General features: G+C 45.4%; 1 protein-coding gene across 1 annotated transcript; it reads right to left on the reverse strand.

Moving 5' to 3' along the window:
* Positions 1-5,449: 5,449 nt before the first annotated feature.
* Positions 5,450-26,725, reverse strand: MED4 (mediator complex subunit 4). The gene is made up of 7 exons (XM_004472857.4): positions 26,561-26,725; positions 23,106-23,172; positions 14,320-14,490; positions 12,816-12,873; positions 10,861-10,947; positions 10,175-10,306; positions 5,450-7,475 (listed from the first exon to the last, which is right to left on the reverse strand). The coding sequence occupies exons 1-7, from the start codon at positions 26,683-26,685 to the stop codon at positions 7,303-7,305; spliced, it is 813 nt and encodes a 270-aa protein (XP_004472914.1). The 5' UTR covers positions 26,686-26,725; the 3' UTR covers positions 5,450-7,302.
* Positions 26,726-72,089: the final 45,364 nt, after the last annotated feature.

Raw genomic sequence — 72,089 nt, forward strand, 5'->3', positions numbered from 1 at the left:
TGCAAGTCTTGGAATACACTTCATGAGAGACCCATGTGTCTGACTATAAAACTTGTTTGCCATAGATCTTTAAATGCACACTCCTGGGTTTATTTATTTGCTGACTACTCTTCTGGTCCCTGCCACAATCCTTGGGAGGTGATGTTGTTTTTTTCACCTCTGTTGAGAACAAGGGTTTCTCCCCAGGTGTTGAATTTGCAGCTCAGCTCCTTATATTTTATTTCTTTATTATAATTACCACTATTGGATTCGTCTTACTTGTGTGCTTATTATGTGTCTCTCCCCCTCCCTCTCTGCCTCAAATATAAATCCCAGGTGGGCAGGAATGCTACCTTGTCCGTCGCCGTATCAGTACCCAGAGAAGTGTGGCATATAGAAGGGGCTCAGACACCTGCTGAATGAATGAGTGAGTGAATGAATGAATGACGATTATGGGAGGATTAGGCTACAATGGGTATGACAAGTATTCTCTCATGGCTGACCGCAGATTCAGCCTAGAGTGGAGTGCTGGCTGGTGCAGGAGTGTTGGCACATGTGGCAAGCTGGCCTGAGCAGAGAGCTGGCACAGCAAGATGATGCAACAAAAGAGACACAGAGGAGAGACAGATGCAGCGGACCAGGGAGCTGAGGTGGCGCAAGAGATTGAATACCTCTCTTCCACTCCAGAAAGTCCCAGGATCGGTTCCTAATGCCACCTAAAGAGAAGACGAGCAGACACCGAAGAACACACAGCAAATGGACACAGAGTGTAGACAGTGGGGGTGGGGGGGAGGCCAAGAAATAAATAAATCTAAAAATATATAAGAAGTACCTCTTAGTGGCAACAAAACTTTCCTTTAAATAGTCGTGGTGTCCATTGTTTTAAGGAAAATCACTTTCCCATGAAAACCTCAGTGTAATTAGGGAACTATATCATCGACTAAAGACTGGATCTCATAAAAACCACTGAAGAGGGAGCAGCTAGAGCTCAGGGGCTGAGTGCCTGCTTCCCATGCACAAGGTCCTGAGTTCAATTCCCAGTACCTCCTAAAAGGAAAAGAACAAACAAAAAACCACTGATCACAAGCTCCATATACAAAAAAAAAAAAACTTGGCTAATTAAAACACTCATTAACCAAATTTGATAATGGGCTAAGTGTATTGTATATCTTTACTATCCAAGGAACCTCAAAATCCTAATATACATACCTAACTGTACATATGAACCTAAAATTAAAAAGACAACCTCGCAGTAGAATGAACACTCACTGAGCATGTAATCACTAGGGTTTATACAGGCTCTTGGGTGGCCCGTGTCTCACGGCTGTGTTAGCACTGTGATAGGATCAATACGTGTCTGTTACCGTGGTGTCCACACCTTCCCCACCAGCCACCCCCCTGCAGCTGGAGTTTTGGCTGCATCCAAGCCATCTTTTAGAACAGGCTCATCTTTCTAAACAGGGTATGGGGAGAACAAAGGAATTTTTTATGTGGAGCACAATGAGTACCAAGACTTGGCTGCGTTTGCTTCATCTCTTTCCCCCACCCTCCATTTCTTTTGCTTGGCTGTAGTATCTTCTTTTCCTTAGTATTTTATTTCATTGACTGCGTAATAGACCCTATGTAATGACTATAATTTATGTGTACTGACATACGTTAGGGATTGAATCCTGTCCCCAGCAAAAGGCATAGTGAAGACCCAGAGCTGCTGTGGGCATGGATGCATTGTAAGTACGATGATCTTGAAGATGTTACTTCTCGTCAGACGTGGCCTAACTGAATCAGGTTGGGCTTTAATCCAGGTTACTGGAGTCATTTATAAGGAAAATGAAACTTAGACAGAGAGACGCCACAGGGAGCAGCCAGAAGCCGAAGTCTAGGGAACCTGGAAGAGATGGGAGAGACGCTGCCATGTGCATTGCCATGTGATGGAAAAGCCAAGGAGCCCCAAAGCTTGCTGGAGCCAGGAGATCCCAACCGGGAAGAAGGCAGCCTTCCAGCGTCTGAAATCACAAGCCAGGGATTTCCTGCTGTTAAGCCTGTCCTTGTATGGTATTTGTTTTAGCAGCTGAGAAATTAAAACAGGAGATCATTAACTTAGTTCATATTGATTGGTACCAAGGTAAAGAAACTGAACTGTGAGAAAATATGCTCCCAATTAGAAATCCCAAATTAGGATCCTCATTTCCTGTCATATATTATTAGAGTTACCAATCTAAAAACATGATTTAGTTTCTGAAACATTGTATACATTTTAAGACATGTTTTTCTTTCTAAATCGTTTCTCTACATTTACTTGTAATTATCAAATTCATATTACATATTTAAATTGAGATATAATTACACACCATAAAACTCATCCTTGATAGTACAATTTGGTGAGTTTTAGTAGATTTACAAGAGTTGTGCAACCATCACCACTAATCTAATTCCAGAACATTTCCAATACCCCAAAAAGAAAGTCCATCTGTGCCCACTAATGGTTTCTCCAAATTTTTCTCTCCCCTGCCCCACCAGCCCCCTCCCCGCCCCCCCCGCCCCTGGCAACTTACTCATCCTCTTCTATCTCTATTGATTAGCCCCTTCTGGGCATTTCATAGAAATGGAATCGTATATTATACGGCCTTTAGTGTCTGGCTTCTTTCACTCAGCACATTTTTAAGGTGGGTGTCAGTACCTCACTCCTTTTTATGGCTGAATAATATTCCCACATTTTGTTTATTCGGTATCATCATCTAATGGAGTTTTGGGTTGTTTCCACTTTTTGGCTATTGTGAATGTTTCTAAGAATATTCATGCACACGTTTTTGTATAGGCATATATTTTAATTTTTCTTGGGTATATTCTTAGAAGCAGAATTGCTGGGTCATATGGGAACTCTGTATTTAACTTCTTGAAGAACTGCCAAACTTTTCCAATGCAGCTATCCCATTTTACATTCCAATCAGCAACATAAGTGGTTTCCAATTCCTCTATGTCCGTTCCAACACTTACTAATGGTGTCTTTTTTATTGTAACCATCCTAAGTGGGTGTGAAATGGTGTCTCGTTGTGTTTGATTTTCATCTCCCTAATGACTTACGATGTTGAGCATCTTTAGGAGTCCAACTTCATTCTTTTGCATTTGAATATCCAGTTGTACTATCACTTTTTTTATAGGTGGTTCCAGGAATTAAACCCAGGGCCTTGTACATGGGAAGCAGGTCCTCAACCACCTCCCCCCAATGAGAGCTGTTTTTCCTTTATTTTTAGGAGGTACCAGGGATTGAACCTGGGACCTTGTACATAGAAGCAGGTGTTCAACCGCTTGAGCTATATGTGCTCCCCACTAGCACTATTTTTACATTATTATTCTCTCCCCCATTGAGTGAACTTGGCACTGTAGTAAAAAATCAACATGTAGATGAATGGACTATAATTGAGAGTCCAGAAATAAACCCATATGCAATTTTATTCCGTTTGGTATATGTTTATCCTAATGCCAGTACCATATCGCCTTGATTACTGTAGCTCTGTAGTAAGTTTGGAAATCAGGAAGCGTGAGTTCTCCAATTTTGCTTTTCTTTCTTGGGGTTGTTTTGGCTTTTCTACATCCCTTGCATTTCTGTATAAAATAAGCTTCTCAATTTCTGTAAAAATGGCACCTGAGATTTTGATAGGGATTGAATTTATAGATCAATTGTGGGGACTATTGTCATCTTAACCATGTTAAGTCTTAAGTCCATGAACCTAGGATGTCTTTCCCTTTCTTTAGGTCTTTTTTTATTTCCTCCATTGGTATTTTGTAGTTTACAAGTTTTGTACAGCTGTGGTTAAATTTATTCCCAAGTATTTTGTTTTTGTAAGTGCAATTACTTTAATAATTTCCTTTACATGTTATTCATTCTTAGTGTCTAGAAATATAGTTCTAATCGGTTTTTAGTGGATTTTCTTTGGATCCTAAATACAAGATCACATCATCTATGACATGTTGTGTGTGACCCCTGACATGTGTGGCTGGCTTAGTGGTCAGCTAATGGTTGAAGAGATTTCCTTAAATGCTTTGAAACAATAAGTCTGTCAGCCTTTGTTGAGGGGCTCTGAGCATGTAAGGTGTGCTGTTGCCTTCACTACCAACTTGCACAGACCCTCACAGTCTGCCAGTAAGAGGTTAGAGACATCATCGGTATTTTCCTGTGTATGAATGCAGCTATAAGCATGGCTGTGGCCTTGCGGTCTCAGGAATGTGCCAAAGCTTTGCAAAGCGGCCTATGGATATCTTATTTCCCAGCTTTTCCTTTTAGGGTTTTCAGTTTCTTGTTTGCTCCAACTGTTATTACTATTTCAGGCAGCTGTGATATCAATCAATTACAGCTGATTGTTTTCCACAAAGGCCCCAGGGAATAGGTTGTTTACACAGAGCTCACTCTGCAGAAGGCCAAATGAAGACAAGACTTGTGACCAAGGGTTTCCAGGAAACTGTCAGACAGGTCACAAAATAGCCATTATTGGAGAACAGTATTTGGGGAGAGCTTCAACCCATTATGTCCCCTCCCATGATTGTGGGGCTTACTGGTTTTCAGTGCTTCCAGTTGGGAAGAAAAGAATGAGAACAAAAAAAAAAAAAAAGAATGAGAACAGGGCAAGCTGAGATGCCATAAAGCTTGGCATTCTTATAAGAGTTGAGTTCCGTGGCTTGCCTAAGTGCTGAGGCATACACTCCCTAGTTTGGGTTGCCATTTCCACCTCTCCCTATTGTGTAGTATCTAGCCACTTTCACATTTCTGGTTTGAGTTTCTAACCCTTTTATAGAAAAAGCATTTCCAGAAACAGTTATTTTGAAGATACCTACTTGGACATGCACAAAAACTCTAGTATTTTAAAACCAAAAACAAAATTTTAAAAATACAAATTTATAGTTGATTTGGGAGCACTTTATAAACTAAAGTTAAAACAAAAGTCTCTATGTATTGCTGTTGGGAGTTTGAATAACTTTCAGGAGAAAAGTTTGGATTATTTATCTGGAGTGGGCAGAATAACAGCTCCCAAAGATATCCAAGTCCTACTCACCGGACCTGTGACGGTGTTGTTACATGGCAAGGAAGAATTAAAGTTGCAGGTAGAATGAAGGTTACAGATGAGCTGACCTGAAGATAGAGGTCACCCTGAGCTGCCCACTTGGGCCCAGTGTAAACACAAGGGTCGTTTAAACATGGAAGAGGGAAGCGGAAGAGTGTAAGGGCCATGCGGTGTGAGGGACTCAACTGGCCATTTCTGGCTTTGAAGAAGCCAAGGAATGAGGGCAGCCCCTGGAACCTGGGAAAGGTAAGGAAAATTCCCTCTGGGGCCTCCAGGAACAGATGCAACCTTGCTGACTTGAGTTTAGCCCAGTGAGACCCATTTTGGACATGAGATCTCCAGAACTGTAGGATAAATTTGTTTTAAGCCACCACATCAGTGATTATTTGTTATAGCAATAGAAAATAAAGAACTTGAAAAAAAATTTTTTAATCTATCCTGAAGATAGAGATAAATACAAGTTTATATATATACAAAGGTTTCAATAGCCAAACAAGCAAACATCCTTAATGATCAATAATTAAAAAAAACAATTATGGAGCACCCACATAATGGATTAAAATAGCCATGAAGACAAATATTTAAATATCCACATGGAAAAAATAGTGTAATGAACAAAGTAAGGTTTAAAATTAGATACTGTATTATTCGACTCATAAAAATGAGACTACGGGAAATAAGTGGCTTTTACAGATACATCATAATACAGTGTACCGCTGCATTTTAAAAAATAAGAGATGATGTGGGAGAGGGAGGGGGTACATGGGAATCCCTCATACTTTCAATGTACGTTTTCAGTAATATAAAGCCTCTTTAAAAATAAAGTTTTATTATATTAAGAAAAGGGCAGGTAGCATCATTCTTCCAATTTCATTATCCTTTTTCATGATGCTTTTGGCTTTTCAGGGCCCCTTACCCTTCCACATAAATTTGATAACAGACTTTTCCATTTCTGTAAAAACAATGCTGTTGGAATATTTATTGGGATTGTGTTCATCTATAGATAAATTTGGGTAGAATTGGTATCTTTTTTGGCATTCAGTCTTCCTTCTAAGAACAAAGAAAATCCTTCCATTTATATAAGTCTTCTTTGAATTCTTTTAGCAGTATTGTGTAGCTTTTTGTTTCCAAGGTGGATTTTTTAAAATATAAAGAATATACATTAAATAAATGGTATCACTGAGTGAAATGCTAATGATTTTACTTTCTCTTTTATGCTTTACTATTTGTGCTAGGTGTTCCACAATGAATGTTCTATTGCTTTTGCAATCAGAAGAAAAATGTAAAAGATACAATACTGTCTAAAATTGATAAATCAAGAAATAGTGGTATAAGCCTATTATTTAAATATAGAGGTCAGCCAGTAGAAGTTACAAGTAATTCTTTGAGGGGAATTACAAAAAGAAAGGTGAGAGCAAGAGAATTGCTCTCCATTCCAAAACCTTTCATATAATTTGTGTTATTCTTAAAATCACACATCACTGTAGTGAATTTTTTCAATTATTTAAAAACCTCATTTTATATCTTCTAAGAAAATAGAAATCTGGGCCTCTAGAAACCTCCTCTAAGAAACCTATCAGTTGTGATTACTAGTTTAGATGTATCCATCACATCATGTTTATTCTTAGTCTAGAACTCTAGTTAAGTATGTATAAAATACTACTGGAGCTACAGAAATAATTTTCTACTTGCAGTGAAGGTATGTTTAAATTAATTTAAAAAAAAGAGTACAACAAAAATGAATTTATTTACAAAAATTACAGTAATTATAAATAGCATAAATTGAGACAATTTCTCCTGTTCCAGAAACATAAGTTACAGCATTCACTGTGAAATGAAGATTTTTGTTATTCTGAAATATGTCACATATTCAGTGATCCACTGCTTTTATAAAATGCTTTTCTAAATTCCAGGAGGACTATGAGTAATATACATGGGTTATTTCTCTTAAATCTTATTTCCAGAACTATGTACAAGCCCAACAAAACAGGAATAGAACAGGGTTAAGACAGCACTGCAACTGAATAATTTTTCCTTATCCAGTCAATTTTATTACTCCCTACATATGCAGTGGATGAGAACTGGAACCAGACTTAGGGCTTTAAAAAGCAAGCCCCTGTGACTTGTAACTGGTTGCACAGCACTGCTATAGTCAGTATCTACAGCTGGCTGTTCTTACGAGTCTGCAGTTTACAGTTCCCTGCTATTGTTTAAGAAATAACTGTACAATATTCACGTCTGTATGCTTTTTGTCTTCTATGCCTGCTTAGTCAGAGTCACTACTACTGCTTGAGGAGTCCGTTGACATCACCTCTACATCATCTTCATTTTCTTTATTATGCCCAGGAGGTTCCAACAAAAAGTCATTACTGTGATTTGGTGGTAACATATTCATTGACATATCATTTGACTGCCACGGATACTGTGGAGCAAGCACATCTGCAGGAAAGAAGCACATAAAAGAACATTTCTACTTATAATTAATTTTATTTCTTAATTACTCTTTCCTTAAAGCAAAAAAAAAGCCAAGTAACTATATATATATATTTTTAGAAGGCACCAGTGACTGAATATGTGAAACACGTGCTCAACCACTGAGCTACACCTGCTCCACCAAAATAAATATTTTTAAAAGCTAGAAATCAAATCACATTTGGCCAAATGTGAAGATCAAATTCATCAAGGAAAAGCACCTGGGAACCTGTTTTTTAAAGTATCCTACTGAGTAACTATTAAAAAAATTTACAATTTTCTTTTGCCAGACATTCACAATTATCAAATGTTCATGTATTTATGTACATATAAGCACATAATATATGATATACATATATCATAAGACCACATATCTTATTCTGTATATTATAAATAGGTAATAATATACTCCTATTTTAGGTTATTATAATAGATTTGAACAACCCAGAAGATACAGGAACTGCTATTGTAGATGATTCTAATCAAAGAGAAATTGATTGGCAATGTATTTTTTGTAAGAGATATCTTAGAAAAAGTACCCAAGTCACAGTAAGGTTCTATACTTCTATGGGGCAGCTGTAGCTCAATGGTTGAGTGCCTGCTTCACACCTAGGAGGTCCCAGGTTCAATTTCCAGTACCTCATAAAAAAATTTTATGGGAAGCGGACTTGGCCCAGTGGTTAGGGCATCCGTCTACCACATGGGAGGTCCGCGGTTCAAACCCCGGGCCTCCTTGACCCGTGTGGAACTGGCCCATGCGCAGTGCTGATGCACACAAGGAGTGCCCTGCCACACGGGTGTCCCCCGCGTAGGGGAGCCCCACGCGCAAGGAGTGCGCCCCATAAGGAGAGCCACCCAGCGCGAAAGAAAGTGCAGCCTACCCAGGAATGGTGCCGCCCACACGGAGAGCTGATACGTAAGATGACATAACAAAAAGAAACACAGATTCCTGGTGCTGCTGACAACAACAGAAGCGGACAAAGAAGACGCAGCAAATAGACACACAGAACAGACAACCAAGGCAGGGGTGGGGAAGGGGAGAGAAATACATAAATCTTTTTTTAAAAAAATTTTAAAAAGCAAACATTCTACACATCTGAAGACAGGGAACATGGTACATTAAAGGTGTACTAAAAAAAGGTAGAATTCAAAAAGGTCAAAAGAAAGAGACCTGGTATTAACTAGACAATTAACTGATTGGTGTGCCAATTATCAATCTATTGCCTCTCAGTTTCAAATCCATCCTTGGCCCTACTTTGTGATACCAGAGTTCAACCCTGACAATATCACTCTTTTGCCAGGTCGTACAACATTGAGCTTTATCAGTAGAGAAAGGACTGTGAGGAGAAACAGCCTTCTTTTCCTGGTTCCCAAGTATCTTTTCCTTCTGGTTCCTGCAGAGCCTGGATGGTGCACAGAACATCAAGTGGTGCTCACTTCACCCTCCAGCCGCTCCCAGGAAGCTTTACCAGTACTTCCACAGGGTGATTTCCCAACAAGACTCCTGGCACCCTCAAGGGTAATTTCCTGCTCTCCGGCTCTGGCCTGTGGCACCTCATCTAACTTCTCTGCCATCTAGTGAGCCACAGCCAACCTCTTCCAGTGAGGATGAATATCATGGGGTGGTACTCTAGGTTTGCCTCTCCCTTGGATATTCTACTATGGTCCTAGATGGAGTGCCTGCTTCTCATGTCGAGTTTTCCTATATTTTAAAAATAGCTCTTTTACCATTTAGTAGTTAATGCCTTGGAACAAAAACTAATACTTCTATAAATTTCCCTTGTTTAAACCACAATTACAATGAGAAGAATAAGGAGTTATCCAAGAAAACTAACATGTAGTGTACTCAGTGGATTGCCTAGAGTTTGTACTTTATGTAGCTAAAAGAAAGGATGCTAATAAAGTATTTTTAATAGCACAGGGACATCCTTACAATGTAATTTCAAGCAAAAGATGCAATATATACAGCACGTTTTTACAATGTAAGAAATCCAGGAAAAAAAAGATGCTAAAATATTATAAATGACTAACACAGAAAGGATAATGTTTTTTCCTTTTGAATGTTTTTTTCCTACGTTCCAAATGTTCTACCCAATCAAAACAAAATAAGTCCCCTACGAAAGATAAAAGATGGGGAACTTAATAGAAAATAAAAGAATAGCACAGGTCTATATGAAAACCTTTTAAGATTAAAGCTCAGAATGAACTGAGGCTCACAAAAATGCTAATTTACAAAGTTTTTTAAAAGTCTATAAAAGCTATTTTTACTTATTTGGTTTCTTAGGGGTTGTTCAGCAGTGTGCTCACTTTATTGGTATTCTTTAAACTGAACATATGTATTTCTTAGATTCTTCCGTTTATACAACATGTTTCACAATGTTAAGAAAAGCTTTTTGTGGAATAATACTAGTATTAATGATAAAGAGAGGCCCAAAGCCTGAGGAAAATGGCATAAAATTACTAAGAGGGAGAGAGCAGCCTGCTCTAATCTCATTGCATCTAGAAGAATCTTTAAACCAGAAATAAAGAACAGTATAAGTTGGCAGAAACCTATCTATTAAAAGGATTTGGATTTGGACCCTCAAATTTGTTTAATAGCCAGATAGCCCAACAATGTCATGTCTGAAAATCCTTATCTTCGAAAACATGGTTCTAATGACTATTACCTGGCAACCTGCCTGCGGCAAGGGCATCTCCTGGTAAATGACCATTCACACCATTGGTGGAAGGATTGTTCATCTGACCCAATAACCCACTTCTCATCTCTAAGTCAGTTGGGTATGGTCTTCGTGGGTCCCCTAAAAAACAAAGACTGCTCTTAATCCAACCATATACAAAGTAAGCATTCATGACTTCTCCACGGTATCATCTTTAGTTCACTCTGAAAACCTCAAGTTACACCTTCAGTTTGGAATATGAAGGTCACCTTATCAATTAAGAGCCTAACATACTAACTTTAAAAATACATGCATGTTTATTTATTTTCTGAATAGTAATATACTGTTATCTGTAAGAAAAAAGATGTAAAAAAAGCCTATCATATAAGCAGACATGTTGAAAGGCAATTTAATAAAACTACAGTGATTTGATTCTTCCAATTTACTTGCATTCCCTAATTAAAAAGTAATGATATTCTGAGGTATGAGAATAGATTTTGACACAGAAAACCAAGTTTCTAAAACCTATGGCTCATATTATTATTTATAAAAGATTAAAGATATGAAAATACATGGCAGATATTTCTAAGGATAAATATATTCTATATTTAAATCTGTTTTCTTTTTTGTGTGTATAGGCTCCCAAGAGATTCCTAAAGCACATATATCTAGCATAAAAGAGAAGTTATTTTTACCTGGAACCCACGTCAGTGGGGCACACACAGCATTACTTGCACTAATCCTATGTGCATACTTAATTATTTCTTCAGAGGAGATAGCACCTGAGAGTTAAGAGAAAAGTAAAACATTTTAATCCAGTAAACACATTTAAAAGTGCTATCATAGTTATACATCAGATTTAATAATCTCAAAGTAAGATAATCCAAGTCACCTACCTTACCCTCACACCACCTGCATGTATACTGTAAATTAAACTTTATATCTTTCCAAACTAAGGAAAAAGACAAGCATTCAGAAATCAACTGACATAATTAAAGAGCCAATTTGAGGGAAGTGGCTGTGGCTCAAAAATCAGTTGGGCTCCCGTCTACCACATGGGAGGCCCTGGGTTCACGTCCCGGGCCCGCACACCGCAGAGAGCCACCGGCCCACAAGCTCCGTGGAGAGCCAACTCAGCAAGGTGATGCAACAAAAAACGGAGACAAGTAAAAAAAAACACAGAAGAGCACGCAGAGAATGGACACAGAGAACAGACAGCAAGCAAGCCGCAAGGGGGTGGGGGCGGGTAAAAAAAAAAAAAAAAAGAACCAATTTGGGACACTAGCATTATAAAGATCAATAATCTCAATTCACAACTATATTAACTACTATTGCTGTTCTGAAAGTAAGAGTAAGGACAAATTAAAAAGAGGAAATAGAGTGGTTTATCTTCCTATGCTGTTCACTCTATTATGAAAAGCACACAGATCACACAGTACACCAATGAACTGCTTAGCATTGCCCTAAAGCTCGATGTAAAGTCGACTCAGAAAGATGCCTACAAAATAATCAGTAGGTGAAACAAAAAGTTAAGCTGCTAAATAATACATATAGTGTATATATGTCACTGGAGATTTGCTTATCTGTAAATAGCCTATTGCTCCTTTGGAAAAATAAACCAGTAAACAAAACAAACAGAAAGGCAGGCTGCTGAATAATATATATAGTATGACCTGATTTTTGCTTAAACATATATTTACATGTATACGTATTGTTCTTACTCTGTGTTTGTATTTATGTTTATTATGTTTTCACAGACCTAGAAAAAAAATCCGAAAGGATACATAACAAACATCAACAGTAGTGAATTCTGAGAAAACAACTCACTTTATACTTTATACACTTTAGTGTTTCAATATAACAGGTTTGTGGGTGTGTAAAGAGTTTTGAAGACTAAAAATAAAACAGAACCATGGTCTAGATTTCAGATAGCCTGCCTCGGTCACCTCTCCTAGAGATTTGTGTCCAGCCATAGAAGGTAGCCCATCTCTCAAGAGATATTGGCTGTTTTTCATTATTTAACAATCAAAAAGGAGGTTGCCAAAGAAACAAAAAAGGAAGAGAAAAACCAGGCATTAAGTTTGAGATGACTAAATGTAAACCTTTATTTGTGAATCATTAAAAGCAAGTAGCCCAAGTTTTAATTATAATTCTGACTTTTTGCATGCAAACTAAAAGATCAAAAAACAGCCCCCATGGAAGCCTTTGGAGAGGCCCAGCGGGGTATGAAGGCATGCGGGCCTGTCCACACAAACGTGCACACATCCTCAGCCCTCCCAGGCCCACGCTAGGTGCCCAATGGAGGTTTCCTGTCTTATCCTTCAAAACCCAAATCAAATCCCACTTGCATCCAGCCTTTCTCTTTCTCTTCTTCCCAAAATTTTATAAACCACTGCCTTTATTTCATGTACATATCTATAAATTGCCTTCTACTGTGGCTTTTCATAGCCTTAAAAAAGATATAATTTTACTTCCCTAACAATATCTAGCATAATACTAGAACATAAGAAACACTTTTTGTTATATGATATAATGAAAATTTAAAGGAATTTTTTCAATGGCAGCAAATGATTACCAATAATACTCTGTTCAGTTTCTAGAAACCAAAATTTAGACTTTTCAGGTTATCCAGTCTTCCCATGGTACTAACCTTTTCTCGCTTTTTCTATTGATTTGAGTTTTTCTTTTGCTTGGTAAACAGCTGTTGCCTAGTTTAAACAACATTAAAAAAAAAAAAAAGAAATATAGTTTATTTTTAGGTATATTAAGTATAGTTTTTGGCTTAATTCACAAGATCATTTACCTCACAGGAACAATATGCATAATTTGGAAATCCCCACAGTGTACCTGTAATGCTCTGGATATCATTTACATCACAGGTGTATTTAGTGCAAGAAATATTATGTTCATGAATCAGTCTTCCATTCACAAATCAGTATTTGGAAACAGTACAAACTGGTTTGTTTGTTTTTTTTATGTCTTCTATCGTTAGCATGCAGAAGAGATCCAACCAGGCACCACCACAAAAAAGATCCTATTCCTGCATCTAGTTCAAAAGTTTGAGTCAAAGGGTAGGATAAAATACTTAAAAATATTTTTTCCCTGATTTACAAGATATATTCATGGACTGACATTCATTTACACATTACCTGGATTCTTAGTGACTGCTATCATGAAAACAGCCCCCACATCCAGGAACAGGAGGGTAAAAACGCTAATGGAGTTAACACGGCACGCGCACATGCTGGTCTACAAGTAGTGGTCAAGAGTAAGGGGCCACACGGATCTAGCCAATGTGGCAACCGTAAGCGTGGGACAAATTCCACCCTTGCCTCCTGTCTACTCTTCTGTATTTTCTGAACATCACATCTTTTGATAAGCAAATATTACTTTCATAATGAAAATCAGATATTATAAACATATTTTTTAAAAGGCATTTACTTCGGGTTGATTCTTCAGTAGGGTTAACTATGTAAACCACTGAGGCTTCTATTTATTCCCCTTGAAGCCCATTTTGACAGATTTTTGAAAGGGTTTATCGGGGTAAGGATGCCAGCACTGTCTGGTCCATAAGAGACTCAAACTCAGCTGTTTCTGCAATAACACTACATAACAATTCGACTGTATTTAGTGAAACAACTGGGCAAATAGCAAATAAATTGCCTCTTTGAAACAGTAGGCCAAAAACAGCAAAGGAAAAGACAGGGCCCTTGTTGGACACACACCCAAACCTCACCTTGTATAGGACAGAAGGCTAAATAAATGTAAATTTTAATTAATTTATAAAACTGTTACTTATTTTTACTGATTCCAAATATTTAAAAAACTGAAGTAATGATTTAGACTATTAGTAACTGAAAATTATGTCAGAGCAGGATAAAAGTAAAACTCTTCATCTCTAAAATTCAATACTGTGAAATATCTTTCAATTATGAAAATATGGTTCAAAAGTACTTCTTAATTTTAAGATTATCTGAAAACAATAAGTAACAAAGGGAATAGCCTTTTACTTAACTAAGATTGTCGATGGGCTGCCATTTTTAGACTTCCAAAGCTCAAGTTTTCTCCCCTTTCAAAATTCTGATAGGTTTATTGTCAGAAATAGATTAAAAAGTATCTCTTTTCATATTAAAAACTAGCCTCTGTTAACTCACCAGTATTTGTTCTGCTTCCTTTAGTTGTTTCTGTAGTTGCTGAATATCACTATCTCTCTTTTCAACTTCTTTTTCTAAAACTTGCATTTCATGATGGATTTTTCCCTGATTAACAGCCAATTTCATTAGTTCTTGAAATTCCCCATCTCTGTGAATTAACAACTCCAGAATCTGTCAGATAATAGTTGATTAAATTAGACAACAGAATACTGAAAGGCTAATTTTCATGAAACAAACACTCTGAATGTGAAACAGCTAGGCTATAGAAGTTTAACATTTCAAAATATTTTTAATCATTAAGAATAAAAATAGCTTACATACATTATTTTGGAAAACAGATAAATGTCAAAAAGATATTCTACATTTTCTAATCATATGCTTTCTTAAAAAAGAAAACAAACTAGTCTTTCAGAATAAGGATTGGGAAACGGATGTGGCTCAACCGACTGGGCTCCCGTCTACCATATGGGAGGCCCTGAGTGCACGTCCTCGGGCCTCCTTGTGAAGGCAGGCTCGCCCATGCCCGTGGAGAGCTGACGGCCTGTGCCCGCGGAGAGCTGGTGCAGCAAGATGACGCAACAAAGGGAGACAAGCAGACACAGAAGAACACGCAGCGAATTGGATACAGAGAGCAGAGAGCAAGCAAGTGGCAAGGGGGGAAGGGAATAAATAAATAAAATAAAATAAAAATTTTTTTTTTTAAAGAATAAGGATTATGCCAAAATCAGTAGGTTTGTTTACTTCCCAGAGAAGATAAAATAAAAGTTTATCCTTAAAAGTATACTGTGGGGAAGTGGATGTGGCTCAAGCAGTTGGGCGCCCACCTACCACTTGGGAGATCCTGGATTCAGTTCCCAGTGCCTCCTAAAGAGGAGGAGGAAGACAGTGTGCTGACGTGCTGAGCTAAGACAACAGGATGATGATACTAGACAATGCAACCAAGAGACGAGGAAACACAAGGAGAAACACAACATGTGGGAGCAGAGGTGGCTCAAGCCACTGGGTGCCTCTGTCCCACATAGGAGGATGGGTTCAGTTCCTGGTACCTCCAAAAAAAAAAGAGAAGATGAACAGACACAAAGAGCAGACAGCAACTGTAAACAATGGGGTGGGGAAAGGGACAAGAAATAAATAAATAAATCTTTTAAAAAAACAAAACACTGTGATGGAGTTTCCCCCCAAAGTTTGGTGGTTAAGATGATTTTAAAAAATAAGAATGATCTCAAAGACCAGTAAATAAATAAATAGGGGCTATGCAGATATGGCAAAAACCATGAAGATTAAAAAGCACAAAATATAAAGTCTGGGATTCAAATGTCTAGTCTTTCATTTACTAGCAGTATGACACAGAGAAGTTACCTAACCTCTCTGACCTGTTTCTCATTAGGAAAAGGATCAAACTGTAGTGTCACTGCAGTATAAGATTGTAGAGGGTTCATGTGAAGTACACCAGAAAGAACTCAGTATTAAAGCTGGCTGCCACTCCAGCACCTACAATCTGATTTATTGGACTTACCACACTCAGCTAAGATGGAGGTGAAGAAGGACAACCACCACACCATGGAGCCTAGAGTGATTACAACTGAAAATGGGAGGATTGCATCCAGCATCCAGGTGGAATCTGAGCCTCCTCTTGACATAGAGGTGCAATGGACACAACCAATCCAGTGTCCACATAGAAGAGGTGGAATTGGATTGGGAAAAGGGGACATAATGGACAAAGGGTATGGGGAAAGGCAGGAAGAGATGAGAGGTGGAGGCGTCTTCGGGACATGGAGCTGCCCTGGATGGTGCTTCAGAGGTAATCACCGGACATTGTAAATCCTCACAGGGCCTACTTGATGGAATAGAGGAGAGTATGGGCCATGATGTGAACCAATGTATATGAGGTGCAGAGGTGCCCAAAGATGTACTTACCAAATCCAATGGATATGTCATGATGATGGGAACGAGTGTTGTTGGGGGGGGAGAGGGGGGGTGGGGGGGTGGGGTTGAATGGGACCTCACATATATATTTTTAATGTAATATTATTACAAAGTCAATAAAAAATAAAAAAATTAAAAAAAAAAAAAAAAAAATAAAGCTGGCTGCCACCGCCACCACCATTCTCAGAATTAAGAAGCAAGTCTAGTCTGAATACCTTTATATTATGTAGTGAATAATACTGCAGAAAGGAAATAGCTATAAAAACCCAGAATTATTTTAAAAACTATTTTTCAAAGTTTGTTAAGGATGAAAAAATAGACACAGGCCTTGTCAGTCAAGTTCCTTTACCTCCAATTTTTATAGGACCTATCCTGATACAACACACAAAAGACTGAACTGTGGGGAGTGGATGTGGCTCAAGCAGTTGAGCTCCTGCCTCCCACATGGGAGTCTCAGGTCCCAGGTTTGGTTCCCAGTGCCTCTTGAAGAAACAAACAACAAGTAAAACAAATGAAAAAACCAACTCAGGGAAGCTGATGTGGCTCAGTGGTTGAGTGCTGGCTTCCCACATACAAGGTCCCAGGTAAATTCCCATCCTGGAACCTTAAAAAAAGAAAAAGACTGAGCAGCAACCACTGTCCATGTACTGAGAATATTTGTTTTAAATAACAATAGAGGGTAGTGGTTGAGCACCTGCTTCCCATGTACTGCATGAAGCTCTAGGTTCAATCTCTGATACATTCTAAAAAACACAAACAAAAAACAAAACCATACATACAAAGAAACAGAAATCTTCTTTAAAAAATATATTCTGTTTTTTAATAGACCTATACTCCCAATTATTCCCAAGTCTCAGGAGAAAGCTAGATTTCCATTTCTATAAAAACTATATAGAAGAGCTAATAGCCAAAGAAAACAGTGCCATGAAAAATTCCCAGTTTACACAATTTGACCTCATTTGTACACTACCAGAAATTAAGATTCTCTTTAAATTTTACTGTTCAGTGGAGGAAAAAAACTTACTCAACTGCAGTCAGAAGACACAGGTTCTAGTTCCAGCTCCACCATTAACCTCTAACTCATTTATAACTCAAACTTTTGGGAGGTTAAACTAAAGATCATTAAGATCCTTTCTAACTCTAAACTTCTAAATGAAAGTATGAATACTCAAATAAAATAGTGGCTAGAAAGTTTTCTAATGGGTGCATCTCTCTCTAATATTTAACAGTTTCAATGAAAAACACAAGAATCCACACGTATTAAGTACAAAGTACAATTCAGAGAATTGTGGGTTCTTTTTTTTTTTAAGAGTTTATTTTTATTTATTTATTCCCCACACCCCCACCTCATTGTTTACGCTCACTGTCTGCTCTTAAGGAGGCATCCCAAACTGGACCTGAGACCTCCCATGTGGGAGAGAGTGCTCAATTGCTTCAGCTCCATCAGCTCCCTGGTTGGTTGTGTCTCTCAGTGTCTTTCCTCTTTGTGTCTCTTTGTTCTGTCATTTTGTTGTGCCAGCTTGCCTTCTCCAGGAGGCCCCAGGAACCGAACTGGAGACCTCCTTGTGGTAGGCAGGAGCTCAATCACTTGAGCCACACCTGCTTCCCTGCTGGTTCTTAAAACGTGTAAGTAGCTTAGGGACATCATAGTTACCACCTTCTGAATAATCTTCCTTGTGTGATTTAATAAATGCCTGGAAAGTAAGTCAAGCTTTGCACATTTTGCACAAATTCCTACCTAATCCCACAGGTAGGAAAACTTTATTATGAGGATCTGAGACTATAATTTTTCTACTAACGTAACACATTTATCTCTAGGCACTTTCTTGCCATAATCTATTCATCTCCACTTTTAAAAAGAGGAAATGAGGGAAGGAGATGTGGTTCAAGCAACTGGGCTCCCATCTACCATATAGTAATTCCAGGATTCGAAACCCAGGGCCTCCTGGTGGGAAGGCAAGCTAGCCCGTGTGGTGAGCTGGCCCATGCAGGGTGCTGGCCCACGTGGAGTGCTGCCCTGTGCACGCGGAGAGCTGACACAGCAAGATGATGCAACAAAGAGACAGAGGAGAGAAAATAAGTGACACATCAAACCAAGGAGCTGGGGTGGCACAAGAGAATGATCGCCTCTCTCCCACTCCAGAAGGTCCCAGGATCAGTTCCTAGAGACACCTAATGAGAATACAAGCAGACACAGAAGAACACAGAGTGAATGGACACAGAGAGCAGACAATGGAGGGAGGGGGGACAAATGAATAAATAAATCTTTAAAATAAAAAAAAGGGAAATGACTGCCCCCCCCATATATATAAGAACATATAAGTGCAAATTACAGAGAAGGAAGAGTATTCATTCAATTTGTCTCTTCTCCACCAGCTGCAAAGCATCTCTAAACTAGGTCCTCCAGACAGAACACTGACTTTCACTGATAGGATAACTTTTGGTCTTTTTTCTTAAGAACAAAATGCAAGTCAATTTAGTTCAGTGAAAACATACTAAGCATCTAAAATGGGCTAAGCAAACTGCTGAGATCTAATGAGAAGACTTACAAAGAACTTCCAAAACAATCATACAACACAAGGTAGAATGTGCCCTAAGAATTATAAACATAAATATTATATTACATCACATCATATTATATTAAAGGGAAAAAAGCACCTTCAGTTTAAATGGAGAGGCAAGGGTTGAGATCAAGAAAGGAGGCAGGGAAGCGGTTGTGGCTCAACTGATAGAGCGTCCACCTACCATATGGAGGGCCCAGGGTTCAAACCCCAGGCCTCCTTGACCCGTGTGGAGCTGGCCCATGTGCAGTGCTGCTGCACGCAAGGAGTGCCCTGCCATGCAGAAATGTCCCCCACATGATGCCCCATGCGTAAGGAGTGCACCCGCAAGGAGAGCAACCCCATGCAAAAAAAGTGCAGCCCCGCCCAGGAGTGGTACTGCACACATAGAGAGCTGACGCAGCTAGATGACACAACAACAAAAAAGTTTCCCGGTGCCACATGACAAGAATGCAAATGGACACAGAAGAACACATGTGAATGGACACAGAGAGCAGACAATAGGGGGAAAGGGGAGAGAAATAAAAGAAAAAGAAAAGAAAGGAGGTAGAATTTCTTTAAGCCTTCAACAACCAGTGAGACTTAGACTCAGTGAGGGGGGCAATGGCATACCAGGTATGATGGTTTTAGGGTCATGTGCCAACTGGGCTACGTTATGGTGTCCCACGGTTTGGTCAAGCAAGCACTGGCCTGATTACTACTGTAAGGGTACATTATGGGTTTAAATCACCACTCAGTTTATTGCATTTCTGATTGATTACATCTACAATCAACAAAGGAGACTGACCACTACGGTAATGAGAGAAATCTCACGCAATCAACTGAAGGCCTTAAAGAAAGAAGTGATGACTTCAGTAGCCAGAGGGAGAATTTCCATCTCCACTTCAGCCAGCCAGCTTCCTCTGCAGAGTTCACTGAAATCTTCCTTGAAATTTCTTGCAACCTGTCCTAGAGAATTCAGACTTGCCAATCCCCATGGTCATGTGAACCAAATTCTGTAATAAATCTCAAAATATTTACACATACATATCCTGTCCATTCTGTTTCTCTTGAGAACCTAGACTAATACTAGACAAAAGGAAAAGCAAAAGACTAGGAGAGTTTAAGAAAAGGTAAGTTTCACTACTTGGTTGGTGTGGAGCAGCACTATCCCACAGAACTTCTGTCATGATGGAAGTGTTCTGTTGAACATGGCAGCCACTAGCCACATACGGCTCCTGGACATTTGAATATGGCTGCTGTCACTGAGCAAGTGAATTCTTAATTTTATTTCATTAAAGTGATACAGTCACATGTGCCTAGTGGCTACCACATTGGATAGTGCAAATATAGAGTACATAAAGTATACAGTGGATTCATAGGTAAAGATGGGAAACGTAGGTTGAAGCCACCCAGTGGTGGCCCTTGAACACCAACCAGAACATAATTCACGGGCAACGGGGAGTCACAGATTTCTGAGCTCTTATGAAATGTAATCAGCACTGCTTTTCTCGAAGAATATTAATGAGCTGTGGTATAGGGTTCTGGAGCTGGTAGTCCATTCATTCGACTTGTGTTTTCTGAGCACCTATTCTGTGCTAGAACCTATGGTGCTAGAAAGAGGCATGTGATAAATATTGTAAAGGTGGGCTCTACAGGCCTTCCGAATTGACTAGGTGTGAGATAAAGGAAAACAATGAGTTAACGAGACTCCATGTGGTAGAGTAGAAGTTCATGGAAGATGGGCGTGTTCTCAACAGAAATAGAAAAGAATAAATGACAATTTCCACCACTTTTTGTAACTTACTTATAAAACTTTTAAAATTAGCAAAAGATTTTAAAGACCATCAATCAGAATTTATATCTCCAATTTCATGCTCTTACCTTTCCATTTCAACATATTTTAGACTGAAATTACCCTTACACTTTATTTTGAAAGACATTTAAAGAAAATAAATGTGAATTAATTTTCATAAATTTTATTTTGATGCATGCTTGCTTTGTTATGTCTGGTCATATTACATCCTAAAACTTGAAAGACAGTAGTTTAGTTCTGTTACTAACTAGTTCCTTAGGCACATTAGAACAATTAAGAAATATGCACAAAAGTGCTCTGGGTTCCTAAAGGAGGTGTAGGGGCAAAATATTACTCTGACATTGTTCCTTTCAAGTTCTTGGTTGGTGGGTTCAGAGGGAGATAGGGAGGGAGGGAGGAAGAGAGGGAGACCAACCACTAGATCCTCAAGCAGGGGAACTTTAGCCAATAAACATTATCAGCTCGGTTTAATTTTATATTCCATACTATTAAAAAACAAGTTAAGCATTTTTTTAAAAAGTTAAATGCTGGGAAGTGGATGTGGCTCAGGCAATTGGTGCCCGACTACCTGGATCCCAGGTTCAGTTCCCAGTGCCTCCTAAAGAAGATGAGCAAGACAGCAAGCTGATGTGACGGGCTGGGTCAGGGAACTGATGCAACAAGAAGACACAATGAGGGATACGGACTTTGGCCCAGTGGTTAGGGCGTCCGTCTACCACATGGGAGGTCCGCGGTTCAAACCCCGGGCCTCCTTGACCCGTGTGGAGCTGGCCATGCGCAGTGCTGATGCGCACAAGGAATGCCGTGCCACGCAAGGGTGTCCCCCGCGTGAGAGCCCCATGCGCAAGGAGTGCGCCCGTGAGGAAAAGCCGCCCAGCGTGAAAAGAAAGTGCAGCCTGCCCAGGAATGGCGCCGCCCACACTTCCCGTGCCACTGACGACAACAGAAGCGGACAAAGAAACAAGACGCAGCAAATAGACACCAAGAACAGACAACCAGGGGAGGAGGGGAAATTAAATAAATAAATAAATCTTTAAAAAAAAAAAAAAAGAGTGTATAAATTAAAAAAAAAAAAAAAAGAAGACACAATGAGAGCACAACAAGCAGGGAACAGGGATGGCTGAAGAGACTGGGCGCCTCTCTCCCACATGGGAGGTCCCAGGTTTGGTTCCCAGTGCCTCCCAAAGAGAAGACGAGCACACAGCAAACAAACACAGAGAGCAGACTGTGAGCACAAACAACAATGGGATGGGGGAAGAGAAATAAATTAATTAAAATAAATTTTAAAAAAAGTTAGGGGAACCAATGTGACTCAGGGGTTAAGCATACAGCTTCCCACATCGAGGTACTTAAAAAAAAAAAGGCCCCAGTACTTAAAAAAAAAAGTTCAATGCTTATCCACCACCCTGTCATTAAAGTCACAATTATCCATCTACCTGAAAGTGTTACCAAGAGGAAAAAGATCCGAACACCCCACTTAATTTTCATTAGTGTCTTATCAGGAGAGCTAGGCTGGCAGATGTCGCTCTTTCTTCCTCAATCTCTGGGCCCCTCTGCCTCTACTTCCTTCATTCAGTCTTTCCACCTTGACTGGCCTTATATACAATCACACCAAGGCACATTAGAATTTACTGAGTTTAAAAACTACTAAGTTCCCATTTTTTGTTTTAAGAGCCAGCTGTCTATTTTATATTGTCCCTTTTCTGAAAACAAAACAAAACAAAAAAACCCTAAAAGTTAGCAGCTTTTGCCAACCTGAGGCCTTGTCTGATCTTCACCCTCCACTTGCTTTAAGGAAATTAATCATTGAAGAAAACAGGTTTCCTAACGCTTCCCTACTGGGAGTCCATCAGATTTCTATGACCGCATACCAGGTCATAAGATGAAACTAGATAGAGAAGGGGCAGAGGATGTGGAGAAGAAGTTTATTAGCGACTGTCTCCCATCTTTTATCTTCTTTTAAAAGATTCTTTCTAATCATTTTCTCCTGAAAATTTCTGAACAGAAAAAAAAAATTGTTCACTTAAGGAAATGAAAAGCACAGGAAAGTGTAAAGAAAATAAAAACTACCTGTAAACTCAACACCTGTGACATAATCTCTATTAATAATTGTGTTTTCTTTTTCTTTTTATTTCCATTCATTTTTCAAATTACATTAGGTGAATCAGCCAGATACAAAGGACTAAAGTTTAAGAGAGCATTAACTTTTTTGGTTGTAAATGTTATAATCTCCATTTAACAAACCTGTTTTGGTTAATTCCAAAGACAAAAATCAATAAATGTGTAACATTAACCACAACTGTAAAAGAAAATGATAAAATATTGCTTAACCTTCAGATAACTATTTTCCTCTTAAACACATTATCTTAAGTAAATGAGGCAAAGAAAATATCAATTTATCCATGACTTAAAGTTTCCAATCTTCCTGTTCTCACACAAAGTAAATATAAATAGGAAGCTTGCAGATATTATGCATTTAAAAAATTTTTTAAAGAAACTACTACCTGGTTTTCCTCTCCAGGTTGCAGCATCTTTTGGTTTCTTGAAATTGCCAACATTTCTATAAGTTCCCTGAAAGAAAAAAAAAGAACTTTGCAAAATAAATACCAAAGAGGCTTCCTTCAGTGATTTCCACCTAGCTGACTAGCTGGATTCCCCAAAGCCCTTCAACCTCTGTGAAATGGCAGGGCCCCCACAGCGTGGCCCTCACAGCCACGGCCCAATGGCTGCTCTGACTGTAGACTTCAGCCCAACCATTTTGCGGCACTTTCACCAAGACACAGGTGTTTGTCCCCAAATCTGTTTATACACGTTTTACTTATTACTATAATTATACAAATTAATATCCACCCTACACAGCTGTCAATGAAATATCAACCAGGAGGAAAGTAAAAAAAATTAGAGTCTAAATATGATCGACAAGCATTTAAAAGTTCTTGTTTCCGTTTAAAGAATCAAACTAGATGCTGTAAAAAGTGCATTATGGGGAAGCAGATGTTATCTACCAGATGGGAAGACCCGGGTTTGATCCCTGGGGCCTCCTGGTAAAAGCATGCCTGAGCAGCAAGCCAGTGCCCACGTGGTGAGCCACACAGCAAGACGATGATGCAAGAAAATAGAGATGAAGAGGAGAGTCAAGGTGAGATGCAACAGAAACCAGGAACTGAGGTGGCACAAATGACAGGGAACCTCTCTCCACAGTGGAGGTCCCAGGATTGAATCCTGATGAATTCCAGAGCAGAAAATGAGAAGACAAAAAGAGACAAAGATACAGAAGATCATACAGCTAATGGACACAGACAGCAAAAACAACAGGGCGGGGGGGAGGGAGAGAAAAAAAATGTACATTATGTGTATGGTTTATTCAAGAAAGACTCAAAGGAAATGCCTTTGTCTTACATCAGATCAGGGGTCTCTGAGCAAAGATAAAATACTGACTAATAATAGGTCAAGTATATTTCAAAATACAATAGGCAAGATTTATTCTAAAGCTATCAAGAAATGCTGGCTACAGAAAAGGTAGCATGAAGAGTGAAAGATTCACCAAGTTGGAGGTAGAGGGGCAATGGCACTGATAATGAGTAAGTATGGCTGGTTTTGAGGATGGGGAGCACTCATGCTGGAGTGAAAGGTATGCTAGGGCAGAGCATGTGGCAACACATGAGAAGAGAGTGAATTGAGAGGATGGGGAATGGACTCATATAGTGAATTAAAGTAAAACAGGGGAAGCAGACATGGCTCAAGCAATTGAGCACCTCTTTCCCACATGGGAGGTCCCAGGTTCAGTTCCCAGTGTCTCCTAGAGAAGGTGAGCAAGACAGCAAGTTGGCGCGATGGCCTGGTGTGGCACACTGACACAACAAGGAGATACAAAATTGAAACACAATGAGACAAAACAAAGCAGGGAGTGGAGCTGGTTTAAGCAACTGAGTGCCTCTCTCCACATGGGAGGTCCCAGTTCAGTTCCCGGTACCTCCTAAAGAGAAGACAAGCAGACACAGAGAGCACACAATGAATGGACTCAGAGATCTGACAGCTAGTACAAACAACAAGGGGAGGGGGGACAAACAAAAATAAAATCGTAAAAAAAAAAAAGTAAAACAGGGAAGCAGATGTAGCTCAGCCAGTTGGGTGTTCGCCTACCACACAGGAGGTCCTGGTGCTTCCCAAAAGAAGATGAGAAGATGCTGCTCCCAGCGCAATGAGCTAGATGCCGCCCCTGCCACAATGAAGCAGATGCCACAAACCAGCAGACACCAAAGCCTGCGGGGAACGGACGTGCCTCAGGCCACTGGGCACTCGCCTCTCATGTGGGGGGGAGGGGTGCACCAGGTTCAGTTCCCAGTGCCTCCTGAAGAAGACAAGTAAACAATGAGCAGACAAAAAAATTAAAAAAAAAAAAAAAACGAGCAGACAGACAAGAAAACCATCTGGAGGGGACTAAATAAAGAAAAAATAAGTAAATCAAAAAATCTTAAAAAAAAAAAAAAGTTAAACAGAGGTTTTCACACTGTCATGATGCCTCAGCATCACCAGGGCCATTAGTAACACACGGGGCTTTGCGTCGTCATGATGTCTCCGCATCTTGGTCAGGTTCCTCAATGACCATCACTGACACCTACTTACACAAAATAAACAGCTACTCCCTTTCCTCTCTGCCTCCTACCTGGTTCACACCCCCACAAAAATCAAATACAAACTTGCCAATCACCACCCTTGACTGACTAACCGCTACGGCTCCACACCTTTACCGCCACAAAGGCACAGTCCCCAGGCCCACTTTAATCTTTGGCTGCCCACCTGCTTGGTTGAGCCTGTACCTCTGCTGTGTTCCCCCAAGTGAGCCTAGTGCTCCTTTCTGTTCTAGGACCTGCAAGCACTAATACACTTTATCTTTCCACCATCTCTGGTGTCACCATTCTTGCCTTAACAATACACCTAGTTGTATACTAAACTAGGGCATTTGGACTTTATCTCATCCGACAGTGGGAACCTACCAAATATTTTAAAGCAAAGAAGAATATGAGATGCTTGTTTTAGAAACATAACTCTACTCTTGGGCAATATAGAAGAATAAAGTACAGAAGCATGAAGACAAGTAAAGTTGTGAAGTGGCTTCTTTAAGAAATCCTAGTGACAGCGCGCATGGCAATGAGGACAGACCTGAGCAACATTTTAAGAAACACAACAAACACAATCCAACGCCCAAGTTAACGTGAGGCAGTGAAGGAAGGCTCCACCTTGGCAGTACCATTAAGGACGACAGAATACGGAGAATGACAACCAATCTCCTACCTCTAGCCCACAGGATACGCTACATCCATCCCAAACAACTTGCAATTCCACCACCAAGGACGCATGTTCATGTTCCCGGGCCTTTGCATTTGCTCTTCCATCTTCTTGCCGCCTAGCGAGCCTGGTGAACTCATTTTTCCTAGCAGCCCTTTCTCCGGGAAGCCTTCCCTTACTATACATGCAGTCCGTAGAGGCCCCAGGTCCTCACAAGAGCCAGCAGCACACGCCTCTGACATAAACAAGCTCCGTACCACAGTCGCTGTTTACACGTCGGCCTCTCCCCCGACACTGGGTGCCTCCAAGTCGGCAGCCAGGTTCCGGGTCACTACTACAGTCTTCCTAGAGCCTGGCACCCAGGGGTCGTCCCATAAATCCTTGCTGAGTGTCGGCGGACCGAGGAGCTCGGACCGGGTGGTGTCTAAGGCCCGCTACGGCTCCGGGAGTCTGGAGGCTCCCGACTCACCATGATGACTAACATGCCCTCTGATGGGAAACAGCGCGGCCGCGGAGTGCTGGAGGGTGGCAAATGCCACCTTCCTGACACTCGTGCGCTGTCTACTGGAGTACGCGCCGGCGTTTCCCGAACGCGGCCCTCTGCAGCCAACGGCAGGAAGCGGCGCCAGGGCGGGCTCGCTCAGCCCCGGGCCCCCGCCCGGCGGCTCACCTCGACAGGACCTCCAGGTCGTCCAGCGCCGACAGCAGCCGCTCTCGCGTGCTGTTACCCCCGGCCGCTCCGCCGCCGCCTCCGGGCCGCTCCCTCTCCTTCTCTGAACCCGAGGAGGCCGCCATACCGCCCTTCGGCCAGCCATCGGCGCCTGGAGACGCCGGAAGTGACGCGCTCGGGAGGTGGAAGGAAGAGTCACCCGGACGAGGCGGCGGAGTGCGGGCCAGAGCGCCCCCTGCGGGCCGGGAGGTGCCCTGCGGGCCTTGGCGCCATCTGCTGGACCAGCGAGGGCTCCTTAGGCCAAACGCTGGGACGAGAGCACAGAGCACTGACGAGCCTTTGTTTTCCCATCCCAAGCGGGAGGCTCGGACTGACCCAGAATGAAATAATTGCCCACCTCCTGTGTCAGTTTCCTCTTCTAACCCTCCCGTCCTGCCTTTCCGGGGAGGCTGTGGTTTACGTGGAGGGTGGGCTCGTTTAACCTCTGCACAACCATCAGTCTTCTGAATTGTGAAATTGGAAGGATAAATGATTTTACTAACCATCTTGATTTGCTTGAGCTTCCTTTTTATCCAGGGGATTGCAAAGAAGAAACAGAGGCTGAATGAACTTGGCTGACATACCAGTGATCCTTTGCGGTGCTGATAAAACCCCTGCCCCTGCCTGGAAAGAGGGACCGTAACAGAGAAATCAGGCTGACACCCGCAAAGTCCACTGATCTTCACCAGACAGCCACAATCTGACACCAATATCTTGGCTGCTAATTAACGAACTGGGCCTCAAGGACACCCGGCCAGGACAGTCCACATTCCACCCTCAGTCACGTAGTTCACATCACCCTCCACCCTCGTAGCTTATGCAGCTTACCACCCAGGCCTCCCTCACCCCTCCCCACTCCCCACACCTTCCCTTTGCCTCAATCAACCGTGTAAGCTGTTCCCCCAGCTCACCCTTTAAGCAGAAGCCTCTTTTGATGCTGCTCCCACATTAATACAACTTTAGCTCAATAAACTTTCTCCACCCCCTCCTCCTTTGTTTAAGATTTATATTATTTATTCCCCCTCTCATTATTTGCACTTGCTGTCTGCTCTCTCTGTGTGCTTGTCTTCTCTTTATGAAGCACTGGGAACCAAACCTGGGACCTCCCATGTGGGAGAGAGGCACTCAGTGGCTTAAGCCACCTCCACTCCCTTCTTTATTGATCTCTCATTGTATTTCCTCTTTGTGTCTCCTCGTTGCATTATTTTGTTGCATCAGCTTGCCATGCCAGCCCATCATGCCAGATTGCTATCTTGCTCATTTTCTCCAGGCGGCACTGGAACCAAACCCAGGACCTCCCGTGTGGTAGGCAGGAGCTCAATTGCTTGAGACAGATCCGCTTCCCTACACCCCCTTTTTAAGTCTGTTTATTTTCAGCACAACAGAATCAATATAGTATGTAAGTGGTAGTTAATGAAAACTGTTCAAATGAAGAATGGTGTAGCAGCACATCCAACAAGCTCCTTCAGAACTCAGTGCCATAGCTGAACACATTTGCCCCCTAGGGTCTCGAGGAGCTCACCACTCCTGGGAGAGAACCATGGAGAAGGGGGTTTTCTCTACCAAGAAACCTTAAAACTGCAACAGTTTAGGGATGGGGTCTCTGTGCCAGGTTCCTGACAGAGAGATGTTACCTCTGGACACCAGCCAGGCCTGAGCAGGAGGCCCTGTGGGCCGAGGGCCTGTCTTTTGGGAGGGGCTGGACCTGACTCCTCGCAGGCACCGCGTTGATGATTCCCTCGGGGATTCGTTAAATAAATTCTCTCACCAGCAATTCTGCGTAATCCAGATTGCCATTCATTTACTTACTAGGGAAAACTAAGAGTGCTAGGCACATTCTCCCCTTGGTCAAACCTACCTGGGAAAAACAAATTATCTCCCTAGAATGTTGCTTGGTGAACCTGGATGGTAACAAATGAAGATGGATCTTAGCAAATGCATTCATCAGGCTTTGGGTCTCCACGGTGTAAGGGTATTGTGCTTAAAAGGGTAATATTTGTGTTCGCAGATCACGATGAACGCCTTTGCCCCTAGATAGCTCGGGAGAAGGACCCCACCCTTTGTGTTCTGACTACCCCTCACTTCTCCTGACCAACCCCTTCTGTTAATGCAGATTCTCAGGCAAGAGAATAAATTAGATGTAAGCTTTCTTAATTACAACTGCATTCTAAGCACACCTCCCAGAGGGCCCGTCAGCCAAACTCTTGCAGTATGTGTGGTTTTGTTTCCTTAACTCTCACAGGGTAGTTTTGATCTATGACTCTGGCAGGGGGAGGGGAACTATCTTGTTAATGTAAGCTTCCACCTGAAAATTCTGAGAGAATTCCAACTCGTTAAAAATGACCAATTACAGGGAGTGGATGTGGCTCAAGCAATTGAGTGCCCACTTCCCACATGGGAGGTCCCAGGGTTGGTTCTCAGTGCCTCCTAAAGAAGAGAAACAAACAAGCAGACATCGAGCAAAAACAACAAGCAATGGAAAAAACAACCGAGCAAAGAGTAGATGTGGCTCAAGCCGTTGAGCACCTGCCTCACACACGGGAGGTCCCAAGTTTGGTTCCTGGTGTCTCCTAAAGAAAACCAATGAGCAGACAATGAACAAAAAACAACAAACAGACAATGAGCGCAAACAAAGAGCAAACAGACAAGGGAGCCATCTTGGGAATGGGGGAAGAATGCTTTAAAAAAATGGCCAATTACTACACATTGAGGGTCAGCATATGGAGATTACATGTGTATTGTGAACTCTGGAGCACCTCAGATTTATTGAAAATTCATATGCACACAGAGCATTGTCTGTTTTCTGAATTAAAGCATCTACAGACGTACTCTTTTGCAAAATATGCAGCCCCGGGTATGATAAACAAAACACAAATTATTTCATAAAACATTACTGAATTCATGGTAACTTTGGATGTTAAGCATTTTCTTAATCTATTAAGATTCATTTTTCTGAATCTCTAGATGCTTGTGAAGTTTTATTTAATGTGCCAGACATTGTTCTAAGCCCTCTGAAACTATTAACTCACTTAATCTTCATACAACTCCTATGAAGTAAATACTGTTACCATACCTATGTTATAGATAACGAAACTGAGGGGCAGAGAGGGCGAGTGACGCCTGAGGTCGTAAGGCTGGTAAGTGCCAAAGTGGGGACCTGAACCCAGAGTCTGACTCCAGAGTCTATGTTCTTAATCACTGGTGACGTGCCCTGTCTTTTAAAAGAAAGAGGTGTCTTCATGTACTGAAAAAAGACTGGGAACCTCTGGTCTAAAATGCAAGCACTGGGAAGCGGACTTGGCCCAGTGCTTAGGGCATTCGCCTACCACACAGGAGGTCTGCGGTTCAAACCCCGGGCCTCCTTGACCCGTGTGGAGCTGGCCCATGCGTAGCGCTGATGCGCGCAAGGAGTGCCCTGCCACGCAGGGGTGCCCCCCGCATAGGGGGGCCCCACGCGCAAGGAGTGCGCCCTGTAAGGAGAGCCGCCCAGCGCAAAAGAAAGTGCAGCCTGCCCAGGAATGGCACCACACACAAGGAGAGCTGACACAACAAGATGACACAACAAAGAGAAACAGATTCCCGTGCCTCTGACAACAACAGAAGCGGACAAAGAAGACGATGCAGCAAACAGACACAGAGAACAGACGACCGGGATTGGGGCGGGGGGAGGGAAAGGAAGAGAAATAAATAAATAAATCTTAAAAAATAAAATAAAATAAAATAAAATAAAATACAATGCAAGCACTGTTTGGGAGTGGATATAGCTCAGTGGTTGAGCACCCGCTTCCCATGTACAAGGTCCTGGGTTCAATCCCCAGTACTTCCTAAAAAACAACCCATGAACACTCTGAAATGCACAGCTTGGAATTTTGAGTAAAAAGCAGCTAATAACCTTTGTTGTGGAGGTTTGGGAGTGCAGCAAGGAACTCAACCAGGCCAAGAGTCCGCAGAAAAGGAAGTTACATCCATCTCTCTCTCTCTTATTTTCATCAAACAATACTTGTGGCCCATGACATTAGCCCATTAGGGAGGGAGGGCCGGAAATTGAGTTCAGTCAGGTGGACCTTGACCCAATCAGTTGTGCTATGTAATGAAACCACATAAAAACTCTGGACACGGGAAGCTCTGGGAGCTTCCACCACCCATAACATACTTCGACATGCCTGGAGGGCGACGTGTTCTGACCTCACTCTCTGCCTCTTATTTTGCCTCCTTCTTCATATCCCTTCTGTTACAATTACAACTGTAAGTGAGAATATAGGACTTTCCTGAGTTTTATCGAATCTGAGGGACAGTAGGAACCCCTGAAGTTGGTCAGAAGTGTGGGTGGCTGGGAAGCCCTGAGCTGGAGGCTGGTGTCTGCAGGGAGGGCAGGCTTGTGGAGACCACGTCCTCCACCTGGGAAGCTGCACTCACTCTGAACCAGTACTGATTTCAGGGGGTGTCAGGAGTCACTGCAGGGGGGCATCCGGAGATTTCTAATCACTGCCTGGTATAGACCACCACTTTCCTGCCCCGTCTCGATTTGTCATACACTCTTGGCAAGACCACAAACCAGTCTAAACTCAGCTCTGCCTACTGCATGGCTGGACCAACACAACTCAACACGGCGGGGTTAATAACCACGCAAGCCCGTGGACTGGTCCTACTGGAGATTCATGACCCCAACCCTCAAGGGAGCCTGAGCAATCGTCTTGTACATCTCTGATGCATTCCTTCTGTAGGAGTTTGGTATTGTTTATGAATTCCAAAAATAGATACCGGATTGTGTTTGTAAACCGGTATGCTCCTCTGGCATATTAGATTGTATTAGATTCATAGGTTTCACTTTTACTTTATTTAATCAAGATTAGGGCTTTTATTTGATCCTGCCATTAGGGCGACTCGGTGTGAGCCCACACAACAACACTCTCCTTTTGTGGGCTACATAAATGATTGCGCAGTCAAAGACAAGCAAGTAAATACACAGAGAAGAAGAACACAGAGAGTTTAGTTTCGGATGCTGGAGTCCCAAGAAGAAAGCTGAGCCATTCACCCAATGGTTTGCAGGGGAAGAGACCAGAGCCCTGAGCAGCTGAGAAACCCTGGAAAGAAACAAGCCCCGGGAAGACAGACGAGCCTTACGCTGACCTACAGCTGAGATTGGAAGAAGCTGGGACCATGGAGCCTTAGAAGGAAGAGGAGGCTGAGCCACACAGAGATGGCCGCCATCTTGCTCCAACACGTGGCAACAGACTTTGGTGAGGGAAGTAACTTATGCTTTATGGCCTGGTATCTGTAAGCTCCTGCCCCAAATAAATGCCCTTTACAAAAACCAACCAGTTTCTGGTATTTTGCGTCAGCACCCCCTTGGCTGATGAATATACCCTCCCACTATCCTAGACAGTTTCATACCTTTTCCCTTTCTTCAAACCAACAAGTTCATCCTCCTTCTTTCTCTCAACCTAGGACCTCGCTTTCTACTGCACGGAGAAAAAAGAAGAAATCAGAAGAGAGGACGTCCACTGACTGCCGCCACAATAGTCACCTGCCCACGGGTTCTGCTAGCCGCTGCAGGAATGACCTTCCCCTGCTCCTGGCCAGGATAAGTTCTTTCACTAGGTCCATTCCCTTCACCTCCTCGAAGGGACTTGAACCAGCAGTCCAGCGGCTGTCTTCCTACCTTGTCAATTTCCCTTTCTCCACTCTTCATTCTCCCCATATGTGCTGCTCTTCTTGCCCTTTTAAAAACCTTCTCTGGGGGAGTGGATGCAGCTCAGTGGTTGAGCACCTGCTGCCCATGAACGAGGTCCTGGGTTCGATCCCTGGTGCCCCCTTCAAAACAAACAAACAAAAACCTTCTCTGGATTCCACTCTCCTCACCAGTCTCCGCCCCATGTTTTTGCTCCCTGATGCAACAAAACACCTCCAAAGAGTGATTTTTATTGTTTCCAGTTCTTTTCCTCTCATTCTTCCCCAAACCCACCTCAAGAGTTATTCACCCCCCACCCAAAACTAAACTTGTAAAGCACACGGAAGATATCCATGCTGCTAAATCTCACAATCAGTTCTAATGGTATTTGATCTCCCAGCAGCATTGCACACAACTGATCACTCCCTCCTCCTTGATAATGATCTCTTCACTTAGTTTCTTTTTTAAAAACATTATTTCCCCCCATCCCTGTTGTTTGCACTGGCGGTCTGCTCTCTGTGTCTGTTCCTTGTATGCTTGCCTTCTTTTTAGAAGGCACTGGGAACCGAACCTGGGACCTCCCATGTGAGAGGGAGGCACCCAGTGGCTTCAGCCACCTCTGCTCTCGCTTGTTTTGTCTTTCATTGTTTCCTCATTGTGTATCTTTGTTGTGTCATCTCCTTGTGTCATCTTGTTGCGTCAGCTCGTCACGCCTGTTGAATCAGCTGGCTGTCTTGCTTGTCTTCTGCAGGAGGCACTGAGGACTGAACCCAGCACTTCCCATGTGTTAGGCAGATGCCCAACCGCTTGCCATATATCCACTTCCCATCTTCACTTAGTTTCTAAGATGCCATCTCTTCGTTTTTCTCTCTCCTTACTTGTCTCTCTTCCCAGTCCAGTCTCTTCCGTGGACCTCAATACTTATCCCTGACTTCTAAATATAAGAGTGCTTTAGGGCCACTCCACCGTCCTCGCCTGTAGCTACACTCACTCTCTCTGGATGATCTCATCCGGTCTGGTTGCTTAAAAACTGATGCACATGCTGCCTCTGGAACTTTCAGGCCCAGGTTTGGCCTGTGAATTCATATTTGCACATCCGACTGCCCGCTGGATGCCTCCACTTGGTGTCGAGAAGACAGAAGCAGAACACAAGTCCTCATTTACACCCCCACACCGCACCCCCCCCCCCCATGGCCACTTCCTCCGGGCTGTCCTCGACTCCTCCTCTTTTAAAAACCACCCCCCACCGCTTCCCTCGGGAGTTAAGGTGTCCAGAGGCGGCCCGCACCGGGGGCTCCCGGAAGGAGGGTCACCGGGCGTCGCGCGGAGCGAGGGCGGGCGCGGGGCGGTCCGCACGCGGACGAGGGCGCCGCCTCCGAAAGCGGCAGCCAGCGCCCACCTCCTGTCCGGCCAGGGGCGCAGGAGACTCCAGAGATCCGCCTCCCCGGCCCGGACGGGGAAGCTCCCCGGGGCCAGCCAGGACCAAGAGGAGCAAGCCCCCGGGGCCGCAGGCGGGGTCCCTGAGGACGAGGGCGCACCCTCCCGCCGGCCCCGCGGAGCCGGGCGGCTCCAGGCCACTGGGCAGCCCTGCCCTGCCCAGGCTCCCCACCGCGCTCCCGGCCCGGTGGCCGCCCTGGAGGGCTGGGTGGGCAGGCAGAGGGGCGTGGGTGCCGCCGCACTCCGCGCCGTGGAACGCGGGCCTTTAGCTCTGACTTGAAAGGGGCCCAGGTGTCGCCAGTGCCCGGCCTTCCCCACCGGGGTCCCCGGCTCCCTGGCTCCCTCTGCCTCTTGGCTGCAGCCAGCTCCTAGTCTCAGCAGCGCCGTCACAGTGGTCCTCCGAAAACTCGAGCTCGGCGCAAGCCCTGACGCCGCTCGGGACCTGAGCCTGGAAAGGGGAACGTGCGGCGTGAGCTTTAGGCCCACGTCGGGTTTCGCGACTGACTCCCGCACGCCAGGCGACCACAGACGTGCGTTTCCTTTTTCCTAAGCGGTGCGCATCGAGTACCGCGCCTAAGGAGTTTGGGCCTGCAACTGCCCTCAAAGGCCCAGAAAACAAGAGAGGGGACAGGCTGATGGATGATGGAGTGAGGTGACGTCGGAGGCAAAAGGTTAAACGGGCGGAGCTGGGTGTCGGGCGGGGAATGCTGGTGCTCTCGCGTGATGTTGGCATTATTTTTCTAACTGCCCCGTAAGTTTCACGTTATTTCAACATAAAAGGTAATTAAAAAAAACAAAACAAAACTCAAGATAACCCTCTGCTCAAAGTTCTGCACCGGCTCCCCCTGCCGCTCCGAGTAAAAGCCAAAACCAGCGAGCTGTGAGGCCCGCGTCTCGGCGCGCTCTGCCCCCGCCAGCCCGCGCCCGCGCCCCGCGGCCTCCTGCCCCGCGCCCCGCGGCCTCCTGCCCCGCGGCCTCCTGCCCCGCGGCCTCCTGCCCCGCGCACCGCGGCCTCCTGCCCCGCGCGCCGCGGCCTCCTGCCCCGCGGCCTCCTGCCCCGCGCCCCGCGGCCTCCTGCCCCGCGGCCTCCTGCCCCGCGCGCCGCGCCCCAGGGCGCCCTTCCCCAGGAGGCCGCCCTTCCCCAGGCCCCAGCGCCCAGGCCGGGCCAGCCGCGCTGCCCACGAGGCAGGGGGTGGAGGGAGAGCGCGCCCAGGCCGTGCGCCCCGCCCAGGAGCCCGAGGGGGAGCGGCCGCTGGAGGAGGGCGCGAGACCTCCCGGGAGCCGTGCGGGCCCCCGGGACCTCCTTCCGCGGCCACGGGGAAGCCCCGCAGGCCTTACCCCCGCCCTCCCTCCCTAGATAGGGAACCCGCAGGCGGACCTGGAGCCGGACTCAAAGACGGCCCCCGCAGCCGGAGCCTTCACGCCGGGGGCGGCTGGAGGGCCCTCCCAGGGAGTCCCCCCGGGGAGGAGAGCTCCTCCAGAAGCCGGGAGAAGCCCCGGGTCTTCTCCAGGGGCCTGACCATTGGGCCCTCCTGGGGGCTGCTGGGGGGAAGCCGATCAAACGGCCTGAGCCCTTAGCAGCGGGCGGAATAATTATGGTTTGAAAGGCGGGTGCAAAGGCCCCCTTCCCGCTCCCCTTGGCCGCGTCCCGGCGCTGGTCCGTGCGCCTCCTCCTGCCCTCTGCACCCTGCTGTCGCCGTGTTTCCCCTGCCACGATCCCACGCGAGGGATACCTGGGCGTTTATAACCTAGGCTGGAAAATCGTGTTCTATACATCAGTCCTCTTGGTCGGTTTTCAGCCCTTTCCTTTCTGCCGCGGACCCATGATCTGGTATTTTCTCCCATTTCTCTTCCCTCCCTCCCTGAATAAATGACTGGCCTAACTAACCTGGAGTGCTCTCGAAATTCTTTTCTAGTAGGTTAGCCAAGAGCCTAGACAAAATCCGGTTACACTTGCCATTTCTTTTCTTGTTTCTTAATAAGCTCTTGACTCCCTTGCTTACTCTGTGGCATGTCCTTAAATTATTTTATGCGACATAAACCAAGAATTTAGAAGCCCAGAACCCAGAGAGTTCTGTACCACCAAGAACCACCATATGGTTTCTGAAATGGTAAAGTACTTCTGGAAATGCTACCAGGGAGTGGGTTTGCAGCAAACTGCTAGCTTTTAGGGAAGGAAACCAACTTGTAAATCAATCACAAAACCTCCAAAAGTGCCATTTTAACTGCACGTAATAAGCCAAGTGATCTCAGTTAAATCCAATTAGAGCCGCCTTATGTCAACAGAAGTTTCACATTCTGAGTAAGTCTCCTAACGTCCTTCACCCTCCCATCCTTCTAACACTGTGAAGCCTTCCTCAGAATAATCCTGTCTTCCTCATTCCAAAGCCACAACACAAGGAAACCTCCCGTTGTCCAAAATCACTCACTGTTATTAAAGTCATTAGGCTCGCTGGCTTAGGGTGGCCTTGGACTTTAACTCCCTACATTCTTGTGCCTTGAGAGTAAAAACAGTTTAGGTTAAACCTCTCATTCCCTAGAAATATTTGTGGAGTTGTTTCTGTGAAAAAGGCCACCTAGAATTAATCAGACCTTCTAAAAGCGAAGTCTTGTCCCTTCCGTGAAATCCTCCAGGCACGATGGAAAATTTACCACTCTCAGTAACTCAAAGGAAAGGTGGGTATCGCCAAGGGCCTCCTTTGATAGATTCATTTATTTTATTTTCAAGATTTATTTATTTCTACTCCCACCCCTCATAGCGTGCACTCACTGCCTGCTCTCTGTGTCTGTACATTGTGTGCTCGTCTTCTTTTTTCAGAAGGCACCAGGAACCAAACCCGGGACCTCCCATGTGAGAGGGAGGCACCCAAATGCATGAGCCACCTCCACTCCCTGCTTGTGTGTCTCTCATTGTGTCTCGTTGTTGCATCAGCTCGCAGTGCCAGCCTGTCACGTCAGCCCGTCATGTCAGCTCAGTGTCTTGCTCGTCTACTTTAGGAGGCACTGGGAACTGAACCCAGGACCCCCCTTGTGGTAGGTGGGCACCCAACTGCTTGAGTCACATCCACTTCCCCATTTAGTCCTTCAGCAGTGTTTATTGTTCTATTTCTATGCCAGGGACCACACTGGATGGGGGGCTATAAAGGTGAACAAGACAACAGTAGATGGGAAGCTTCCTGGAGGAGGCAGAAGCAGAAACTCCACCATTGGGAAAGTATTGCTAGTGGGGCGAGAAGATTGGCTAGAGGACGGAGGAGCTGGGGTAAGGAATCAATATTAGAAGGGAACAGTTAAAATGTCTTATCGACTTCCGAATTCAGATGGAGAGTCTAGAATGAGTCAGTAAAAATTCTGAATTAGATTAATCTAGGAAAATACAGGTTAATTTCTCCTAAGTACATAAAATAAATTGCTGTTTCTTGGGTGCCTGCATAAATTAATACACTCATTTATGCTAGCAGCATCAATTTGTACATCATGAGCTAAAAAAAAAAAAACATTTTGTGTTCATAAGAAGCCCAGGTTATGGAATCAGCGTTGAAAGAGATTTTCTGGTCTAGCCTGACCTTAGCACAGCATTCAGTCCTTCCTGGTGAAAGAGGACCGGCCACCCCACCTGTCAGCCAGTTCCACTTTTTGAGCCCAAATATGCCTCAAGATATTTTCACACATTGGTCCTAAGTTCTGTTTTGTGAGATCATAAACAAAATGTTTAACCTGTCTTTAATGAAATAGACTATCAAGTTTCTTTTCAGCTATGATTCATTAAGATCATTTTTCCCATTATAAAAGTAATATATGTTCATCACAGGAAACTTAGAACAATACAAAGAAAATAAAAGTTACCCTTATATTACCATTAAAAGACAAACACTGTTAACGTTTCAGTCTATTTTCCTTCCCATCATTTTTTCTTTTTAAAAAATACTAACAATCTCTAGTTCCTTCAGCAGCACCTCATTTGAAGGCATTTCCAGAACTTTCATCATCCTGATCATCACTTTCACACACACTACTTTGTTCTTCCGAATATGTGGTAAATCAAAGTGAGGATGATAAATAACTTTTACGTAATCTAAAACTTCTTTAAAAATAAAGGAGGGGAACGGATGTGGCTCAAGCAGTTGAGCTCCTGCTTCCCACAGGGGAGGTCTTGAGTTTGTTCCCCAGTGCCTCCTAAAAACAAACAAACAACAAATTAAAAAACCAACTCAGTAGTTGAGCACCAGTTTCCCACATACGAGGTCCCAGCTTCAATCCCCAGGCCTGGTACCTCAAAATAAATAAATAAATAAATTTTTAAAAATGAAGAAAGAAAGTGAAGATGATGTTCTCGGTATAGTTCGTCTAGGGCTGAATGAAAGAGGACTTTTCTTAGGCTCTGGGGAGTCACTATAGTAAAATTCAAAGATCAGAGCCTTTGCAATATAACAGACCTTGGTTCAAATCCTGGTTCCACTCATTTATGGTCTTTGAGCTGCGGGATCTCCAACTATAAAGCAGGCATAATCATCCTCCTTTGACAATTTGTTGGAAAGCATAAAGGAATGTATGAAATGTGCTTGCTATAAGATACGTGCAAATCAACAAGTATATGACTATGTAATGTCTATTAAGCCAGCTGCTGTTTGCTTCTCTATAGTTCTAAGTACTCTTCCTTTTTACAACCAAAGGACACTAAGGCAGAGAAATACTAGGTAATCTATCTGAGCACATACATCTGGGAGGTGGTGTTGCCCAGTTAGCCTAAATTCAGAGACTGTTCTTTACCATCAAACTATATTGTCCAACAAGTAACATTATAACTATTTGTAGCAGTTTAATATAGTTACAACTTTCAAAAATAGATATTGGATTATATTTGTAATCTGGTCTGTACCTGGGCATGACTGAGTTTTGATTGGGGCTTTGATTGGGTCACGTCATTAGGGTGATAAACGGCATGGTGAAGGACAGAGTTAAGGGTTTTTGTTGTTCAAATTTTGATATTGGAGTATGATACTGAAGACTTAAGCTGGAGCCCGAGCCCTGGGAAGTAAACTCACTTACTTTCTTCCTGGGGAGAAAGGAACCTTGAACCCAGAGAGAAGCAAAACCCTGGAAGGGAGGAACCCAGGAAGCCTGAACCCTCGCAGACGTCAGCAGCCATCTTGCTCCAAATAGACTTTGGTGAGGGAAGTAACTTATGCTTTATGGCCTGGTATCTGTAAGCTCCTACCCCAAATAAATGTGCTTTATAATAACCAACCAATTTCTGGAATTTGGCATTGGCACCCCTTTGGCTGACTAATACACTGCCCTATATCTTTCAGTGCATCTTAGTATTCCAGTAACTTTTTTTAGAAGTTCTGTAATTTTGTAATATGATTCATTTTAAGTTTTTAATTTATTAAAAATTCTTGACGGGATGCAGTGAAGATGTCCTGCAACAGGTGAATGGATAAACAAACAATAGTAGATCCATACAATGGGACACAATTTAACAATAAAAAAGAATGAACTATGAAGCCACCCAAAATACGGATGAATCTTCAATGCATATTGGAAGTTAACGCATTCAGTCTGAAATGCTATATACTGTATGATTCCATTTATATGATTTTCTGGAAAAGGCAAAAACAATAGAGACTGTAAACAGACGGCTGCCAGAGGACTGGGGAAAGGGAGGACTGAATAGGTGAAGCGCAGGGGATCTTGGGGGGTGGTCACGGTGTATCCGTGACACTACCCACTTGTCAAAACCCGTGGAATTTTAATGCACAAGGAGTGAGCTCCACTGTATGCAAATGAAAACAACCATTTAGGAGGTTGAGGGATCCCAGGATGAAACGTAGTACATGACAAAAGAATCTGTATTACAGACGCATGAAACAACCTCTCCTAAGGGGGTGAGGGGGAAGGTGTGGCCCTGGGTAACTCGTCCGAAAGCCGAGAGGAACTGCAGAAGCACCGCACGCTGGCGGATAACGGTGGTTCTCAAGGGGACAGGAGTCACAGGTCTCAAGTCCTCACGCGTGTACACTGGAATTGAACACTCGGGAACGTGGCGCCGGAGCCAGACGCTGGGAAAGCCACGGGCAAGCCTGAGCGCCGGCCCGCAGCCCCTCCCAGCCCCTCCTCCTCTGGGGGAGCAGGTGTTTCAGTCCTTCCATTGCACAGCTGGGGGAGCTGCCTGAGCGCACCTGCCAGCGGTTCCAGCTGCTCATCAGGGCGGGGACTCAGCGGCAGGGCCCCCGCCGCGTCATAAACTCCCCAGCTTCAGGCAGCAGGCGTCTGCACCTGTCTTCTCCGACGACGTGCGCAGCCGGCACCCACCGCCCGGCCCCCGCGTGGACTCTCCTCTCCCGCCGTTGGCCCTGTGTGCTGTGTGGCTAACAAGGCAGTCGTTGCTGACAGCCTGCCGGCCTGAGCCTGACCCTGTTCCCAGGACGCACCTCCCTTGCCCCACTTCTCCCTGCTGGAGGAGCAGGTTATACACAAGCAACCGGAGAAAGGCTAGAGGGATCCACGTGGCACTGGATTCTAGAGTTGGAGACAGCAGTAGGAACTCTATTTGGCTTAAAATAGAGATACATGGTTACATTTGGAAATATTTACAGATCTGCATATATGCACCAATTAGGATGCACACGTACGTTTTTCGCTCCGCCGGCTGAGAGGGCCTAAAAGCAACGACCTCTCCAATGGAGTCGTCCTACTAACTGCTTGTCGCTAGGCCGGGCTCACAGGCTAAGAGCACCAGCCCTCACAAAACCACCCTCACTTCAGATGCGCAGAGGCAGGTTCAGGGGTTCCCGGGACCCCCTCCCGTCTGATAAACTGGCCCAAAATCAAGAGGTCCCACTGCCTCCTCAAGTTTGGTGATCTGCTAGAACAACTCATGGGGCTAATGAAAGTGCCATACTTACAGTCACAGTTTTATTATGGCAAAAGGGTCTATAAAAGAAGGGTCCAAAACAAGACATGCATAGAGCCCAGGGACTGCCTTGGGGAAGCTCCCAGCACCCTTTCCCCGTGGACCTGGGGAGCGCCCCCACGTCGGGTCCAGAGCTTTCATTCAGTTTCCATTAGGCAGGTGTGATTGCCTGGATCAGTGCCCACCTGGCTGAACTCAGCCTCCCCCGCCACAGGTCAAAGCCTCAACCCTCGAGTCACACAGTGGGTCTTTCTGGCACCCCAGCCCTCACCTAAGACCATAGGCGTGGCACCCCAGCTGAGCCTTCTCAGTATAAACTATCACAGAGTCAGGAACTGACTGGGGGCAAAGGCGACTTTAAGCCAGGTCAGATTCCTTGCTAGCACCTCCTCACAAGCACACCTCCTGTTCAGATCTTGGCTTCTAATTCTTCATTTAAAGGAACCAGAGGGAGGCAGATGCGGCTCAGGCGATTGGGCTCCCGCCTACCATAAGGGAGATTCCCTGGCTTTGGTATCCAGGGCCTCCTGGTGAAGGCGAGCTGGCCCGCAGAGCGAGCTGCCCTGCACGGTGAGCTGATGCAAGGTGACACAACAACAACAAGACACAGAGGAAAAGACAGTGAGAGACACAACAAACCAGGGAGCTGAGGTGGCTTAAGCCATTGAGTGCCTCTCTCCCACGTTAGAAGTTCCCAGGATCCATTCCAGTGCTAAAAAGAAGACGAGAAGGAAAGACAAGCAGACACAGAAGAACGCCCAGCGAATGGACACTGAGAGCAGACAGTGAGTGCATGCGCCAAGGAGGGGGAGAATAAATAAATAAAATAAGTCTTTAAAAATCAAAAAGGAAAAAGGAACCAGAGCTACTTAAAGAAATGGTTAATTCTAACACCAGGACAGAAAATATACAACAAAATGAGCCTGGAGCATCTCACAGTGCCATAAAGTAAGGAAGTGGTCAAGGCAAGGACATGCAACCCCCCACAGTGATGGGGATACGTCAAAAAGACACAAGAGCCAGCTGAAAGAGCTCCCAATGGCCAAAGCTGAAACCATCTGAGCAAGGAAATGAATGGCCTAGTATCGGATTATACCTCAAACTGTAAAATAAATATCCATGTGTCCATAATGATATAAATAAATGACTGAACAATAAATCAGTACATAATTGGGGCCAGTGGACATATCTCCCATGCAGAATTCTAAATAACTTATGCAGATTCTCCTCCAGGAGATGGCACATAACTCCGTACTCCTTAAAAGTGCACTGCTTGCTGGCAGAGAACGGAAAAGGGGAGGAAGGAGCAATCTACAATGAGGAAACCTGATAAGCATGAGGCCAGCCAGGTGACTGAGGGCAGAAGTAAGTCACCTTGACAGGAAGCATCCTTGATAAGATGTGATGAGAAAGGGCTTGACTTCAGTGTCCCCCCCAAACCCACAGCCCCAGTCCAGCCATGAGGAAAACGTCGGTCAAATCCCCATCCCGAAGGCCTGACCAGTCCTCCTTCCAACTGTCAAGGAAAGGCTGAGAAACCGTCACAGCCAAGACGACAAAATGGAGTGTGTTGTCCTGGAGGGGGTCCTGGAACAGAACAAGGACACTAGTAAACCAAGGAAATCTGAATGAATTACGGACTTAATAAAAATGCATCGGTGACGGACTTGGTCCAGTGGATAGGGCGTCCGCCTACCACATGGGAGGTCCGCAGTTCAAACCCCGGGCCTCCTTGGCCCGTGTAGAGCTGGCCCATGTGCAGTGCTGATGCGCGCAAGGAGTGCCCTGCCACGCAGGGGTGTCCCCCGCGTAGGGGAGTCCCACACACAAGGAGTGCGCCCATAAGGAGAGCTGCCCAGCGCGAAAGAAAGTGCAGCCTGCCCAGGAATGGTGCCACCCACACGGAGAGCTGACACAGCAAGATGATGCAACAGAAAGAAATACAGATTCCCTTGCCGCGGACAACAACAGAAGCGGACAAAGGGAGATGCAGCAAACAGACACAGAGAACAGACAACTGGGGTGGGGGGAGAGGGGAGAGAAATAAATAAATAAATCTTTTTTTTTTTTTTAAAGCATCAATATTGGTTCATTAACTATCACAAACGTGCCATACTACCTGTTGGGGCCTGAATCATGTTCAAGTACCAACTACCAGTTCTGTGGATGTGAACACATTGTAAACAGAATCTTCAAAGATCCTACAAAGATCCCACTGAATCAGAGTCCATCTTATTTCGATATAAATGCAGTCCTTACAAGTGGAGGAAATTTTGACACGGTCATAAGCGTGAGAAGAGGGCAGGGGGATCCTGGCCGCCATGTGACGGAGGCAGAAACTGAGTTCTGAATTGCAGGCAAGCCACCTCTAAAAGCCACAAACATCAGAGAAAGCATAGCCGGCCATACCATGATTTTGGACTTTTAGCCTCCAAAACTGTGAGATAATAAATTCCTGTTGTTCAAGTCAATCAGTCTATGATATCTGTTACAGCAGCCCTGGCAAACTAAGATACCAGTATAAAATATTAAAAAGAGAGAAATCTGGGTATATGGGAAATCTCTGTATTACACTATTTTTCCATAAGTCTAGGGCTATTTTAAAATTAAAAGTTTGTTTTTAAAAATTCTTGATTTTTTTAGATTAACTGTTGTTAAACCTCAGTTAGATGTTCAACAGTGCTTACAATATTATAAAATATTCTAATTGTTGCTTAGGGCAGAGCCAAGTAGGGTATTATAATTCTCTTCTTATATAATTTTTGATCTTTCTATTAGTTTCTATTTCTTTTCCTTCTTGAATTGCTTATAATAATGCTCCATTATATACATATTTTCAAAATCTCCATTATATCAGGCAGTTTATTGATCTTCCTTTTTTCCCCAAAAGCCCTTTCTTCTAGAGTTCCGTGGGACCAGAGAAGGCCGTTTCCTGAGCAAGCAATTTAACATGCTCCAGGCATATAATCTTCTGGTGGTCTAACCTGATTTAAGGATAGAAGTTAGGATAGCTGGTTGAGTGACTAGATCACATACAATTTAAATGTCCTTTCCTACTTCTCTTGGCTCACGTTTGTGGGTGATGTTGATATAATTCCAATCAAAAGCAAAGATATGTGATAGCTCCATTACCCCTACAGCCTTGATGCTTTTGAGAACGCACCAGGAGGCTCTCGGGAGCCATCAATCAACAAATCAGTGCTGCTTGGACGTGGTCATTCAACCAGGTACAAACCCATTTAAGTGTGTGTGTGTGTGTATATATATATACTTAAAGATTTATAACTTAAAGATTTATTTTTTTTTTTTTATCACCCCTGCATAGTGATTTTATTTTATTTATACCCCTGCAAGGCTCCTCCATTTATCTGGTTGTTTGCATTCACTGTCTGCTCACTGTGTCTGCTTATCTTCTTTAGGAGGCACTGAGAACCAAACCCAGGACCTCCCACGTGGGAGGCAGTCACCCAACTGCTTGAGCCACATCCACTCCCCCATCCAATTAATTGCATTACCCAAGCCACATTTCTTCCTTTGATGCACAATGAATCCATGCCAGATTTTGCCAACTTCATGGATCCCAGATGTAGTAATTTTTATTCTTCTCCTTCTAACATTTGAGCATGAAGGAAAAATGTTTTATACAGAATAATGTATGTTTTGCCCAGAACAATGCAACTCTTTACAGAATAATATGTTTAAATTTGTCCTTATGAAAGTCAGCGTGACTTTTTCATCTTGTAGATATTAAGTGCTCGGCATTTTTACTGAAGTTGTTTGAATTGCCTAGCATCTTAAATTGAAGGTCAGTTTTACATGCACTTGGACTTTTGTTTTCTCCCAGATCAAAATATTTGTTTTGGCTATGTTTAGGGAGATTTCCCAGAAAACATTTCCTTTTTAGCTGACAGTAAGTGAGTTTGCTTCCTGTCTCCAATGCTGGGTAGACAATTTAGAAAAGATTGCCTAGAATCCCCATCCTGACAATTTCAAACCCTGTTGTTTTTTTTTGTGGTAGCACACAAAAAACTAACATGATGGGAAGTTCTCTCTCTCCTATCCCTGCACATGACAGGAAGACACTTGATAAATGTTCACTTATTTGACTCAATGTAGAAAAATACCTTATGAGCTGAGCAATGTCCTTCAACTGATAAAAGTTGCTTCAGGTTGCCTTAACCTCGTCTTTGGTTGTTTATCACAGTCCAGAAAGTACTAGATGACCTGTGTGAAAATGAGTCACGTATCCCCTGCCTCCCCTACCCCAAGGCACAGAGATAAACACAAGTGCTGAGAAAGGAAGAGCTGAACCCACTTCAGAACCACCAGATTCTTAACCACTTAGCCTTTTCGATAACTGCGGTATCATTATTTTCCATTTACTTTCGAATACTCCCAAATGCACGTTGTCTGAGTTCAACTCAGGCCAGATTCTTACCAAAAAAAGACTAAAGGATGACTTTATTTCTAAATGTCTGAGTGCTAGCCAGCGGGGTTAAAGGCGGTTTCTTGGCCGCCTCAGGGCCGAACAGAGGCTTCTCTGTCTTGTCAGACTCTCTAGGGGCTGGCCCTCGCCCCTTCTTGGAGCGTGCGCCTCTTTAGCATGCTGGGTGTCAGCCAGGCCTCGTCCGCAAAGCGCCCCAGAAGTTGTCCCCACCAGGCAGCCCCACCCGGCTGTGAACACAGTGACTCCCTGTCCTCAGCATTCTGGCTTCTGAAAAGTTGCCAGACGGTTCTGTGGATTTAAAACGTGATATAAAATAACCCTCCCCCCTCCCCCCTCCCCCCCTTTTAGGAGGTACCGGGGATTGAACTTGGGACCTTGTACATGCGAAGCAGCCTCTCAACCACTGAGCTACACCTGCCCCGCATGATGTAAAATTTCTAATTGCAAATGCCAAGTTCCCTCCTTGGAGATCTGAAAGTGCACACACAGCAATTGGTTAAGAACTTTTTTTCAGAACACCCTTGCCAAACACTGGCTACCTCTCACTCTCTGATCCACACTTTTAATCTCTTCTCAATCAGACACGTGCATAATGCTTCATTTGCTAGTTGACCACGTGGTCCATTTCCAAGATGTGATGGTCCATGTCGCTCCTGCCCACACGGCCAAAGTGTCTGCAGAGAAGCCCAAAGGCTTTAAATTCTCAGGCCTGGGGAAACACATCCACGGTGATGGTTTTTAAAGGGAGTACCAGGGATTGAGTCCTCATACGTGGGAAGCAGGCGCTCAGTTCCTGAGCTACACTTGTCCCCAACAATGTTCCTCAACAAAGGCCTAAGATTTCCAAGAGAGTTTAGATCATTTTGCTTTGTTAAGTGTCAACCGTTCTTCGCTGAATCTTTAGACACCAAGCCCACAGTGAGTGTAGCGCCTCATTTAGGTGTAAAGAGGTGGATGGACATACAGAACACAAGCATCACTTGGCAAGGGAGCGTTCTGACTGGCTCATATTTGAATCTCTTTGAAAAATTATGCCTTTTGGGCTTGTCTGCATTCTGGGTGTGGGCCAGTAAACTGAATCCTGTGCAGGTGAGGAGACTGAGCCGTGTCTAAGCACCAAGGACACAAATGTGGGGGAAACCCAGGGTTTACAAAACTCTAACGACCCCCTTTCTTATTCCTAATAATACGAGGTAGAGGTGCAGTTTGTGTTTGCAGGCACAGAGATCCGGGTTAGCTTGGGGGGACCCAGGCAACAGAGAGCAACACAGGCAGCTGAGCACTACATCTGCGCTGGCCGGGTGGTGGGTGGGAGAGGGCTTCTAGAGGAGTCTGCCGGGAACAGCTCCTCTCCCCGAGTGGAAGGGCAGTTAGCACGGACGCCTCCCTCGGGTGGCTGCACTGCCCCCGTTAACATTTCTCTTAGTGGAATGAGAATAATGGTAGAAAACTGAAGTGGGTTCAGATGGAAAACAATGCCTCGTGCCCCGCGCCGCGCAGCGCCCTCGTGTTCACCCGCCCGCGCCTTCCCTCATTCAGGGTGTTAACTGAGCGTCTACGAGCCTCGGGGCTACTGCCCTGTGGGGCGCGCAGAGGACGCGCCTGCGCAGCGCCGCCCCCGAGCGTCTGCCCTCTGCTGGGGACGGAACGTTGGCGACGGAACGTTGGCGACGGAACGTTAGCGACAGGTTAGCGAGCGCAGGAGCAGGCGCTCCGTGAGAGCCGGGAGCGCGAGGGCCGCGGGCGGCCGTGGGCGCGGGTCCCGCTGAGAGCCAGGCGGAGGGAAGCTCGGCCCGGGCGGCGTCGGGGCGGGGGCTCCAGAGGGAGCAGCCGGGGCGGAGGCCTGAGGCGGGAGCGGTGGGGGCGGGAAGGCGGGAGCGGTGGGGGCGGGGGAGGCGGGAACGGTGGGAACGGTGGGGGCCTGAGGCGGGAACGGTGGGGGCGGGGTAGTCGGGGGAACGGTGGGGGCGGGGAGGGCGGGGGGCCGGGCGCGGGGGGCCGTCATTTCATACCAATGAAAATGTACGAGATCTGAGGAAGAAGAAAGATCCTCAGAGTACAGAGAAAGAAAAAGGGTAGTGGGAAGACCATGTAGCCCAGGAGAGTGTGAGAGGCTCGAGGGGCGGTCCCGAGCTGGCCCAGTTACCATTAGATTCACCTTTGTGTCCTATTCATGAATTCTCTTGAACCCTGGCTCCTTTATCGCTCCACATAAGGGAGCCTCAACCCTTCCACACACAAGCTACCCTGATTGAACTTTGTTCCTTGCAACACAAAGAATCCAAATAAAACAGGAAAGTAATTATGTATAGAAACCAAATCTTCAAGGAGCTAATAATCAGCCACTATGAAAATTCATGTAGTTATATTGAGAAATACAACCTCTGAGGGGTCATAAAATTTCGTGGCCGTGGGCCAACTCTTTTTCATTACAGTAAGTCCAACTAACATCAAATGATGGCTTGAAGAACATAGATTCAGAACAAAAAGTAGTAAATGGCCACCATGTCTGGGGGACCCATCTCTCTCCCATTCCTTCTCTCGAGGTGAAGCTGAGTCAGGAAGAAGCCACTCCTGAGACAAGAGAGCTCAAACTGGAACGTGTGCCTGCCCACAGAACCCTGAGGCAAAAGAACCAGAGGGAGAAGCTGGCTCTTGGTTAAGAAGGACTCAGGGGAAGCGGACTTTGGCCCAGTGGTTAGGGCGTCCATCTACCACATGGGAGGTCCCCGGTTCAAACCCCGGGCCTCCTTGACCCGTGTGGAGCTGGCCCATGCGCAGTGCTGATGCGCGCAAGGAGTGCCCTGCCACGCAGGGGTGTCCCCCGCGTAGGGGAGCCCCACACACAAGAAGTGTGCCCCATAAGGAGAGCTGCCCAGTGTGAAAGAAAGTGCAGTCTGCCCAGGAATGACCCCACACACACGGAGAGCTGACACAACAAGATGACTCAACAAAAAGAGACACAGATTCCCGTGCTGCTGACAACAACAGAAGCAGACAAAGAAGATGCAGCAAATAGACACAGAGAACAGACAACCAGGGCAGGGAGGTGGGGAAGGGGAGAGAAATAAATAAATAAATAAATCTTTTTTAAAAAAAGGACTCAGGTCTACTCTGGAGAAGACAGGTCATACAGCAGGGGGCAGGTGAAGGGTTGATGGAAACCCAAGATGGTCAACAATGCTGGGCATCAGGATGGGATAGAATGGTGTTGCTGGTGGGAAGTTTGGCTCAGCTGGGTACAGTACAAGGGAATCAGGCAACCTACCAGGTCTAAGGCCTTTTGCTAGGTGTGAGGGTCAGGTCCATTTTCTCAAGGACTTACAGTCTAGTGAGAAATACAAATACAAACACAGATAATATTATAATGTTGTTAGGTGAGAAGACAGGTAAGCACAGGTGCTGTGGGCTTACAAGAGCATTTAGAACATCTGGGATTTCGAGAGACACCACTTGAGCTGAGATATAAAGGGTGCAAAGAATTTCAGAGGGAGCTGCTTTTTAGGTGTGTTTGGATGGAGTCAGAGTGGCCAAAGTTTGGATTATTAGAATTTAAAATGAGAGGCAAAGAATAGCAGAGGGAAAGCCTGGAGAGACGAAGAGAAGTCTTATCAAATAAAACATTTTTAATAAGACATAGATAACTGGAGGAATATGTAGGGAGATAACAAGGACTTGCTGACCGACTGGATTTGGGAGCGAGTGCCCCTGCTCGAGTCGGGTTGAATGACTGGACTAGGCAACTGGGTGAAGGGACAGCCAGGGATTAAAAGAGGAGTATAGAAGGAACAGATCTTTGGACATGTTGGTTGTGAGGAACGTAATCTGGAGTCTGGTTTATGGAGAGAGAGGAAATGGGGTAAGTACGCATTAGCACCAAAACTCTCCCCTTTTTTTTTGGTAGAAGAAATTCAGAACTAAGGCCACGAAGTGCTAGTGTCAGGGTGCCTCTTACGGGGTGCCTGGTAGGGAACAGGGGAGATTTAGCTGAAGTTCTCAGTAGACCTGCTGTCGTGTGCCCAGGTTCGCCTGGGGAATGGGTAGGACGTGTTTGGAGTGTGTGTCAGCTGAGGGCAGTGGGTGTCCAGTTCAGCCGGGGAACAGGACTGAGGACGGAGCCATCGACCCCATGGTCATGTCTGCAGGTGCACTAATCAGTCAGGGAGGAGGCGCCGCCGTGGCTGAAGCAAGTCTGGACGGTCAGCATCGAGGAGGGCAGCCTGGAGGTGCGTATGTGGGGCGGGCAGCAGCTTTCAGCGTGCTGGACCAGCTCGCCAACAACGGCCCACAGGCTGGAGTAAGCTCCATGTACGGTGTGGGAGGATCAGGACCGGGAGCGAGCGGGGAGGAAGAGTGGAGCTGGCTGCAGAGCGGGACCTGCAGCCTAGAAAGGAGTTTGAGCCCAGCGAGGTGACGCCAAGTCTTAGGGGGATGTGGCCAAGACTGCATTAGGAAGATGGTTCGGCATGGGCTCTTACCTCAGTTACATTCATTAAAATTAATTCTGGGAGCAGATGTGGCTCAAACAGTTGCGTGCCCACCGCCCACATGGGATGTCCTGGGTTCCCGGTACTTCCTAAAGAAGACAAACAACGACCAGACGACAATGAGCAAAAACAAACGAGCAGGGAGTGGATGTGGCTCGAGCAGTTGAGCACCTGCCTCCCACATAGGAGGTCCCCAGGTTCAGTTTGCAGTGCCCCCTAAAGAAAAAAAAAACAAAAAACAACAGAAAATGAGCAGACAACAAGCAAAAACAATGAGCAAACAGATGAGGAAGCCATCTTGGGGGGGACGGGATTAAATTTGGAGAAGCAGATGTGGCTCAAGTCGTTGAGTGCCTGCTTCCCACATGGGAGGTCCTGGGTTCAGTTCCCAGTACCTCCTAAAAACCAAAGCAAGCAACAAGCAAAACAAATGAAAAAACCAACTCAGGAAAGCTGATGTGGCTCAGTGGTTGAGTGCCAGCTTCCCACCTATGAGGTCCCAGGTTCCATATCCAGGCCCCGGTACCTCAAAAAAAAATTTTTTTTTAATTCTGGAATTTCTTTACACTTCTTTGGGTAATTACCCCCCAAGACTGAGAAGTTGTGTTTTTTTTGGTTTTGATTTTGTTTTAACACTGATCATATGCTTTTATTTAGTGTGAAATCACAACTTTAACAAAATCGAAAGCAAATGCATTTTTAATTAGTTATGCTGTATTTTCAGTACCAACTCATAAAATGTGTATTGGCAAGCATGTCATCAAAGATTTTTCAGATTGTCCATGCAAAAGTCAATTTATGTCTATCCTTGTGCCAGCACCACGTTATTTTGACCACTGTAGCTTTGCAATAAATTTTCAAGTTGGGCAGTGTGAGTCCTGCAACTTCATTCTTTTTCAGAATTGTTTGGCTATTGAGGGACCCCCATCCTCCAAATCAATTTGCTGATTGGCTTTTCCATTTCTGCCAGGAAGGCAGAAGAGACTCTTCTCCAAACATAGACCCAAAACTAGAACCTTGCTTTTTGCTTTCACATTTGAGGAAGTCTTTGGGGAATCAAGTGATGATGCGGTGTAAGCATTCTTGAGACTGTCGGTGACAACCACTGCTGCGGAGGCAGGTGGCCCTGAGGGTACGAACAGCACAGAGGCCGGCCCGCCTCTTTCATCTACAGTTTCTAGTCTGCAAAATGGGGACTACGGTTTCTGCATTTATCAACAAATGTTTTATGAGCATATACTCTGTGCTCGGTATTGTTCTACCCAGCTTATAGAGTAGTTTTGAGAATTAGGTGAATTAACATAAACGAAAGTGCTCCGCATCGCGTCTAAGTATATACCAGGTGTGGATGTTACGAGTGTTCCTCTCCAAGATGGTCTTTCTGCTGGAATAAAATGGAATAACTAATGGCACTTGAGCCATTAGTAACTCAGTCCAACAGTGGAGCAAGATGCTCTGAGGGAAGCGGACTTGGCCCAGTGGTTAGGGCGTCCGTCTACCACATGGGAGGTCCGCGGTTCAAACCCCGGGCCTCCTTGACCCGTGTGGAGCTGGCCCATGCGCAGTGCTGATGCGCGCAAGGAGTGCCCTGCCACACAGGGGTGCCCCCCGCGTAGGGGAACCCACGTGCAAGGAGTACGCCCCGTAGGGAGAGCTGCCCAGCGCAAAAGAAAGTGCAGCCTGCCCAGGAATGACACTGCACACACGGAGAGCTGACACAAGATGACGCAACAAAAGGAAACAGATTCCCATGCTGCTGATAGGAATAGAAGCAGTCACAGAAGAACACACAGCGATTAACACAGAGAGCAGACAACTGGGGTGGGGAGGAGGGGAGAGAAATAAATAAAAAATAAATCTTAAAAAAAAAGATGCTCTGATTTGCTACACTAATGAAAGAAGTTGTTGATGTGGGAAAAGTGGGGAGTGGGGTATATGGGAACCTCTTATATTTTTTAATGTAACATTGTGTGTGATCTCTGTATCTTTAGAAAAAAAAAGATTAAAAAATAAAAACTTTAAAATAGATGCTCTGAGTGTTTGTTATAAATATTAAGACGTCTTGCAAAGGGATGAAAACTGGCTGATTCGAGGATCCGAGAAGGAAAAGACCTTTAATTTAATAACACAGTTTTGAAGCAATAGGATGAAGGGCAAAATGTGGCCCTGCAGAAAGGAAAGCAGGTGTAATAAAGGGGAGCCGCGGAGGGTGCACCGACGCGGCAGGGGTGTTCCGAGACCCCTGGGAAGAGGAGCGTCCTCCTGGGTCTAGAACACGGAGAAAGAGCTACAGGGTAGTTCGCTTCATCAGCATGTTCAGAGGCAAGGGGCACAGCCAAACAATCGTTCTTCAGGGCATCGTAAACTGTAAGCGCGGCAGCGCAGCCGCTGGTGCGTAGAAAGTGAATTTGTAATTCAGAAGAAATATTTTGAATTGACTGTGCTCCAATTTCAGAGTAACATTTTACGGTGCTCCAAGGAGTTCATCTTCCTGAATCCAGGTTTTAAAGGAAAGGAAGAAAAATTGCCTCGTGGGAAAACTACATGTTTTCTCCCAATATCGCTGCTCTTTCACTGTTGCTTCTGCAGTGACTCGGTTCATTGGCAAAGGGCGCCCAGTGTTTTCCACGCTGCTTTCCAAATTGAACTTCAGCCCAGAGACCGCAGGGCCTCATGCGGGCGGCCGGGTGGCCGGGAGTTAGGATGGGGAGGGACACGCTTGATCCCCAAGGAGGGAAGTAAGATAGAGCAGTGGCATGGCCCTCGGAGCTTGGAAAGGCCATACCACCCCTCGCCACTACCTCGTGCGATGGGGGCAACTGCTTATTTCTTTTGCAGTCTTGCTCAATAGACTTTAAGACTCTAAGCTTCTCAAGGATGAGGACTTGTCATTGTCACCCATCTGTTGAAAAGCCCCTGCCGGAGTGGCTCAGTAAATGATTCTTAGCATTTCCTTGGGTTGTTTGAATTATTAGTAGGTGGATCAACAAAGTGGATCAGCGACCCGGGGATAGATGGATGGATGGATGGACGAGTGCATGAATGCGTGCTTGCTGGGGGCCTGGCCACAGAGGAAAACCACCGTGCCGCCGCAGGGAGGGTGCTCAGGTGGAGGGAGAGTAGAATGGACTGAGTGACTGGAGCCCAAAAAGGCCCCGAGGAGGGATTAGTGCTAGACTCTGGGAAGAAGAAACCGTGATCAGTACTTAACCGCAGTTCCTCTAGCCCATTCTCCCAGGAGTTTGGTCTGTATCTCCAGGACAAGATGGCGCTATTCGAGGATGAAGAGTACCCCTGGGGCCCAAGAGCAAGCAAGCGCTCCAAGACCTTCGAGGAGCATAGAAGGCCCGTCTACCCCATTCCTGCCCATGGAGCAGCAGCTCTGAGAGGCACGGGTTACAGTTCTCCTGGGCAGCTGAACAGTGATCATGGTGGGCGGACCCTGGGAGAGAAGGGCGGGGAAGCTTGGAGAGTGCCGTCAGGGTGAGCCTGTTTGCAGCCTTGGGAGTGGCAGCAGTGAGTTCGAGTCCACTAGCACTGCTTGGTAGTGAGAGATTTGGCTGGGTTGGCCAAATAGGGCACCAGAGGCATAAACTCTCAACCCCCAGGGGATCTCGGCCTTGGGGTTGACCAGATGGAAGAGAGGAGCACTCCAACAGCCCTTCTGAGAACTGACTTCCTAAGGAAAGTCTCTGCAGGTTGTGGGCAGGCGGTGAGGGTAGCCACTAGACCACCTGCTGGTGTGTGGAGTGGCCAGGGGTGCTGGGCCAGCCAGACTCCACTCAGAACTGAAGGAGCTGGGTGCTTGGGGACACTCTGCTTCCACTCCCTGAGTGACACTTACCCAAGGGCCTTTGAAGGGAGACTATGTCACAAGAGTAGTCTGGGGAGAGTGTAGCCTTCACCATCCTCCTGGGCAGAAGACCTTGAGAACATCACCTCTCCACCAACTGCCTGGAAAGCAGTGCCGGGATTCACCTGGGCAAAGCGCACCCCTGGCTCATCATGAGCACGGAAACCTGAAAAGCCAAGCTCCTCATTCATACGTGTGCCAAGGCGGGGTACGCTGGAGGAGAGAGGCCAAACTTACTGCACAAAAAGAAAGCTGGGTTTTGTAGAGGACTCTTTGCCCACAGCTGCCTTCTTAAGGAGGCCTCAAGTATGGTTTTAAGAGTGGGGACCGGGAAGCAGACTTGGCCCAGTGGTTAGGGCGTCCGTCTACCACATGGGAGGTCCGCGGTTCAAACCCCGGGCCTCCTTGACCCATGTGCAGCTGGCCCATGCGCAGTGCTGATGCACGAAAGGAGTGCCCTGCCACGCAGGGGTGTCCCCGCGTAGGGGAGCCCCACGCACAAGGAGTGCACCCAGTAAGGAGAGCCGCCCAGCGCGAAAGAAAGTGCAGCCTGCCCAGGAGTGGTGCCGCACACACAGAGAGCTGACACAGCAAGATGACGCATCAAAAAGAAACACAGATTCCCGTGCCGCTGACAACAACAGAAGTGGACAAAGAAGATGCAGCAAATAGACACAGAGAACAGACAACTGGGGTGGGGAGGTGGGGGAGAGAGAAATAAATAAAGTAAAAAAAAAAAAAATTAAAGTCCCTTTTAAAAAAAAAAAGAGTGGGGACCTGGGAAACAGGGCCAGGGTTGCCATCCTGGCTCAGTTCCCTGCTGCTCTGAGACCTTGACCAAGCTCTTTGCCTCCCTAAGGCTCTGTTTCCTCGTCTTTTGAAGAGGATAAGAGCACCTACCACCTGGAGTTGTTAAAAGGATTCATTTACATAATCCAACTAAATGCTGGCACATAATTAGTAAATATGAGCATACATTAAACTATGAATTGAATTATAAAATCTGAATCATATCAAATTTGGCCGAGGAGACCCAAGTTTCCTACTTAATTGCCAGCAGAGTAGCAGTTTGCCAGGGCTGGTGATTGGAGAAGAACCAGGACACAAACACATCCTGCAGAGACTTCTGACACTGCCCACTTGGAGCTGGGCCAAACGCCACAGGGTTAGGGCCCAGCCCACCAGCCGGCGCTCACCTCCTGCACCAGCTGCAAGGTCAGGGAGTCCAGGGCCACCCTCACTTCCCGCCATGTAGCGACCCATCTGGGGTTCCCACATTCCCTGCGGATCTGTTGATTCGCCGGAACAACTCAGGAAAACGGCGTACTTATGATTACAGTTTTATTATGGCAAAGAAGAGCTATAAATGAGAACCACCAAAGGGGCAGAGACGTGCAGGGCGAGGTCTGGGCGGGCCTCGAGGGCTCCCGTGCCCCTTCCGTGGAGTCGGGAGGCATCTCCTACCAGCCGGGTCTTCCCAGCCAGGGACGCCCCGATGAGCTCCCAGCTCTGGGGGCACCGAGTCGTGGGTCTCGTTTCCTACACAAGGTTGATGGAATCACTGCTCCGGGGGGTTGAACTCAGACTCCAGGGCCCTCCCCTCCTTGCAGGTCAGCTGACAAAGTGTGACTCAAAGCCTCACCCTCTAATAACCTCATTAGCATAAACTAACAGGTGCGGTTGGGAATCCACCTGAATAGCAAAGACACTGCTATCACCGTAAATCCCCAAGGGTCAGAGGTTATCCCCAGGAGCTGGGACAAAGTCTGAGCTCTCTTTGCGGGAAGTTAATTTTTTACTGCAGGGAGGCGGATGTGGCACAAGCAATTGGGCTCCCGTCTACCTTATGGGAGGCCCCCGTTGGATCGCTGGGGCCTCCTGGTGAAGGCGAGCTGGCCTGCGCCACAACACCTGGGGTAGCAAGATGACGCAACAAAGGGAAACTCAGAGGAGAAACAGTGAGAGACACAGCAGACCAGGGGGATGAGGTAGCTCAAGCAATTGAGTGTTTCCCATACTGGAGGTCCTGGGATGGGTTCCTGGTGCCTCCTAAAGAGAGAGAGAGGGAAGACGAGACAGGCAGACATGGAAATAACACACAGCGAATGGACACAGACGGCAGGCAGTGAGCGCAAACAACAATGGGCGGGGGGGGGGGCATAAAAAAGTTTTTTTCACCGCAAACATGTCACTATGATTGACTCTTCTAATAAAAAATAAAATTTTTACTTAGGGGCCTGTCAACTTCATGTAAAAGTATTTAAAAAAGGGAATTGTATCAAAAGGCATAAAAAGATAAAGCAGCTCGCCGGCTGGAAACAAAGGAGTAAGAGATTAACCGCACCTCAACATTTCCCAGAGCTGTAAGAGAAACTGGCCACTCAGCTGGTGAGCCAAGTTGTTTGTGGTGTTTAAAACTGTGACAGGAGCCATAATCTCTGTTTCCGTCAAAAAAAAAATTTTTTTTAAGCTTCTGAAACATAGGTGGTCATTCAAGATTGATTAGAGCTTAAATCTGGAATCACTGTCTTGTAAGCCCGTGGTTTTAACATTTTACCTCTGGACAGCAAACTTTAGGGAAAGGCCCTTTGGAAATCGCAGGTCTTTGGGAATTCTTTGTATCTTGTTGGCCTTTCTGTCGGGTCCTTTCTCCTCTCCATTCCTTTTCCTTTGTCTGCCCTCTGTAGCAAAGGGACGGGTAGCTGAGGTTCATGGATTTAATTAACACACCTGGTAGCAGGACACACGATGGCCAAGGCTATGATCAAATGATAGTGCTAAATTCATCAATTCAGACATTAGAATACAGGTTACCAGGGTCCAGGGTTGGGTAGGGAAGGGGGAGTCAAGGCTTAACTTGTACAGAATTTCTATTTGGGTTGATGAAAAAGTGTTGGTAATGGATGGTGGTGATGGTAACACAAGATTGTGAATGTTATTTATACTGCACTGAATATATATCTGAATGTGGCTAAAAGGGGAAATTTTGGCTGTCTATATGTTACTAGAATAAAAATTAAAACACACGCATGCAAAACCACAGGGCCTACTCTCTGGGAGAAAATCTTCAAACACCACATATCCTACAATGGATTGATTTCCATGGTATATAAAGAGATCACAAAACTCAGTGACAAAAAGACAAGCAACCCAATTTAAAAATGGGCAAAAGACTTGAATAGACGTGTTTCCAAAGAAGAAATAGCAAATTGCCAAAAAGCACATGAAAAAATGTTCAGCATCACTAGCTATTAGGGAAATTCAGATCAAAACTACAATGAATAACCATTTTGTGCCTTACAAAATGGCCATTGTTTAAAAAATAAACAGAAAACTCCAAGTGTTGGAGGGACGTGGAGAAACAGGAACACTCCTTCACTGTTGGTGGGAGTGTAAGATGGTGCAGCCTCTGTGGAAGATGATTTGCAGTTACTCCAGAACTAATTATAGACCTGCCATATGATCCAGCAATCCCACTCCTAGGAATATATTCAAAAGAACTGAAAGCAAGGATGCGAACAGACGTTTGCACACCGATGTTTATACCGGCGTTATTCACAGTTGCTAAAAGATGGAAACAACCTAAGTGCCCCTCAACTGATGAATGGATAAACAAGATGTCGTGTGTATACATCCGATGGGATACTATTCAGCTGTAAGAAGAAATAAACTGGGGAAACACAAGACAACGTGGATGAAACTTAAGTGTTGGAAACTGAGGCACAGTGGCCTCACAAGGGGAGACGTGCTGTCTCCATGCTAGTGCTGTCTCCATGGCTACGCTTGCACCCTAAGGAATGCGATAATTAAGAGCTCCCGGCAAATGGGATGAAGCTCTTAAAGGCTGAAAGAAAAGATGAGCTCATACCTTTTGTAGTGAATAGAACACTCAGACTTTGTACCTTGAGATAAGATTTTTTTAAATTCCTTAGACTCTGGGTAATGCTGCTTGATGTCAGGTAGGCTACGTGTTCCTGCTTATTGTCACATAAGCTACGTGTTCCTGCTTGTTGTCACGTACACTGGGGTATATAGAGAGCCCCTTGTAAACAATAAAGTTGTCTGAGGAGTTATTACTCACAGACCCCCTGATCCCAGCTCTCTCGTTCGTTCCTTCCCCCTTTTCTCTTTCTTTCATTCCCGATACCCTTCAGGTCCAAATCTCCAACACTTAAGGATACTATGTTGCATGAAATAAGCCAGACACAAAAGGACAAATACTGCGTGGTCTCACACTGTTATGCACTAAACACAAAGCGTAATCTTATGGAGATGAACTATAGAGTATAGGTTAGTAGGAGGCAGATTGTGGATTGAGAAGGGGCACCTGACACTGAATGTATGCAGAATGTTTAATAAGGTCGATTGTAAATATGTGGTAATGGATAGAGTTGATGGTAGCACATTATTCTGAGTATAACTAACACTGCTGATTTATAAATGTGATTGTGGCTGAAAGGGATAGTCTAGGGAGGTTAATGTTACTTGAAAGATGGCTAGACAATATACAAGGGCTGTACAACATAGTGCTTTTGGTGGTAGATGAGGATTATGGTTAAATATAATTACAAGAATGTTCTACTACAAGGTGTTAAGAATGTGGTGAGAAGCAGCTGTGGCTCAATTGATTGGGCTCCCGTCTACCATATGGGAGGCCCTGGGTTCACCTCCCAGGGCCTCCTTGTGAAGGTGAGCTGGCCCACAGCCCACGGAGAGTTGACGGCCCACACCCACAGAAAGCTGGCACAGCAAGATGACGCAACAGAGGGAGACAAGCAGACACAGAAGAATGCACAGTGAATGGACACAGAGAGCAGACAGTAAGCAAGCGGTAAGGGGGGGGCAGGATAAATAAATAAATCTTTAAAAAAAAAAGAATGTGGTGAGGGAAGCAGATGTGGCTCAAGCGATTGTGCTCCCATCTACCATATGGGAGGGTCAGGTATCAATTCCCAAGGCCTCCTGGTGATGGTAAGCTGGCCCACACGGCAAGCTGGCTCGAGTGGAGAGCCGGCCCACACGGAGCCAGAAAGAGACACAGAGGAGAGAGAAGAAACAAAGCAGACCAGGGAGCTGAGGTGGTGCAAGAGATCGAAAGCCTCTCTCCCACTCCACAAGGTCCCAGGATTGGTTCCTGGTGCCACCTAAAGAGAAGACAAGCAGACACGGAAGAATGCACAATGAATGGACACAGAGAGCAAAAATGGGGGGGAGGGGCGCAGGGAAATCTTAAAAAAAAAATAAAGAATGCAATGATAGGGAAGCATGTGGAAATGACTTAGCTGCTGCTCACCACATGGGAGGTCCCAGGTCTAGTTGCCAGTGCCTCCCAAAGGAGATGAGCAAGGTAGCAAGCCGGCGTGATGTGCTGGCTCAGTGAGCTGATGCAACAAGATGATACAACAAAAGACACAAGGAGGAAAACATAATGAAGGATACAGCAAGGCAGGGAGCAGAAGTGGCTCAAGTGATTATGTGCCTCCCTCCCACATGGGAGGTTCTGGGTTCAGTTCCTGATGCCTTCTAAAAAAGAAGGCAAGCACAAAACAAACACACAACAAACAGACACAGTGAGTGAAAACAACGGGGAGGGGAGAAATAAATAAATATAATAAACCTAAAAAAAAAAATGTGGTGATACAAGGGACAAATACAAATAATGTAACTAATTGACTATAATAACAACAATATTGTAATACTTCGTAGCAAAGATATATTAATGCTAATGGTAAAAAAAAGAATATGAGATTTAGTTGTATGAGATATGAATATGATTAATCATTTTTTCCCTTCATTTTCTTCATTAACAAGGAGACCTTGGTCATGTCATGAAAGCAATCTGTGCTCATTTATTTATCTTTCTGAGCACTGAAGAAACAACTGAGTTTGTTTTAGGATTAAGTAAGATAAACGTGCCTGGACAGAAAACAAAACATAGTGAACGAGAGCAATTTGAACCCAGCCCTATCCTGGTTTCTGCAAACACCAGGATCTTAATTGAGTCAGGCCTGTCCTTCAAAACCTAACCTTAAAATAGCTTTAATCCCTTAGTTGATGAACAAACTGCCCAGCTTGTTTTGAAGTGAAAATGAAGCCTGAAACTGTGACCGAGGGTTAAGAATTAACAAAGTATTATGATTATTGGATCACTACATAGATGATTTTTTCTCCTTATTTTTCCAGTACATCGTAGAAGAGCTAATACCTGGAATTACTGAAACTAGCTAGACTGAACTTACCTTTGTTTATAGTTATTTCAGAACTAGGCTTACCTGTGTATGCCTCCTACTGTGATGGTTATTCTAGACTAAACTTACTTTTGTTTATGGTTATTTCAAAACTAGGCTCACTTGTGTATACTTACCATTTTGGGGGTAACCACATCACCCTCCCTTGTTCAAATCCTTAAAAAACTACTGTCCCCGGGAAGCAGCCGTGGCTCCATCAGTTGGTCTACCATGTGGGATCGCCACCCGGGGCCTCCTTGTGAAGGCAGGCTCGCCCGCAGGCTGCGGAGAACTGCCTAGCCTGCAGACGCCACAGAAAGCCGACTCAGCAAGGTGACGCAACAACAACAACAACAACCACAACAAAAGGTAGACAAGCAAAAACGCAGAAGAGTGTGCAGCAAATGAGCACAGAGAGCAGACAGCAAGCAAAAAGCCACAAGGGGGAGGATAAAAAACAACTACTGCCCCCCCTTGTTCCGGGAAGGCAGATTTGAGACACGCCCATCTCTTGTCCTTCCAGCATTAATAAACCTGCTTTCTCTCAGGACCAGCGAGATGTGGACTCCAATTCATGCTCCAGGCAAGAACCTGGAGGGACCTTGTGGGGTTTCCTTCAACTGCCCATACCACACAAACAGGGAACCCTAGTGTTACATGGACTGTGGTTAATGGACCCGTTAAAATTAATTGTGACAAATATACACACGAATGCAGGTGTTAATAATAGGGACGTATATGGGAACTCTATTTTCACCCCGATTTTTCTATAAACCTACAACTTCTCTAATAAATTTAAAAAAAAAGATAATGCAACAAGAGCAACTAATGAAGGAGGCCAAGCCTATGTGAACAGTTTTATTATCTCCAAATAAAGACTAATGACATTTATGTTTTATGTATTTAATAAATAAATGTATTTAATAACATAGCCTCTACATTATTATACTAATAGGTAATTAGGCATAAATGGTAAACAGTCACGTATCTAACTAGTGTTACTTTCGTAAGTGCATACAAGTTGCACTTTTACAGATCAAACCTTTTCACTCTTGGTCCACCCTACAAGGCAGGATTGGGGTGAGCAGAACCTTAGGGAGAGCAGAGGACATATGGGAATAGGCTCTGCAGTCCCAGCATTTGGAGATCTTGGTTTGGAGAGAAAGGAAAAAAGACAAAGCACTGGGGAGCGGATGTGGCTCAAACAGTTGGGCACCTGCCTCCCACACAGGGTCCTGGGTTTGGTTCCCAGTGCCTCCTAAAGAATACGAGTAGACGCTGCAACAGGCGGATGCCAGTAGGGAACAGCAGTGACTCGAGCAGTTGTGCATTCGCCTCCCACATGGGAGGTCCCAGGTTGGGCTCCCAGTGTCTCCTAAAGAAGAAGGGCAGACAATGAGCAGAGACCCGAGGGAGCCATCTCGATGGGGGGTGGGGGGAATAAAAAAAAAAAGGACAAAGCGTTAAGGGTGAGTCCAAGTACAGCTATCTGTCTAGAGGCACAGAGATGGAGAAGTGGTGAAAATGGGTGCGGTCAAGCCGGTGGGCCTGTGTCAAAGCGGAACTCTGGAAACACTGAAGCAAGTTTCCTTCAGATGTGGGTGCGGCTAGAAGGACAGCAAACTTTCAAGGTAACTGGAATTTTTCCAGTTCTAATCTCCCACCTTCCCCACTTCCTCAAAACATTTACGGTTCCTGAAATTCCTTTAGCTGTGAGTCAAGTTTTTTATTCCACAATTAGAGACAAAGCTTGACAAGCACCTGAGCGAGTTAAGGTAAAAAAGAAGCTCTTTCTCCTTAAAATGCTAATGGCTGTTACTGGAGATGCTGCTACTATGTGAGGAAGAGGAAGTACGCAAATAGGAAGGCCCTAGCTGGAGAAAACTTTCCCAAGAAGGAGAGGAAGCACATTAAATGGTAACAACACGAGAAACAAGCATTTATGGAGAACTGAGGGCAGGCTCTGTTCTGAGAGCTCTGAATGGTTTAGCTCATTCAATCCCCACAGAACCCATTTCACAGGGGACGCTGAGTTGCAGAGAGGGCAGGTGACTTGCCCAAGGGAGGGCCAAGGTGTTTTGTTGTTGTTTTTTTAATAGCTGATAGATTGTGATTTATTTTTCCTACTACATAACAACTTTCCTTTCCAAAAAGATTAATGGCAAAATTTACATCACAATAACAGCAACAAAACTAGTACATTTAAAATATATTATTTATCAACATTTTACAGAAAAATTAACACTTCAGTGCAGTAAAGTTCTACATATTCAGTGATTAAGCATTCAACTTTTATTCATTGATCTATGGAATATTATTTAGATAAACTGTTTACTGATAAAACTTTGAAGGAGGTTTTAATTGCTCATACCTTCATTACTGTAATGCCACAATTATATATTTTCCATATCTATTAGTCATTACTCATATAATTATTATAAGCATACACCTTAATAAACTTCAGTTTGTTCTGCTTTGTCACAAAGTATAATGCTCCTACCTATTTTGAATATAGTGCTTATACTGACTAATTTGAGCAATGCCTAGGTGATCATGTTGACATGTCATGATTTCTTTTTTAATTTTTAAAATTTATTTATTTCTTAATTAAAGTTAATAGAACACAAGAAATGTTACATTAAAAAACATAAAAGGGAAGTGGACTTGGCCCAATGGATAGGGCTTCCGCCTACCACATGGGATGTCCGCGGTTCAAACCCAGGACCTCCTGACCCGTGTGGAGCTGGCCATGCGCAGTGCTGATGTGCGCAAGGAGTGCCCTGCCACGCAGGGGTGTCCCCGTGTAGGGGAGCCCCACGTGCAAGGAGTGCGCCCCATAAGGAGAGCCGCCCAGCACGAAAGAAAGTGCAGCCTGTCCAGGAATGGCGCCACACATACGGAGAGCTGACACAGCAAGATGACACAACAAAAAGAGACACAGATTCCCAGTGCCACTGATAAGGATGGAAGTGGTCACAGAAGAACACACAGCGAATGGACAGAGAGCAGACAACTGGGGGCGGGGGGGAGGGGGAGAGAAATTTTTAAAAATTATTAAAACAAAAAACATAAACAAAAAACATAAGAGGTTCCCATATAACCCCTCCCCAACCCCACCCCATCACTTTTGTAAATTGTATTTCTTGAAGATATATACATCACAAAAAAAAAGTTATTTAAAAATATGAGGTTCCTGTATACCCCCCACCACAAGGTTTGAATTCTGGCATTTCTGACTCTACAGTCCACATTCTTAAACAAAGACTGAAAAACCTCGACTCAGAGATAAGATGGTCCAAGAGACGAACTTTCTTCCACGAACAGCAGTGCTGTCTAAAGCTAGCCTGCTTCCTGTCGAGGCTTGGGCTAAGGAGGAGGTGTTTTAGGTTGTGCAGCGTTGTGTCACTGCTGCTCACAGAACCCCGGTTGTGGGGAGGTTACAACTTCCAGGCCCCCAAAGCCTTTCGAGACTGCCTGGTCTCAGGGTGCCCTGCCTGGCTGCCTGAACGAGCCAGCCCAGCACAGCTACTTAAGCTCCCTGTGCCTCAGAGCCCACGTCTGGAAATGGGGTTCTTCCAAGGGTCAGCACCCTGGCTCAGAGGAATGCAGGGAAGGCTAATGGGCTGAGCCGGGCAAAACACTCTGAGCCACGAACCAGGACTACCGGAACTTTGAGAGAACAGTATGACTTGGCAGTGGTATTTAAATAGACCGAGGTGTAGGATCTTCTTTTTTTTTAAAGATTTAATTACTTACCCTGCCCCCCCCCCCCATTGTTTTCTGCCCACTGTCTTTTCTCTGTCCATTCTTCTGTGTCTGCTTGTATTCTCATTAGGCAGCTCCGGGAACCGATCCTAGACCTTCCGGGGTGGGAAAGAGGTGCTCAATCTCTTGCGCCACCTCGGCTCCCTGGTCTGCTGCATCTCTTATATTCTCTCCTCTGTGTCTCTTCGTTGCGTCATCTGGCTCTGCCAGGACTCGGCTCCTGCCAGCTCGCTGCATGGGCCAGCTCTCCTTTACTGGGAGGCCCTCGGAATCGAACCCCGGACCTCCCATATGGTAGATACGAGCCCAATCGCTTGAGCCACATCTGTTTCCCAGAATATTCTAGTAGTTTCCTTAGATGTTCTTGGTCCCGTTCACCTCTTCATATAAAAGTAGTTGGTCAACTACAGCTGCTTGAATTCTTTTCTAGCCTTAAACCGCACAGTTCCGACTGAGGACAAATGTCTGGGAGAAGCCCAGACTGTCTGAGATGGTTCAGATTATCCGGAGATAAGGATTCCTAATTCCCAATAAGAATCAACAAACCAGGGCTTTGAAAACAGCTGCTTATCAAAAAAATAAAAAGAACCAGACCCACTCCAAGGAGCTTTTAACTCCACAGCCAAGGCCACGCCTTAGCTTTCAATTCAAGTGACGTTGATCTAATTGATACTACAAGGGCAGAAGCAACTGTGATGCTTTTTTTGTGTGTTTTTAAAAATTTATACAGCAATGTGATAAAAAGGAGGCTTGAGGCAAAGGGAATGGGAGGGGGAGCCTCAGCTGTAGCTATGGTGAAGGACTTGCTGTCACGAAAGGAGACAGAGCCACGGTTTTCTTTTCCAAAAGAAGGACATGTCTCATTCATTGACATTGTCTAATGAAATTTCCTCCCTTGAAAAAAACAAAACAAAACATTTTTTGTGTGTGGTAACAATAGGTAACATAAAGTTGGCCATTGTAACCATTTTTAAATGCTCAATACTGTAGCAATAATGACATTTACAAAGTACCAAAACTTTTCCATCCACACCCAAACAGAAACTCTGTACCCATTAAGCAAGAACTCCCCATTCCACCACCCAGCCTGTGGTAACTTCTGACCTACTTTCTTTTTTTTTTTTTAATGTTATAGTAAAAAAAAAAATATGAGGTCCCCATATACCCCCACCCCCCTCACCCAACTCCTAACATATCAACATCCTCTTTCATCATCATGGGACATTCATTGCATTTGGCGAATACATGTTGGAGCACTGCTGCACCGCATGGATAATAGTTTACATTGTAGTTTACACTCTCCCCCAGGCCACCCAGTGGGCCATGGCAGGACACACAATGTCCAGCATCTGTCCCTGCAGCACCACCCAGGACAACCAAGTCCTGAAAATGTCCCCACATCATATCTCTTCTTCCTCTCCCTACCCTCAGCAGCTACCATGGCCACTTTCTCCACATCAACACTACAGTTTCTTCCATTACTAATCACAATAGTTCCCCAGCAGAACACCAGTAAGTCCACTCTAATCCACACTCTATTCCGCCATCCTGTGGAACTTGGGATGGTGATGTCCACTCCACCTCTATATTGAGAGGGGGCTTAGATTCCACGTGGATGATGGATGCAATTCTCCTACTTGCAGTTGTAGGCACTCTTGGCTCCCTGGTGTGGTGGTTGACCTTCTTCACCTCCCTGTTAGCTGGCCAAGGTAAGTCCAATAAACCAGAAGGTAGAAGTTGCAAGTCTGCTGAGACTCAGGGCCTGGCAGGCACATGGACAGTCCAGAGATTCAGGTCTCCTGAGTATACAACAACCCCAGCGCCAACCACAGGTCCAGTAAAAGTAACAGAAGAGGCATGTGTAGAAAGGTCGTATCTGAGTCCAACTCCATCCCACTCAGGAACACAAACTCCAAAGTAAGGCCAACTGACGTGACCCTGAACTCCAGAGCCATTTGCCTTGACCATAGAACCTGTGGATCTCTGTAGCCCTCAGGAGCACCAGTACCTGGGATTGTATCTACTTTGGCTATCTCTGGGACCCTGCTGAGGTGTGCACGTATACAGGGTACATAAAAATGTTTGAATATTTTCATAGTAGTTTCAGTTAAAACGACAACTGAGGGAGTGCTGAGTTCCTAGTCAGGGGCGCTCTATCACATTCCCCAATGGAACAGCAACAGTCCCCCTAGTGCAAGGGCAAAGACCAATAAAGAAGGATGGTCCAACAATGAGCCCTTAATCTGCTCTCTTTTGAAGGAAAACCCGGCAGGTTCTGTTGGGTTCTTGCCCTGAGCAGATGAATTGGAGTCTGCACTGAGAGAAGCAAGTTTATTAACACTGGAAAGACAGGAGACGGGTGTCTCAAACCTGCCTTTCCAGAACAAGTGGCAGAGTTGGTTTTTTCAAATGGATGGGGTGGTTACCTTCAAAATGGGAAGTTTATAAGGGAGAGCCTAGTTTTGAAATAGCCATAAACAAAGGTAAGCTCAGTTTAGAATAGCTGTCACAAAAGTAGGCATACAGGGGGTGAGCCTAGTTTTGAAATAGCCATCAACAAAGGTAAGGTCAGCCTAGGGGAGTTTCAGTAATTTCAGATATTAACTTTTGGCCATTTTCAATATACTGGACAAGTAAGAAAAATGTTTATACAGTGCGTTTCAATAATCACCATAATTTGTTAATTCTTAACTCTTGGTTACAGTTTCAGGTTTCATTCTCACTTCTAAGCAAGCTGGGCACTTTTGTTGATCAACTAAGCAACTAAAACTCTTTTAATGTTAGGTTGTAGAGGACAGGCCTGTCCCAATCAAGAAACCAAGGTGGGGCTGGATTTGCATGGCTGTGGCTCACTTTCTATGGATATGTCTACTCCGATATTTCGTATAAGTGAAACCTTACACTAGTCCTTTTTTTTTTAAGATTTTAAAAAAAAAATTATTTCTCTCCCCTTCTCCCCCGTCCCCAGTTGTCTGCTCTCTCTGTCCATTCACTGTGTGTTCTTCTGTGTCCGCTTGTGTCAGCGGTATGGGAATCTGTGTTTCTTTTTGTTGCATCATCTTGTTATGTCAGCTCTCCATGTGTGCAGCACCATTCCTGGGCAGGCTGCACTTTCTTTTGCGCTGGGCGGCTCTCCTTACGGGGTGCACTCCTTGCGTGTGGGGCTCCCCTACGCGGGGGACACCCCTGCACGGCAGGACACTCCTTGCACGCATCAGCACTGTGCATGGGCCAGCTCCACACGGGTCAAGGAGGCCCAGGGTTTGAACTGCAGACCTCCCATGTGGTAGGCAGACGCCCTATCCATTGGGCCAAATCTGCTTCCCTAGCTGTCCTTTTGTGTCCAGCTTCCTCTATTTTTAAAGCATAGACATATTATGTACATTCATCACTTCAATCATTATTATTCAATCATGTGATTATTCAATCATGTGATAATACCAAATACCGTTGATTGTATGCTTCGGATGAATTGTATGATTTTTAACATGTATCAATAACATTGATTTGTTTAAAAAAAAAAAGAAATATTATGTACAAACACATCATGTAGTAAAGCAGCCACACAAAAAGCAGAAGGGTTATCACACATGTGCAGTTATTTAGCTCAAAAACCTGGAGTTGCGTTTCCATCTTCCGAGGGACAGGGTCCCTCGCCGGGGCAGTCGTGCCTCCTGGGCCTGAGAAGTGGAGCGGTTTTTGTGAACTGATCACGAAACATGGCCTGGTGGGAACCAAGGTGGGCACTCAGGGGCAGAAACAGCTCAGATAGAAACCCTGGGCAGGGAGCTGCTGGGGCTCCGGGGCTGACTGCTGACTTCTCACACATGCAGTCCCAGCTCAGTCCTCTCAACAAAAAAAACCCTGTGCAAAAAGAGTTAGAGTCATTCAGCCAATCTGGGCTCATTTATTCATCTTTCGGAACACTGGAGAACCGGTTGAGTCTGTTTTTAGGGTTAATTATGCCCTGGACAGGATTTTTTTTTTAAGTAATGCTTCCATAATTTGTTAAGCTGTCTTTTTTCAGTAATTTACTTTTTGGAAGTTGAAATAAAATTTGTTTAAAAAAAAAAAGTTGGAGAGAGAGGGAAGGGAATTGGGAAAATGAAGGCAGGAGATGATCAAGACCCATCAGTGGGAAGCAATGTGGCTCAAGTGATAAGGCCTCCGCCTACTATCTGGGAGGACCCGGGTTCGAAACCCCGGGGCTTCCTGGTGAAAAAAGAAGAAGAGAAAGTGTGCCTGCATGGTGAGCTGAGTGTCCATGTGGTGAGCTGAGTGCCCGTAGGGCGAGCCAGTGCCGGTGCAAGTGAGTCACGCAGCAAGATGATGACTCAACGAAAGAGAGACGAAGGGGAGAGTCAAGGGGAAGCGCAGCAGAGACCAGGACCTGAGGTGGCACAATTGACAGGGAACCTCTCTCCACATCAGAGGTCCCCAGGATCGAATCCCAGTGAATCCTAGAGGAGAAAGACGAGAAGACAAAAATGAAATAGATACAGAAGATCACACAGTGAAGGGACACAGACAGCAAAAACAGCAGGGTGGGGAAGAAAAACCAAAAAAAAGATCCATGAGTGCTAAAATAAATCTAAAACAAGGAAAACAAGAGTAGCTTTTCAGAGCACCACTATTGTTCAAACCATTTCAAACAGTAGCTCCAACTCCTTTCAGTAAAAATCTTATAGAAGAGGTTTGGTGTTAAGACCCTCTGCCTCTCCTTTAGCCGGCCTTTCTCCTATCTGCCGTCTCTTCTCTTTAAGTCCCCGAGGCCCTGTTCCTTTTCAGAAGGAAAATCCTGATGCAGCCCCTTGCCTGCCAAAGTGAAGGGAGTAACCTGCCCAGGAGTATCCCCGCAGTAAAGCTTCACCTGTGGGTGGGAGGCCTGTTGGGTGGAAAGCTGGGGCAGCTGGGATCTCCCGCGGCCTCCCCCGCCTCTGGCTGAAGACGCGCCCTGCTCTTGGCCCCGTCTGCGGGAGGGGTTCCCAGGTCTCAAGGCGCGTCCTCACGGCGTGTTCAGTTTTGCTTTTAGGAGGTCCCTGGGATTGAACGTCACGGGAGGCAGGCGCTCAACCCCTGGCTCCCCACCCGTACCCTTCCTCGAAGAGCGTGGGGGTCAGATCTAGTCACGCCACGGGGCCAGCAGATGCAGACCCCGAGGTCACGGAAGGAGTCCTCTGCAGGGTCCGCGCGAGGGGCCGGGGTCGTTTAGCAACCCCGTTTCCTGCAGGCGTCTCCTTCCCTTTCCTGAACCGCAGGCGCCCTGGCCGAGCGCCTGTGCCGGCGTGTCCCCGCGTGGGTGCTGCCCCACCGCGCCCGGCTCGAGGGAAGGAAGTGGGAGTGGGGACCCGCACTTCCGACGACGCGCCTCTTCTCTGCACCCCCGAGTTTCAGTGGGACGGGTCGTTCTGGGGCAAGGCAGCTCCGCAGCTGGCGGGGGCGCCCGGAGCAAGGGTGCGCTCTGCCTGGAGGGGGGGTGCGAGCGACGCGGGGAGGCAGGGAGAGGGCTGCAGACCCCGCAGGCCCCCTCCCGCGCCGCCCCGGCCTTCCCGGAGCCGGGCCGCTGCCTCCTGCGTCAGCCCCGGGCTCTCGGCCCGGCCCGGGGTCCCCTGGGGTGCTCCTCAGCCCCTCCCCGCCGCTCTCCGCGCCCCACTTCCTGCAAAGCCTCGCGGCCCTCACTTTGTTCTTCGGCCTCCATCCCGCCTGGCACGTGGTGGCTGGGGAGGATGTTTATCTGCTCGTTGATTCAGACCGGGCGCTCTCACGGCCTCGCACCAGCCAGGTGACCCTTGCTCCCCGCCGAGAATTATTACAGTAGAATAACCTAGACATCCACAGCCTGAGGGCATAGCCATGTCCTCGTTAAAGCTCAAGGGAAGGTTTTCCATGATTTGGACACCCAGTAAATCCTCCCTGTGTGATCAGTTTCCAACCTCAAGGGATTTATTAGGCAAGGAAGAGAACTCTGCGGATCTGGGGTCAAAGGAAGAACAATTAAGTGAAAGGAGCTAGTGACAGGTAAACACAGTCGGAAACCCACCCAGTTGGTTCGCCTGGGACTTTGCACACTTGAACTGACAGCCCACGCGCTGGGCAATCCCTTAGTTCCCCCAGTGGCCAGTGGCTGAAAGCAAATGTAGGATTTGTTGTTGTTGTTGTTGTTGTTTGATTTTTATTTTTAGGAGGTACCAGGGAATGAACCCAGGACCTCGAACATGGGAAGCAGGCACTCAGCCACTGAGCTACATCCGCTCGCCAAATGTGGGTTTTAAAGAAGGATCTAGGTCATCTTTACCCTCTCCCATCCCAAAGAAGGGTCTCCCCAAGGAAGTTGCACTCCCTGGCAGGAGGAGCCCGTTCCCAAGAGGTCGCCTTGGTTTATGGAACTCTCTCCCCTCCAAGAGGCCCAGGAGGACAAGCGGTCAAGGGAAAGAGCTTCACACAGAGTTCTCACAAAACAGAAACTAAAAGGAAAACTCTGAACAGGAAACAGTGATTTTTATGGGCATCATTCCCAAAGGGCAGGTCAAAGGTGGAGCCTCAGAAGGGCGGCCTCGCAGGGCCCTCGCCCGGGTGATGGCAGAGCGGGGCTTCTGTTTTGATAACGTTCTCGAGCAATCAACCCAACCCTGAGAAACCCCGGGGGTGAACGGGAAGACAGAAACCCACGACTATGAGCATCAGAAATTCAGGTGCCAGAACACACCTACTTTGAAAACCAAAGTGGACGTGGGGTAACATAACATCATGAAGAATAAAGGGACACACAGAAACCAGAGCGCTACAGCGGGGTAAGGATGGGGGACTTTTTCCATAGTAAAGTGGTAAGAAAGGTTAAGAACTTGGATCTGCATAATATACACCACTAATTCAGAACCATAAAATCACACTAGGAAAATGGAAGTTCTACTGCCTGTCTCTCCGCATAGCACTCAAGATTAAGACTGAGTCCATTGCTTTAAGCTCAGACTCCAGGGACTGAAAATGCTGATGGTGTGTAGCTTGGCGCAAGCGAGGCGCGATCCGCGCGCCAGGCCCTGGACTTGGGGGCACGCGGTGCAGGAACAGACTCCCACCAGCAGGGGGCGCGCCGCTTCCGGCTGTCGGCGTGCTTACGTCACCAGGAACGCAGCCCACGCCAGGCGCCGCTAGAAAAGGGCGGGGCCGGGGAGGCGGCGTGGTTTACCACAGGCAGACGCGGTCCTTCACGCCCTCCGGTGTGAGAGAATGTTTCGTTTTCCTTCGGCTGAAGAACTGTTGGCAGGAAGCCGAGCTACACCAAGATGAAACAGATTTCCCCCCTACCCCTGATCCGAAAGGAGAACGGCCCCTTAGCCAGGGAGCCCGCGCTGCCCAGGGTGGCGGGGGTTTCCAGTCAGCGCCCGGGGCCAGGAAGAGCCCGCAGCAGGCCTTCAGCGGCGCGGACGCCTGCTGCTGGAATCTCGTCTGAGCTGATTTACAAGTGAAAAACGTCGACGCCTCGCGAGAGGCGAGAAAGCTTAGGAAAGTTACCAGAGAGCTTCTGACGGGGCCCAGGGTCGGCCCGGGCACCGTCCCAGCGCTCTCGTATGCCAAGTTTAGAAAGCCGGCCCTGGAAGGCTGCCGCGGGACGTGCCCAAGGGAGTCCGGCCGAATCGGGCCACATGCTGGCTCTCGAAAAAGGAAGACTTTGTCCCCTCTGGTGCGCGGTTGCCAGAGACTCTGTCAGGGAGAGAGGGAGTCGAGTTGAGAAATATGGGATATTAGGTCACCTGCCCGACTGAAGTTCAACAAATGCAAACTTCAACCCAATTAGATATTTTCCTTCTTCTGGGTATTGCTAAAAATTCAGACAATATAAAGGTTAAAGTAAAAAGCGAGGGGCTTGATTATGCCAATGAATATCCTTGTTCTTAGGAAGCATGCATGGAAGTGCATTAAATGTTTAAGGAGCGTCGTGTGTACAACCCACCCTCAAACATTTCTTAGAAAATAGAGAAATAGATGCTAGAGATACATAGACAGACAGACACATAGATAGACAGTTATGTAGATAATGATAGAGATAGACAAGTGGACGGATAAAGTGACACGATAAATGTTGCAAAATGTAAAAAGGCGGTAGTTCTGAGTATTTGGGTTCGGTGTATGTTAGATTTCTCGTATGGGTTTTGTATTATCTTTTGCAACTGCCCTTCCTGTAAGTTTGAAATTATTTCAAAATAAAAAGTTTTTATTTTAAAAGTGAAGGGCTTTACTTACTGTTGATTTGCTCAGATTTTTTCATATCTTCCATTTTCCATAAATTACCACAAAATTGATTGGTCTTTTTGTCTAGCTCTCCATCCAGTCATTTGCTACTTGAGTTTTTCGTTCAATATGGTATTTTTCCAAAAGGACAATGGCACTATGAAAATCATTGAACTTTTCTGAGTCTAACTTAACTATACTGACATGGTATTCCATGTCCCATAACTATTTGTAGCCAGTGACCTATTGATGGACAGTTAAGGTTTTTCCAATTTTTTTTCTGTTACAAAAATGCTGCAATAAACTTCCTAATTTAAAAAAAAATGATTAGTAATAGGTACGTTGTGTTAAAGATTCAGTAGTGTGCTAAGCCCTCTATGGGATATATGTATTTTAAAATATATTTTTAAATTTCTTTTTAAAGACTATTAGTTTACATAAAATATTACATAAAAGAA

Source organism: Dasypus novemcinctus, chromosome 15, assembly GCF_030445035.2.
Source record: "Dasypus novemcinctus isolate mDasNov1 chromosome 15, mDasNov1.1.hap2, whole genome shotgun sequence".
NCBI lineage: Eukaryota > Metazoa > Chordata > Mammalia > Cingulata > Dasypodidae > Dasypus > Dasypus novemcinctus.

Bases quoted from the DNA above. Each gene is read 5' to 3' on its own strand.
- MED4 (XM_004472857.4), bottom strand. From the start codon at position 26,685: ATGGCGGCCTCCTCGGGTTCAGAGAAGGAGAGGGAGCGGCCCGGAGGC. The intron at 10,307-10,860 runs GTAAAAATAACT...TTTGTTTTTTAG, and splicing joins CCCACTGACGTGGGTTCCAG to GGGACCCACGAAGACCATAC. The intron at 7,476-10,174 runs GTAATAGTCATT...TCTTTCCTGCAG, and splicing joins TGCCGCAGGCAGGTTGCCAG to ATGTGCTTGCTCCACAGTAT.